Source organism: Caenorhabditis remanei, chromosome III (assembly GCF_010183535.1).
Source record: "Caenorhabditis remanei strain PX506 chromosome III, whole genome shotgun sequence".
NCBI classification, from domain to species: domain Eukaryota; kingdom Metazoa; phylum Nematoda; class Chromadorea; order Rhabditida; family Rhabditidae; genus Caenorhabditis; species Caenorhabditis remanei.
The window spans coordinates 15,534,643-15,600,069 of NC_071330.1; the positions used below are offsets into that span (position 1 = coordinate 15,534,643).

The following is a 65,427-nucleotide window of genomic DNA, read 5'->3' on the forward strand; positions in this document are numbered from 1 at the left end:
TGATTATACTCAATTTAAATGTCTTGACGCGCTGATTTCAAAAATAGCATTTTCACAAAATTTGGATGAAAATTGACCAAGTTACAGCAGATTTTGTGGTTTTAAGATTTTCGAAAAGTTTCGAAAATTTTTGAAAATCCATAACTTTTCAAATTTTAGTCGAGTTTCTTTGATTTTTGTACCCCTTGCTTCACAATGATATGATCTACTCCTAAAAAATAAAAATTCCTAATTTCAGACGCCACCAGCTTTCCTGCCAGCACAAAACCATCTCCGAGCAGGTGCCCCCGGTCAAGTGCCAAGACAGCACAACCAATTCTCGAATCATCAAATTCCGCAGTTTCAGGTTAGTTGAATTTTAGATAAAATGTAATTTTTCAGTGTTTTGTCTACTGTAAATCTGGTTGTTGGAATGTATACTGTATTTTTCCTCGTTTTGTAATTTTGTATTTTTATCTTACTCAATTTTGCTCCAACCAACCTGAAACCTAAATTTTCAGATTCAGCGTGTCAAGACGGTTCAGAAAAGTATAAACAAAGCTAGGTTTGATCTAAGTTGGGTCTCACCACGAAAACTACCGTAGTCCGGTGTGGGGGTACTGTAGTTTTCGCATCGAGACCCAATTTTCTTCAAACCTAGGCGTGATTATACTCATTTGAAAGGTCTCGACGAGCTGAATCGGAAATCTAATTTTCGAGAAACTTGGAGCAAAATTGTCCGGGTTACGGTAGCTTGAATGTCTGAAAATCTCAAAATCTGAAAAAATTTAAATTTTTTTCTAATTTTTAGATTATTTTTTTTGTATATTCTATATTTCTTTTATTGTTTTTTTCTTTGTGTATTCTGTATGTACTTTGTAGTTTTTGTAGTTTTTGTAGTTTGTAGTCTGTATAGTCCTTTCCCCTTCTATCCTGTCGTGTTAAGTGTTAATTACCCTCTAATTACCCCCCGCCAATCAATTTTTCAGCGCCCTCACATCAGAATCCCAACGTCTTCTTTCCAGCAGCAGACTCAAGTGGAAGTTTCACCGGCGGATATCAGAAATGTTTCTTTTTAGACCAATTTTCTGAATTTTTCGAATTTTTTGCTCATAAAATGCCTAATTATCGATGTTTTAGGGTCCCCAACACCTTGATCCGGTCAACAACATCATAATCCATCTCTACCTGAATGCAAAGGACCGTATGCCGACACACACTGAAATTAAGACACCTGTCCACGGATTATTCGGAATTGGAACGTCTCACGGCGGACCGGGATCACATTCTGATCCGATTGTGATCACCAAAGATTTTGATAGGGAAACGTTGGAGTTTGTCGATGAGGGACAGGCGAAGGTAAGGATTTTCAAAATTTTCAGGAAATTTCCAACATTTTGAGCCTAAAATCACCGAGTTCCGTTGAAAATGTGCAAAGTTATAGAGTTTCGAAAATTTTCAAATCTCTCAAAGTCTTTTGGTTACTCTATCTTTGTCAGTTTTGCTCTAAACTTATCAAAATTTATATTTTCAAATTCAGCTTGTTGGGAGCTTTCAGAAAAGTATAATCATGACAAGGTTTGGAGTGAATTGGGTCTCGACGCGAAAATAACCGGGGTTACTGTAGTTTTCGTGGTGGGACTCACTTCAGGGCAAGCATGGGCATGATTATACTTTTCTGAAAGCTCTCAACGAGCTAAATCTGAAAATAAAAATTTCGATAAATTTGGAGCAAAACTGACAAAGATACAGTAATCTGAAAGTTTTGGAAATTTTCGAAAATTTTCGAAACACCATAACTTTGCAAATTTCTAATAGAATTTGGTGATTTTAAGCTCACAATGTTGGAAATTGCCTGGAACTAAATTTTTTGAAAAAAATACTTAAAAAATCGAAAAAAAGTTTTTTTTCAAAATTTCAAACCCTCATAACTTTGCCAATTTTTGCTCAATTTTTTTGATTATTAGCTTAAAAACTTGGAATTTTTTTTTCCTTATTTCCCCACTTCCAGAAGCTCTCCTCCCCATCCAACATCATCGAAGTCAAAGCAACCGTCTCCACGCCCAACCGTCAACTCGAGAATACCGTAAACCACGCCGTTAACCAAGAATTAGACCGTGCAATACCAAAAGTGATGGATCGGATGCGTGGAAGTACAATGACAATGGACAATGGGATGCGTAAGGAGCTCGAGGAGGCGTTAGTGGACGAATTGGCAAAAAATCTCGGCGAGACCATAGATAACACAGATATTACTCAGGAGGACCTGGAAAAATTGATAGAAGAAGGGTTTGAGGAGGTACAAAAGGGGGAGGAGCCTACTACGGTAAGACCAACACCCAAGTTGGTCACTATCCCACGGCCTACAGTAACCCGTCCTACTGTAACTACAGTAACCCCGTCTGACTTCAACTCAGATGACGACTATATCACTGAAGACTCGGAGGACATTTCGCAGACTACAAAAACTACAGTACCCGCGGCGGCCACGCCAACCAGGACCACGCCCACCACAACCACAACTACGCCGCGCCTTACCACAACTACCACTAGAATCGTGGTAACTAGCGCTACAAGGATTTGGACAACCACCCAGACTCCGCCCACGCAGACTCCGCCCACGCAGACTCCGCCCACCACAACCACCACGGAAACCACGCCCACCACCTGGACACGACCCACCGACGGACATGTTCATGTGATGCCAGGGATTCGAGTGACAGAGGTGAGAAATTTGGAAAAAAAAGTGAAATTCGAAAAAAAAAATTGAATTTTTTAAATCCTGGATCGGGGATCCGGGGTACTGTAGCTGAAAATACAACAAAAAAATTGGATTCTGGATCCTGGATCCGGGGTACTGTACCTGAAAATGCAAAAAAAAACAATTTGGATTCTGGATCCAGGATCGGAGTACTGTAGTTTCAGGATCCTGGATCCAGGACCGAGTTACTGTAGTCTTAGGATTCAATTTTTAGGATTGGGTTACTGTAGTCTCAGGATCCAATTTCGGGATTGGGGTACTGTAGTCACTAGATCCTAGATCCAAGATCGGAGTACCGTAGCCTCAGGATCCAAAGTTAAGGATCGGGTTACTGTAGTCTTAGACCCTAGATCCTGGATCCGGGGTACTGTACTCTCAGGATCCTAGATCTAGGATCGGAGTACTGTAGCCTCAGGATCCTAGTTTTCGGATCGGGGTACTGTAGTCTCAGATCCTGGATCCTGGATCGGGTTACTGTAGTTCCAGACGAATTTTTTCAAATTTCAGACCTCCTCAACCTCCACAACCACCCAAGCCCCGCCCACAACAACCAGAACCACCTGGACTCCGCCCCCAACCCTCCGAGCCACAACAACCACCCAAGCCCCGCCCACAACTACCCAGACTCCGCCCCCAAAAACTACAACAACCCAATCTCCGCCACCAACCACCACCACCACACAGGCCACGCCCACTTCCAGACCGACCTGGGCGCCATGGACTCCGCCCACCACCACAACCACACGGTCCCCTTACCGTCCCCCGACATCGGTGGTGACATTCTCACCGGATTCCGAAGAAATTCAGAAAAATATCGAAGGACAAATGAGCCATGCGACACCGGATATCCCGACTCGCCGGCCGCTCATCGAGGTACCCGCCTCCATAGGCCCCGCCCACCACGGAATTGTCAGTTTGGAATCGAATGAGGAGGACTATGAGAGTACTGTGACGTCACGGCCGATTTCTATGTTTACTACAGGTAATTTCGAAAATTTTGAGCCTAAAATCAGGAAAAACGGACGAAAAATAAGGGAGTTATGGAATTTCGAAAATTTTCGAAAAGTTTCGAAAATTAGAAGACCCCGTAACTTCCTTAAAAGAGCTCTGATCTCAATGAAAATTTAATTTTCAGTTTTAGCACGTTTCCAGCTTTCATTTAAATATAATCATGCCTGTATTCTAAAAATTTTGAGAAAATAATTTTTTTGGGGTCACCGACCTAAAACTACCGTATCTCTGTCAGATTTCACCAAAATTCAGAAATTTTTAAATTTTTAGAATCAGCGCGTTAAGACCTTTCAAATGAGTATACTCATGCCTATGTTCCAAAATTTTCGATTTGCAGCTTATTTTAGACCCCCCCCCCCATAGGGACCGTTTTCAGACATTTTCAGAACCCAGGCATGATTATACTCAAACGAAAGGGGTTGACGTGCAGATTTTGAAAATGTACAAAATTTCAATTTTGGACAAAATCTGAACGAGTTACGGTCTAATCAAAATTTTCGAAATGTTTCGAAAATTTGTAACTTTTTAATTTTAAGCATTTTGAAGAGATTTTTGCACCAAAATGTGTAGTTTAGAGTGCACTTTTCAGAAAAAAGAAATTCAGGGCTCAGGGAGCCATTAACTACTAAAAATGGGGTCCCTGAGGCTCATTTTCGAAAAAGTTCTCAATTTTTAGGAACATAGCCTTGATTATACTCATATGAAAGCTCTTGACGTGCTGAGTTTCATAATGTTTGAATTTTTAAAATTAGGTAAAATCTGAACGAGTTACGGAACTTTCTGAATTTTTGAAAAGTTTCGAAAATCTCTAACTCCTTAATTTTTTGTCAATTTTTTCTCATTTTTAGCTTAATATGCTCCAAATCGTCTGAATTTTTTAAGAAAAATATTTTAAATCGATTTCAGAACGCTCCACGGCTCTCCACAACCTGCCAACCAAGCCATCCTCCTCCAACACCCTCCATCCATCAACTTTCAGTCCGCCATTGGTAAAAACTGAGCCGCCAACTTCCACAGACACTCAAGAGCCCTTCACATTCTCACTGGACACCTCAGAAGCCACGCCCACCACAACCACGCCCACCGCTCCTACAGTAACCCAGCCCACCACGCCCACCACATCTACAGTATCCATCCGCCGGTATACTGTAGAGGAGAAGATCGAGGTGCACCCGCACACGATTTACACCGAGGAACCGTACTTCTCCACGTCATCGATCGAATGGAATCCGACGACGTCGGAATCTGAAGACTACAGTAACCCGACGACGCCAAAAAGTGTAATAAGAGAGGATGAGGATTATGATTACACTAACGAATTCGCCGCTTTCCCACCTACAGTAACCACTACTATCGCTTCTACTATTAATAGTACTAATGCTGATGATAAGGTAACCGTCAAACCGTAAATCGACACTTAGCACCGTAATTTCGTCATAACTTTTTCAAATTGAAACCAATTTTAAAATAAGTAAAATTTTTGTGATCAGTAGGCTAAAACGGTTCAGAAAAGTATAATCATGCCTATATTCTGAAATTTTCAAATTTTTGGACTGAAAATGGCTGAAAATCGAAATTTTCAGAATACAGGCATGATTATACTTTCCTGAACCGTCTTGCTTCACTGATTCCAAAAATTTGAAAAATTTTCAGTTTTTGACAAAAACCAACCGAGTTATAGCACATTTTGTGAATTTCAGATTTTCGAAAAGTTTCGAAAATCTTTAACTTTTGGAGTTTTTATCCAATTTTTTTGTTTTGAGATGTAATTGATAGAAAATCACTGAATCTTGTCACAAAATATAAAATAAACCATAAGAAGCTACAATCACGGCTGGAACTCAAGATTACTGTAGATTGCATAGGTCGAAAATTGAAATCTTCCAAAATAGTTCTTGATTATACTTTTCTGAAAGCTCTCGTCTCACTGAATTTCGAAAATTAAGAATTTCAAAGATCCGTGAAAATCTGACCAAGTTACAGTAGCTTTTAGTCAAGAGGTTAGAGTCTCTAACCCCGAAATTCCAACAAAAATGGTTTTTGAGTTCTGGTACCGTCCGTTTTTGTTGGAAACAAAAAAAATTCAACATTTTCAGATTTATGAAGACGAGACCTTTCATTTGAGTGTAATCATGACTATGTTTCGAAAAAAAAATTTTTTTGGGTCCCGCCACGAAAATTTTCGATATTTTCCAAATTTTCAGAATATCGACATGATTATACTTTTCTGAAAGCTGAAAACATGTTGATTCTGAAACTTTTATTTTTATTGAGGTCAGAGCTTATTTGAGCAAGTTACAAGGCTTTCTAGTTTTCGAGGATTTTCGAAATTTTCGAAGATTTTCGAAAATCCATAACTTCTCTATTTTTTGTCGGTTTAAATTGTTTTTAGCTCAAAATGAGCCAAATTTTATGATCTACCGAAGAAAAGTAACAATTTTACTAACTTTACACGTTTTCACTCAACTTTATCTCATATTTGAAAAAATTCAAAAATTCCTTTGCAGACTTCCAAACCAAAACACGTCTCGTCGTCCGAAGAAATCCAACCGAACTTTGTGATTCCATCCGGTCAGTGTCCTACACCAAATCAACCGAATATCGATAGAAACCAAACGGATATTCTATTCCTGTTGGATTCCTCCGATAACTTCAACGAGCAACGATTCCATAGAGCAATTAAGTTAATTGGGGAGACCGTTTCGAAATTCAATAATTTCGGAGCGGACGGTGTGCAAGTGTCGTTGGTACAGTATAACGATGAACCGTATTTGGAGTTCTCGTTGAGAAAACATAATTGTAAGAAACATTTGTTGGATGATATCGCGGATACCGAGTTTATGACGGTAAGTGGTGGAAAAAACGAAAAAAAGGCAAAATAAATTGCTTTAAATTGTTTTAAATTGCTAAAACATCGCTCACAACTGCTCAAAATTTTCTTAAATCGTTCCAAATCGCACAAAACTGCTTGAAATACTTTCAGATTGCTCAAAATTGTTTGAAATTGCTTAACATTTTTTCAGATAGCTTAATATTGCTAACTATCGTTCCAGATTACTCCAAATTGTTGGAAATCGCTCAAAATCGCATAGAGTTGTTCAAAATTGCTCGAAATTGCCCAAAATTACTTAAAATCTTATCAGACCGCTCAAAATTTCTTAAAATTGCTCAAAATGGCTCAAAATCAGTTGAAGTTGCTCAAAATCGTTCCAAATCGCTCAAAATTGCTCAATATCACTCCAAGTTGCCTAAAATCATTTCAGATTGCTCCAAAAATTGCTCCAAATCGTCAAAAATCGCTTTAAATTGTCCCAAATTGCAGAACTCTATTTGAATTGCTCAGAATTGCTCAAAGTCGTTCAAAATCTTTTAAAATTGCTCAAAATTGATTAAAAACGCTGAAAATGCTTTAAAAATCGCTTTAAAACGACCAAAAACCTCTGAACCCCAAATTTACCGGTTTTGTCCAATAGAGCGCACCTGCATTATTACTTTTTTCAAATTCTCAACAAAATTTGAATTACAGGGAGGAAGTCAACTCAACAAAGCACTCGAAAAAGTCTCGCAGTTTGCATTTACGAAGAAGAGGGTGAGTTTTTTTTATTTTTATTTGAAAAAAAACTGAAAAAAGCTGAAAATCTGATGGTCTCGTATGGTTTTTTAAGCAACATTCGAATTTCTAGCTTATTTTTTACCCTTTATCTGCCTTTTTCTAGCACTTTTGCTCGAATTGTCGTTGCATTCGGTGTTTGCGTACTTTCCAAGCTACAGTACCCCCGAAATTCAAAAAAATAGCTAGAGCCCCCGGAAAAAAACCTCTAGACTCAAAATTCAACGAGGAATCTAAATTTGACATTACTTTGCTCTCAAAATATCATTTTTCAAGTGAAATTTTTAAGGGAGACCGCCCGGACGCCGAGAACATTCTCATCATTGTCACCGATGGTCAATCCAACGGACGGATCCAAGAGCCCACTCGTCTAGCAAAAGATAACAATGTTACAGTACTAGTAATCTCAACCATTGAAGCGGATAAGCAATTCTTCAATGAATTATCTGGAAATCGTGCTGAAAATCTGTTTGGTCTCGATGCAGCCAACGAGGATTTGTCTTGGAAACTCGCCCAGCGAATTTCCACGTCTTCTGGCACTTCTGGAGCTTCTGAACCCAAAAAATCCGGAATTTTGAGTCCAGTTTTACCGAAAATTGATGAAAATAATGAAATCCCGGTCACCCGTCGCCCTGAAAACACTGAAAATTCTGGAATTATCGATTTGGAGTGTGTTGGCGATGGATTCAAGATTCAAGTCAATCCACCGCAAGGATTCAGAGGTGTAGCCGTCGTCAAGGGGTATCAGGATGATGTTAGGTGCAAGGCGGTGAGTTTTTTTTTGAAAAATTCAAAAAAAAATTTCCAAAAAAATTTTTTCCAAAATTTTTTTCAATTTTTTTTAGAATTAACTTCAGGTTTTAAGAGTTCTAGGTCAAGTTTTTCGTGTTTGCGTACTTTGGAAGCTACAGTAACCCTTAATAATTAAAAAATATTAAAAAATAGTCTCACAAATTGTCGTAAATATAACCGATTTTTCGAAATTTTTCTAGTCATTTCAGTAATCTAAAGTCATTTTCATAATCAAATTCGAATTCCCCGCCTATTTTTACCACTATTCACCATTTTTCAGCTATTTTGCTCAAATTCGGTGTTTGCGTACTTTCAAAACTACAGTAACCCTAAAAACTCAAAAAATTCGCTAGAGACCCAGAAAAAAGAGTTTAGACTCAAAATTTGACAAAAATCACGTTTCTAAAAATTTTATCCGCTAAAAACTACCCTCAGACCGTCAAAATCGGAATTTTCATTTCTAGTATCAATTTTTCCTTCCAAGGATCCCTAAAATCTGGAAAATCTTGTTTTGAATCGATTTTTCTTGTCAAAATTTGAATTTTTCACCTATTTTCACCCCTGTCCGCAATTTTTCCAACATTTTTGCTCGAATTGTCGTTGCATTCGGTGTTTGCGTACTTTTGGAGCTACAGTACCCCCGAAATTCTAAAAATTATCTAGAGCTCCAGGAAAAAAACGTCTAGACTTAAAATTTCACGAAAAATTCAAATTTGACAGTTTTATCCGATAAAAAACACCCTAAAATTGTCAAAATTCAGATCAGTGTTTGCGTATTTTCCAAGCTACAGTACCCCCGAAATTCTAAAAATTAGCTAGAGCTCCAGGAAAAAAGCGTCTAGACTCAAAATTTGATAAAAAATACGTTTTTGATTGTTTTATCCGCTAAAAACTATCATAAACCCGTCGAAATCGGGATTTTGCAAGATTTTTTTGTTTCAGTTGGTGTTTGCGTAGTTTCCAAGCTACAGTACCGCCAAAATTCAAAAAATTAGCTAGAGCTCCAGGAAAAAAGCGTCTAGACTCAAAATTTTGCAAGGAATTCAATTTTGACAATTTTATTTGTTGAAAACTATTCCAGAATCCTCAAAATTTAGATTTACCTTCCAGACCGCGCACTCCGAAACGCCTCTCAACCTGTTCATCTCCAACGAGGAATGCGGAGTGACTCAAGTGAAGTCTGCCGATCCGAAAGGACTCAATTCCAGTCTTGTCCTTCATCTTCTCCATGAAAACGACCTAAATACGGCGGAAGACAGGGCGTACTTACTTCAATGCTTCATCGGCGCGGCTCCAGATGAGGACGCCGTCCTCTCCACGAATCTCGACGTCGTCCGATCGGAATTGGCGATTGCTGAGACTATCTCGTTGTCTACTCTTCCCCCGACGTGCACTTACTCGATTCGACGCGATGGACCCGAGGGACCGATCGTTAATAAGGCGGTGGTCGGACAAACTGTATGGCATCGATGGGAATGTGATGGAACGAATGAGACAACTCAGGCTTATGGAATACAAGTATGTTTTTCAAAAACTTTGAGAAATTTCCTTTTTTTAAGCTAAAAATCACTGAGAAATGTTAAAAACTGACCGAGTTATAGATTTTCGAATATTTTCGAAAATAATCAAACATTTTTGGAATTTCATCCTACCGTATATCGGTTAGATTACGTCACTGCCCTTTTAAATTTGTATTTTTAGAATCAGCACGTTAAGACCTTTCAAATGACTATAATCATGACAGAGTTCGGAAAATTTTTGAAATTTTCGAAAAATGACCACCTGGGGCGCATTTTCCATAATTTTTAGAATATAGGCATGATTATACTCATTCGAACTGTCTTGATGCGCTGATTCTAAAAAATATGAAAATTTTAAGTTTGGCCAAAAACTGAGCGAGATACAGCAGTTTCTGTCAGAAGGCTAGAGTCCAGAGATACCAGACACTCTGCGTCTCTGACCCCGAAATTCAAAATTTTCAGAACATAGGCATGATTATACTCATTTGAAAGCTGAAAACATGCTGAATCTAAATAATTTAGTTTCGATCGTTTTAAATCAATTATGCTGAAGTTGTGCTCAAAGTTTTGAGATTTTATGCAATAATTTTTTTTAAATTTTAGTCTTTTTCCTAGGATACTTTATTTAAAACAAGTTGTTTTTATAATTTTAATAGTTAGTTCATACAATTTTCAACATTTCGAGCCATAAACCACGTTGCTAGTTAGAAAAATAACCAAGTTATGGATTTTCGAAAATTTTCGAAAATACTCAAGATTTCAATTTGCTGTAACTTGGTCAGATGACGTCACTATTTTTTTAAATTAATATTTTTAGAATCAACACAAAAAAACCTTTCAAATAAGTATAATCATGACTAGGTTTGAAACTAGATGGGTCTCGACGCGAAAATGACCGGGTTACTGTAGTTTTTCGTTTTTCAGCAAACCATGACATGATTGTACTCATTTCAATGGTCTTGTTGCGCTGATTCTAAAAATATACATTTTAAAGGCCAGTGACATCATCTGACCAAGTTACAGCAATTTGAAGTATCGGATATTTTCGAAAATTTTCGAAAATCAGTAACTTTTTAATTTTTCAACATTAGAAGCTGTTTTTAGGCTTAAAAAACGCAGAATCTTTTGATTTTTCTACTTAAAACATTTTTTTCAGATCCACAGCTGTTATGCCAGCGATGACGTGGAACGAAAGTTTGCATTCGTCGATCCACGTGGTTGCTCCTCCGATTTGGCTCTGCTCAGCGATTTGACCTACGCGGACGACTCGCTGACCGCCTGGGCGGCCAGTAACGTTTTCAATGTTCATGTGAGTCATTTTTTCTTGAAAATCTGAAAAAAATCTTTTAAAAACTAAAAAATCCCGAAATTTAGGACGCCGACTCGCTCAAATTCGTGTGCAAACTTTCTCTATGTACCCGTGACGGGGATGGGTGTGAAGGGGTTACGGTAGGTTACTGTACTTTTCAAATTTTGTTAAAATTTCAATATTTGAGCCCCCCGCCTGCGGAAATACCAACAAAACCGGGTTGCTGTTGACGAAAAGGCTAACAAAGGGAGTGAATTCAGTAGATGGTAAGTGTGATAGCGTAAATCTACATCTAAAATTTTTTATAAGAAAGAAAATTTTGTTATCTTTATTTTCAGCCAAAAACCAGTGAAAAATATCAAAAACTCGAAAAGTTACAGATTTTCGAAAAATTTCAGAAATCGATATTAGACAAAAACTACCGTAACCTGCTGGATTTCGCTTCGAGACTTATAAAATTTACATTTTCGGATTCTGTGCGTCAGCAGCTTTCATTTGAGTATAATCTTGCCAATGTTCTGAAAAAATCAGTTTTTCGGGTCTCACCACGAAAGAAGGGTCTAAGATTGAAAATTTCAGAATATAAGCATGATTATACTCATTTGAAAGGTCTTGAAGAGCTGATTCTAAAAATATAAGTTCCATGGGTCTTGAGGCGAAACTGTCTGAGATACTGTAGCTGTTTCAAATGAAAAGTTTCGAAAAGTTTCAAAAATCTGTAATTTTTCGAATTTTCAACCAATTTTTTTAGGTTTGGTAAATTGGCACTTTAGTCTCGTAAATAGACACCGTGGATTTTCGTGATACAGTACTCCCCGTAAATCGACAGCAATCTCTCGTAAATCTACCCCGACCATCAAATCCCCTCATTTTCGCTCGTTTTTTCTCAATTTTTTTTGGGTTTTCACTCAAATTTTTTGTATTTCTCAAATTTTCGCTGTTTTTTCCAGAAGCACTCACTTCTGCTCTCACCACCAACGTAAAACTATCATCTGGCTCCACAGATAGTCTAGAAGACGTGCTGAAGGCCGCCGTTTCCAGTTATCTATTCTGGGTGGTCGCCTTGGTAGCCGTCGCCGGCGTAGTGGCAGTCTGTAAGTGCCCAGGGCCTAAAACAGGGCCTGAAAAGCCTAAAAAACCTAAAAATTTAAAAATTTCAGCAATTCTTTCTCGGAATGTGGCGGAAAGCTCGGAGACAGCGACGACTTGCTCGGATCCGACGACTATGTCCGAGTCACAGGTACTGTTGGTCTATGGATTACTGTAGTTAGTTCACAAATTACTGTAATTAACTAATTAATTTCAGCGACAATCACCTGCTCCGGTAAGTTTCAGTGTTTTGAGTTTGTAGCATTAGTACTATAGAAATGTAAATAGTTTTTGAGTTCTGGTACCGTCCGTTTTGGTTGGGAATGGAAAATTATGGGATTTTTGGTTTCAGGAAGACGAGACCTTTCATTTGAGTATAATCATGCCTATATTTCGAAAAAAAAATTTTTTGGGTCTCGCCACGAAAATTTTCAAAATTTTCAAAGTATGGGCATGATTATACTTTTCTGAAAGGTATTGACGCTTTGAATTCAAAAATGCACTTTATTTTGGAGTTAGCCTCTTGGTTTTCCAGAAAAATCTGAAAATCTGAAGTTTTCAGAAAAAATTTTTTTCAGGATTTCGGAGGATCAATCCGATCGATATCGTCACCGACACCCAACCCAAGACTAGCAGATTTTATGCGAAATTTCGATAGAAATCGATATGTCTAATTATTGTGATCTACACTTTTAGGTAATTGACATTTCTGTATATTTCTCAGATCCTATTGCCATATTTTTTTATTTCACTTCTCAACAGGTCTCAAATCTTTGATATTAAAAGTATTGTGTGTTTTAATATATTTATTATGGTAACTCAAAAAAAATATTGAAAAAAAATTAATTACTAAACCCTAATTAAAGTCATTGAATAAAAATTTTAAATTTAAAAAAAAATTGTTTTTGGAAAAACATGAATTATCAGATTTTTCGCTAAGATCGATAGGCGGCATTCATTTTTCTCAAAAAGTGAATTTAATTACCTTCATTTTAGTCAAAAACTAGCTGAAAATCTGGAAAACTCAAAAAGTTACAGATTTTCGAAAAATTTTCGAAAAATTTCGGAAATTGATGTCAGACAAAAACTACCGTAACCAGCTGAATTTTGCTTCAAAACTCATTTAACTTATATTTTCGTATTCAGGAAGTCAAGAGCTTTCATTTGAATATAACCTTGCTTATGTTCTGATAAAACGAATTTTTGGGTGTCGCCACGAAAACTTTTTCAGAATATAGACATGATTATACTAATTTGAAAGGTTTTAAGCAGACTTGCAACGGGCCGGGCCGGGCCGGGCCGACATAAAAATTTGTCCGGCCCGGCCCGGCCCGGCCCGGTCGGCCCGGAAGTTCAATACTGAAAAAATTCAACTTTCTTTTTCGAAAATTTCCCGATTTTTTTTGAAAAATATTTTTTAAGAAGCACTATATGTAAGAGTGAAAATGTTTGTGTTGTGCCTTTTCACTCAAAAATTCACAAAAAATTCAAATTTCCCAAATAACATTGTGAAACTTTTGGTACATGTTAGGAGTGTTTTTGGTGTTTTTTTCCACTTTTCTCAAAAAATTCCTCTAGAAGCCATAAAATTTCAAATCGTATTCGTATTCCCCGCGAAATGTTCTATTAGGACCAACTGAAAACATCAAAAAACAGTAGAACTTTTTTGAGATTTTTTGATTTTTTCAAAAATCACATAAGGGTCCCCCCTTATGAAAATATTTTTTTTCGAAAAATTAAAAAAAAATATTTAAAAAACGATTTTTTGTAGGTTTCGAAGGTTTTTGAGAAATATACTTGAGGAAAAATTTTGAAATTTTTTCAGAAAATAAAATGTTTGGAAAAAATTGTAGTTAAAAAATTTCAAAAATTCAAATCCGGGCCGACCGGGCCGGGCCGGGCCGGGCCAAAACCGGGACGGCCCGGAATTTTGCAAGTCTGGTTTTAAGAAGCTAATTTTAAAAATATAAGTTTATTAGGTCTTGAGGCAAAATTGACTGGGCTGACTATACGGTAGCTTGAAATATTTCGAAAATTTTCGAAAATCTGTAACTTTTTGAATTTCCAACCAGTTTTTTAGGTTTAAAGCTGAAATTGCTCAAAGTTATGAGAATTTGACTGGAAAACCCTTTTGGGCTTTCAGAAGCTACAGTAATCTCGTTTTATTCGTGGAAAGACTTTCAATAACTATGAAAAGTCATAAATTCTTCAACTTTTTTTTTCATTCCTCACCACTAAAGTATTTCCGGAAACCCCCTTCTCTCAGGGGACCCAAGTTTTTAAGTTTTTAGAAAATAAAAACAAAAGAATAGGCGCCAGAAGAAAATGAATGTGTCAAAAGACAACACACAGCTCTAACAACTTTTGAGAAGAGATTTCACTTTTTTTTGTTAGTTTAAAAAAGTTTTTTGTCTTAAGAAAGTTCTCGGAATTTTTTTTCAACTTTTTGAGACACCATACTTTTTCTTAGTAACTAAAATACAAAAACATTTTTTGACACCGCAACAATTTCCTCTTAGAACTATTTTGTGGATTTTAATTGTTTTTTCAACATAACTATTTTAAGAGTCTCCATTTCCGAGTTTCTACTTTCGTGTGTCGAATTCAGCGGATTTTTCAGGTCCATTGGTATCAGATAAGGGATTTTAATGCTCGAAGGGTACTAATTAACTAATTAACTTTATCTAATTGCAGTCAGTCTAATTTCCGTTTTTAATTCCGGCACAGCGCTGAAGTTTCTTTGCTAAGTTTGTAGGAAACGACGAATTTATAAGAGAATTCGATTAAATAACTCGTTTTGACTAGTTCTGGCAAATAAATGACATGTTTCCAAAGCGCATAACTTTTGTTAAAATCGATGCTACAGGTTGATTTTTAGAGGAAACAAAAGAAATTTTCAAGTGCTGATTTTCTTGAAACAAATCCAATTTCTTCCATCTTACTTATGTTTTTACTTTCACTTGTGAAACGTGTAAATACCCTACTCGAAAATACCGTATTTTTCACTTTTTTCTCCACTACCCTTCCTTGAAACTACGTCACCGAAATGAGCACTCACTTCAATGAGCACCTACCCTGCCTACCACACATACCTATGAGCAACGTTTCCGGTTAGGGTCAAAAAGTGGAGGTCTTTCTCACTAAGAGTGAAAATGTTGACACATTTTATAAGGAAATTGCTATAAATATGTTGTTTTTCGAAGAAAAACATTTTGAAAATTTTTTTCTTGAACTTTCTAAGTTCTGTAAAATTAGAACGATCAATTTTGGTATTTTAATACAATATAATACACTTTCTTGTTATAATTTTGTAGATCATAAATTTCCCTATCGAAGAATTTTTGATCTGCCTCAATTCCACGAGCAGTTATGCACCTTTAAAGTCTCAACATAGTGCATCGACTTTAAAAACTCATTTTTTGACCGATTTTCATAATTTTTGTTCCATTTTTTCCCTATTTTATTAACGAAATTTTATTAACGAAATGACCTCTCCTCAACCAGACTACACATCAAAATAGAAACCCTCCTCGTCATTTTCGTACCTTCTCCGGAGGCAAGGCCTCCGGAAGTTTCACACATTCATTGGAGGCGTCTATTGGGGCTTTTTTGCACGTAGAAATAGAAGAAAAACTTTGAGTAGTTATTGACCTTATGAGTAAATAAATATATGCATAAATAAATATATTTAAAAAAATCTGACACATTTTTTTCATTGCCAAAATTTTGTTACTCATAAAATTAAGTATTTTTCTTTTTTACTTACCAAATGCAACTATTTTTCTCTTTCTTCTTGATGTATAATAGATTTCCCTTTATTTTAAGTTTCAGATGTGGGATTTCAAAGACTATCGAGATATAGCAAATTTTGTGATTTTCAGAATGAGACTGAACGAAATTTTTTGAAAATCGGAAACTCTGTCAATTTTCGGTCGATTCTGTTGGTTTTGGCCCAAAATGATTGAAATGATTGACATTTTTCAAAAAACTAAGTTTCATTGGTCTCACAGCGATTTTGTGTTACGGCAGTATAGATGTTTCAAAATGTTTCGAAAATCCGTAACTTTTAGAGTTTTTTTTTGTTGCAGGCACAGAATAACTTAAAAGACAGAAAAAATACTATATACAGTTTAAGCAACGAGACCCATTCCAAATTAAAAAAAAAAATTGTATTCTGCAACAAACTTTTGACTCCTCTCCTTATATTCATTTCTCACGTCTTCTTGTTTCTCCTTCTGAAAATTTAATTCCCCCCTCTCAATGTATAGCTCCCCCCCCTTCTAATAGTAGAAGAGGGAATTCAGAAGACGTTGAGAGACAAATTTTCGAAATTCTTTTTCTAATTTTCATTCGACATCTTCTTCTTCTTCCCGCTAAGACTAACATAATTGGAACCAAACTTTGCCATTTCCGTTCTTTAAATGAAATTTCGCCTATTTTTCCTATTTTTAGAGACGTTTTCTAATGATTTTGAACTCGAAAAACCAAAAATTTCTATTAGAGTTCGATAGAGCGAACATTCACAATTTTGGTGATTCAAAAAAATTAAGCAATAAAAAAATCGGTTGGAGACCCATCAAAAAATAGTGGGGCCTAATTTTTTGCCACTATGGCAAGTTTTTCGCTGAAAATTTTCCAAATCGCGTGTATAATACTTTCCTGAAAAATTTCCAATCATTTTGAGCATAAAACTATCAAAATCGGCAGAAAATTGACAAAGTTACAGATTTTCGAAAAATTTCGTATTTCTGAAAATCACATTTCTTGCTATATCTTGATAGTCTTTGAATTTAAACGTCTGAAATTTGAAAATCTTCAATCAGCAGGTCGAGATGGTTCAAATGAGTATAATCATGCCGTATTTCGGGGAACTTTGATTTTCGACCCATCCATGCGCCTTTAAAGTAGGGTTACTGTAAAAAACCCTAGGAAGACAAGTTTTTTAATTTTTTTGAACAAGTTTGCGTAACTGTGTTTGTTTTGCATTAAAAAAATATGCAAGAATCTCAAAAAATAAAAAAGTTACAGATTTTCGAAAAATTCGAAAAAAGTTTTGTCACAAAAACTAACGTATCTTGCTCAAAACAGCTGCGAGACCATTGAAACTTGAATTTTTTAAATCAGCGCAACAAGACGGTTCAAATGAGTATAATCATGACATACTTCAGACAACTTTGATTTTTGACCACTTTTCGTGGTGGGACCCGAAAAATTTGAAATTTTCAGAACATAGGCATGATTATACTCATTTAAAAGGTGTCGACGCGCTGATTCTAAAAATGTAAATTTGAAAAGCCAGTGACGTCGTCTACCTGAGATACGATAGGTTGAAATTCCAAATACTTTCGAAAATTTTCGAAAATCTGTAACTTCTTAAATTTTAACTCAATTTTGATAGTATTACCGCCAAAATGATAGGAATCGTCTGCATTTGTTATTAAAAAATACAATATTCGTAGTGAGACCCAAATATTTCAAAGAAAATTTTTCTTGGCCCCCTGCTCGACTAAAAAACCTAAAAATAGTAAAACAAGTGAAACGTCCGCCCGTTTTTCTAGTTGAAGAGAGTAGGAAGGAGCAAAATCAAATCACCGAAATGAGCTGCTCGAGTGAGCCGAGAGGGGCGGCTCCGTAGATTGAATTCGATGATTGAGGAATGAGTGAGTCGTCGTCGTTGTGTTTAGAATGTCAATTTAGACACGGGAAAATGAATTTTTTTGTTTTTTTTTGAAGTCGCGAAAAGTTTCGAGACTTTGAAAATCCGCGTTCTTTAGTCTATTTGGAATTAATCCTAGCTGCCTGTTATTCCAAAAAAAGCTTAATTTTTAAGCCCAAAACCGCAAAAATCAATGAAAACTCAAAATTTTTCGAAATTTTTCGAAACATTCAACCTACCGTAACTCACTAGCATTAACTCCGAGACCTGTGAATTTTAAATTTTGAGAATAAGCTTGTTGAGACCTTTTAAATGAGTATAATCATGACTATGTTCTGAAAATTTTTTAAAAATGGGATATGCGCCTTTAAAGTGGGGGGAAAATGATTTCTGTATTTTTTGAGATAAGTTTACACGTTTGAAAGTGTTTTCAACACAAAAATAGCCGAAAATCTAAAAAACCAACAAAATTACAGAATTTCGAAAAAGTTCGAAAAATTCTGAAAATCATAAATCTTGTTATTTCTCGATTGTTTTTGAGCTTAAACATCTGAAACTAAAAAATTTTGAATCAGCAGGTCAAGTCGGTTTAAATGAGTATAATCATGACACATTTTCGACCACTTTGATTTTTGACCCCCCACAGGTACCATTTGTTGAAAAATTCAAAAGTATGGCTTGATTATACTTATTTGAAAGGTCTAAACGAGCTAAATTTAAAAATATTAGTTCCAAATTGCTGGGTACTAAAACTACGGATATATTGCAGATTTTTCAGTTTTTTAGTTTTGGACATTTTTTGGCTTAAAATGAACCGAACATGATAAAAAAGTCCAAAACACAACTTATTCTCATAAAATTCAAAAAATTTCTTCCGCATTCTTATCTATAATATTGTGCTCCAAATTCCCCTCCAGGGACCCATTATTAGAAAAAATTGGAAATAAAAACTTTTCGAAAAAAAATTTTTTTTTTTAGAAAATTTTTGGAATCCCTCTATCCCTCCGTCCTCAAAAATCCATCGTTTTTACATTTATGACACTTCGAAAAATAGATCCTTTTGTGTTTGACTACACATACACACATTCAAACGGCCCGCATGCTCACATATGAGTATTTGGCATCAAAAATACGAATGTGTGTTTTTTTTTGTGGATATAATACTGTTTGTTGTTTTTTGAAAAAATATATTTTGAGCTTTAAAAAATGAAAAAATATCATAGTCTTTGGTTTTTGAACTTTGAATTATCCCAATCCTTATATTTCTAGAATGGTCTGAAATTTTTTTAATTTTTCTTTTTTTTTTACCAGCTCATTTTTCTTTACTCATTTTCGTTAAGTCATTCCAACTATTTTCTGCCTGAAACCAACAGAATCGAATAAGACCCCAAGGAGTTATAGATTTTCGAAACTTTTCGTAATTATTTGAATATCAAAATTACAGTAACTCAGTCGGAATCGCTGTGAGATCCGTTATACGTAGATTATTAGATAGCGCGTCAAGACCTTTCAAATGAGCATAATCAAGCCTATATTCTGAAAATTCTTAAAAATGGCACCGTTTTGGTGTCGAAAAAGTGTTGTTTAAAATATTACATCATTATACTCATTTTGAAGATTTTAAATTATCAAAATAAATTTCATACATGTAAATTCAAAGACTATCGAAATATAGCAAGGTTTGTGATTTTCAGAAATACAACATTTTTTGAAATTCTGTAACTCTGTCAATTTTCAGTCGATTTTGTTGGTTCTGGATTCAATATGATTGAATTGGTTGAAATTTTGCAGAAAAATAGTTAAATTTTCCCACAGCCGCTCCCCACAGCATTGTTGTTTTACGATCTTCCCACTGACACATTCATCCGTTTCCTTCTCTCACATTAACCCGTCCGGTTGACTATTATTGATTTTTTTACGTTATTTATTTTTCAATTTTCAAACATTGTCATTATTTCTTTTTTCCTGCTTTCGTTCTGATAATTAACTTTTTTTCCCGATTTTCGTGTATTTATAGGTGATTAATTCATATTTTGATGATAATCTCAGGGTTTTTCTCAGATAGCCCGGTCAAATAGCTTCAATTTTAGCTAAAAACCAACAAAAACCAACGAAAAATCATAAAGTTACAGATTTTCGAAATTTTTCGAATTTCAAGACTTTTAAAATCTACCCATGCGCCTTTAAAGTGAGGATACAGTAGTAATGTTGCTCAGAATGCGAGTTTTGTATTTAACAACACAAGTACGGAAGATTATGTATGCTCTACTTATAAAAATAAGCGAAAATCTGAAAAACCCAAAAAGTTGCAGATTTTCGAAAATCAAACAACTGCAAAACCTGCTTCATTTCACTATCTCTGTAACTAATACGCCTGAAACTAAAAAATTTGAAATAAACACGTTTAGACCTTCGAAATGAGTATAATCTTGTCATATTTTGGATGAAAAAAATTTTGAAACCGAAACGAAGCTATTTTCGAAAAATTTCGAAATTTTCAGAATTTTTAGCATGATTATACTCATTTGAAAGCTGTTGACTTGCTGATTCTGAAAATTTAAATTTCATGGGCCACACCGACGGCGTTACTGTAGTTTCAAAGCACAAGTGTTTTCGAAGAGTTTCGAAGATCTATAACTCCTTGGCGCTTTACTCGATTTTGTTGGTTTTAGCCTCAAAATGATTGGAATAACTTAAACAAGTTGATAAAAATAGAATAAACTCAAAAATCTTGAAAATCTACAGTAGTTTGTCCTCAAGTTGTCGTGGTGGGACCTAACATCCCTAACTTTTAGCCATTTTGTGTTGTCCCAGTTCTCCCCGAAACTACAAAAAAGATAAAAAACAATATAAAAAAGCGATGACTACACGAAAGTTGCGGACGGAGCAAACCTCATCTCCCTCCTTCTGCCACTAAATCCTATTTTGTCAATCTTGTTTTTTTTTCTTCAGGGGGCAACACGAAGAAATTCTCTTTCCTTCTCCGAGTAGCAGGTCCCCCTTCTTCTTTTCCGTCATCTTCCTTTCCTCACGGCTTCCTATCTTTTTTGGAACGTTTATCTCCGCACACACACGCAACTTGAGTGTTTTTTTTTATTTCGAAAAGTTTTTTTTCTATTTTTTTGAGAAGGTTCTATAAAAAAGTTTCTTTAAATCTTGAATAATCTTTTTTAAAGGTTTTTTGCAGCATTGGTGCTAGCTATTGTCCCACAGTGCCAAATGTTTAGTTTCAGGATATTTTGGTCTTAAAAAATTACAGAAATTCCTCTTGAAAGCTGACATTTTGGGTTTCGTAATAAAGTTTGGGTTGGTCATGTTTAAAGGTGTATAACTTTTTGAGATTCAATTTTTATAAAAATTTGGATAGTGTACCTGATAGCTATTAAAATTTGCTATATTTCAGTCTAATTTTAAGTACAGTACCTACAAAACCCAAAGAGCTATGCGCCTTTAAAATGTTGATGCACCATGTTAGTGGTATCACTCCAGGTCATCTTTTAAAGGCGCATAACTTTATTTGAGTTACGTTTAGCAATATTACATTTATACCGAATTATAGATAATTTCAAGGCCTACAAAACTGTTTCGAACACTTGATTCTGAAAATTTGATTAAAATCCAAAACAAATGGAGTTAAAATTTTTTTCAAAATTTTTGACTTTATTTGAGTTACGTCTAGCTAAATTAATTTTATACCTAATTATAAATAATTTGAAGATCTTAAAAACTATATAAAACACTTAAATCTGAAAATTTGAGTCAAATCCAAATAATGAGTAGAAAACTTTTCCGAAAAAAATCAACATTACTTTTTCGAAAAAAATAAGTTATTTTCTTTAAAAACCAAAAAATCATAGAGGATATTGTCATGCTCTTAGATACATCAAAAACAATATCGTGCAAATATGCAAAAGGGGGCGGAGCCTAAACTTTTTTCTGGTTTAAAATTGTCTAGATTTCCGTTTTCTCATCTTTTTTGGCACTTTCAAACAGTATTTTCTAATTAAAAAAAAAATGCTAAAAATAATTTTTGTTCCTCCATAAACCAAAAACCTAAGCCCCCGGAAATTTCCGGTTTGACCACCCCGAGAAGTGGTCGAAACCCAATTTCCGCTTTATCTATGTACTCAACTAGAGTTTAGTTTGGTCACTTTGGTAATCACGTAAAAAAATTTTGGACAGGGCCCAAAATTTCAAAAAGGTCCAAAAGTTTGATAAGACCCAAAATTTTGACCAGGCCCAAAATTATGAGAAGGCTCAAAATTTTGACAAGATCAAAAATTATGACAAGGCCCAAAATTTTAAAAAGTTCCAAAATTTTAAATAATCCCGAAATTTTGACCAGGCCCAAAATTTAAAAAAGTTCTAAAATTTTGACCTGTCCCAAACTTAAGAAAAGGCCCATAATGATGACAAGGCCCAAAATTTTGACAAGGCTCAAAATTATAAGAAGGCTCAAAATTTTGATAAGACCGTAAATTTTGACCAGGCCCTAAATTTTGACCAGACCGTAAATTTTGATTTAAAAAAAAAATTTTGACTATAAAAATTTTTTCGACTACAATAATTTATTTGTCCATCCAATCTCCTTTTTCCTCTCCCTACACATCTACACATAAGATTTAACCGTTCACACGGCCTCCCCAAGGGGGTGGCGGATGAGCGATGACTAAGCTTTGATCCCCTTTCTGGGGCGCCAGACCACCACACGGTGGTGTCTCTATTGTTTTTGTTAAGTTTTCTAGTTTTTGGGAACACAAAATTTAGAGAAAACTAAGAAAAGAATCACTCAATCATTCTTTTAACCCATTTTTCTTGGTTTGCTTAACAATAGAAAAGTTTTTTTTTCAAAAAAAAAACGGAACATGTCTGGAATTCTTTAAGCCTCCCTTCTTATAAGAAAACTCAATTTGTCCACCTGCATATGACATTTATGTCCGTTTTTTTATTTCTCTAGAAATGAAATCATATGGTTTTTGGATTTTGAGCAAAAAACCACGAGACATTTTTTTTTTGAATTTTGAAACAATTTAAAATTTGACCATTCGTAATCAGAAAACCAAGAAATGTTGTAGATTTTAATAAAATTGCGTCATTTAAGATCAAACTAAGATTAAACAAAAAATTGAATTTTTAAAAAATATCCCAAAAAAAAATTTTTGTCTGAAATTCGACCCCCTTATTGTCTGAAAATATGGCATAACATGAACATCTCAAGTGCCTTTGGTCTTTTTTTCCTTCTTATTGTTATACCTTTTGTTTTTTGTCTCCTCCCCCTCCACTCCTATTTTTTTTCAGGGTTCCCCTCAAAAAAGTGAGTAAGACTGGAATTTTTTAAAGTTTTTTCTGGAAATATTGATTTTTTGGATTGTTTTGAGCTGGGTATGCACTCCAACGTATTTTTATAGCTATAAACAGATTTTGGAGGTTGAGAGCTTTCAAATGAGTATAATCATGAAGAAAGTTGTCAACAAAAATTTAGTCAAAAATCTCAAAAACTAAGAAAGTTACAGAATTTCGAAAACTTTCGAAATTTTGAAAATCACAAATCTTGCTATATCTCGATAGTGTTTACACCTCTGAAATTTAAAAATTTGAATTTAACAAGTACAGACGGTTCAAATGAGTATAATCATGACATATTTTCAGAAATTTTATTTTTGACCCCCAACAGGCAATATTTTTTGAAAATTTCTAAAGTATGCCTTGACTATACTCATTTGAAAGGTTTCAACATGCTAGTTCTGAAAATTTAGGTTTCAGGCCAGTTGGAGCTCTCAGAAAGAAGTTATGATTTTATTTTTAAATAAGGAATTTTTTTTCCATGTCACATTTTAAATGATTTTTGGTCCTGATGTCATTACACCTGTTCCTATAACCTGAAAAATTATGTTGCTAATATTTTTTGCATATGTACATAACCTGATATAAGTATTTTCATATGTATGACACAGAAAATTACAAACTCCAAAAAAAAATTTTTTTCAAAATTTTTTTTTTCTGATTCATAACTATTTTTTGGAACTTAGTAAACATATGTAGAAAGAATATAATAACGGTTCCACTATAACACTTCCAGACAACTATTTCCATGAATCATGAATAGGCGCCCTAATAAGGATAATACATGCCGGGAAAAAAATTGTGAAGAATTTTTCTTCCCCCGGAAATTTGAATTATTTCCGTTATCGCATAAACTTTTGAACTAAAAAAATAAATGTTAATTTGATCTTTAAACTAGTGGGGGTGGCCTAGGACTTCAAAAGTTCGGCCACAAAGCAATTAGGCAAGGTGTTTACTGGATTGACCAAGATTTTGTACTTTCTTGTTGACGGGTCACGCGTCTTATAGTTCAAACCCGAGTGAGTTGTTCTAGGGATGTGGGTACTAACATACGACCTAAATTTGACCTATGCGCTTTTAAACTCAAAAATCGGTAGAAACTTTTTCCGTCCATAATTATACTCATTCGAACCGCCTTGCTGACTCTGAAAATATTTAAATTATGCACCAGAGCTTCGATTGTGACTAGTTATGACGATTTTTAGTAATTTTCAGATTTTCGAAAAATTTCGAAATTCTGTAACTTCCTTAGATTTTGAGATTTAAGGTAAATTTTTTGTTGAAAACACTTTAAATCATGTGAACTTATCTCAAAAACTACAAAAATCAAATTTCAGGTCGTTTCACTACGTATACCCCCACTTTAAGGCGCATAGGGATATCTCTCCCAGTTTTTTTAAATTTTCAGAATATAGACACGATTATACTCATTTAAAAGGTCTTGATGCGCTGATTCTGAAAATAAAAGTTTTCTGGGTCTCACAGCGATTCTGACTGATTTACCACTTCAAAGGCGCATAGGTCAGTCAAAAACTGAATTTTTCCACTTTTTTTTCATTTTTCATTTTTCCAATAAATTTTCCGTCTTCAATAACATAACTTTTTACACCATCAGGTCCCCCCCTATACTCATCCTCTTGTCACTTGTCTGTTATCCCCTCCTCCATTGTTAGAGACGCAGAGTACCTGACGCGTCGACGGCGCGCCAGCCTAGCAGAGGTTTAGAGAAAATGGACCAGAAATCTATACGCCAATTGTTTCATTCTTCACTTTTCTATCTCTCTCGAGGCTCCCGGAATTTGTCGTTTTTCTCTCCGATATCTTTTTCTGCTTAACATCAATTTTTATCACATAGATATTGGATGGGTGCTTAGAGAGGGGATGAGAGATATGTATCACATCATCATTCATATCTTTTTCTTCATAAAGATTTTTGCAACTTTTTCCCTAGGTCTTTGCTATCAGTGTGTGCGTAGAGCTCTGACTTCCGTCATGTGATATCTTTTTACCTCCGAGGCGATGTTCTTCTACTCCTGATTTTAAGACAGAGTTTTCACACATTTTGAGAAAAAATTGGGATGATTTTTGAGGTTTTAGAAAGGAAATATTGGAAAAAAAGGGAAACAAATTTTTTCGGATTTTAAAATTCTATTGCAACTCATTTTTTCGATACTAGTCAAATTTTCAGAACTAAATGTCTAAAACAGTTTTGTAGCTCTTGAAATTATCTATAACATGGAATAAAATTAATTCAGCTAGACGTGACTCAAAAAAAGTTATGCGCTTTTAAAGATGACCAAGAATGATACCACTAACATGATGCATCGACATTTTAAAGGCGCATAGCTTTTTGGGTTTTTGAGGTACTGTACTTCAAATTAGACTGAAATATAGCAAATTGCTATAGCTATCAGGTACACTATTCAAATTTTTGTAGAATTTGAATTTCAAAAAGTTACAGACCTTTTAAAAAATATTGTGTTGGTTTTTTTCCAACATGGTGCATCGACTGTTGTTCTTTTCTCCCAAACTTTTAAACTGCGTGCCTAAACTCATTTTTGACCTAAAAATTTAAGTCTAATTCAACTTTAATGCCCAAAAACTTTAAAAATCGCAAAAAAACATTTTTAAAAAATTTTTGAACTTTTTTTTGAAATCAAAAATTCTCGACTCAAAATTTTTTCAGCTGTTTCCAACATATTTATTATATGTATATAACCTGCTAACATCTCCAAACTTTTTTAAAAATATTTTTTTGATTTGAATTTGAAGACCTACAATGAAATATATTTTTTTGAGAAAAAAATTGAGCAAAATTGAGAAAATTTGATTTTCCCCTAGGTAACCCGATTTTCGCCCGGGAAAAAGCTAATAATAAGTAAAACTGAGTGCCAAAACTCATTTTTGATACAAAAATTGGAATTTGAGTGATAATAAACGCTCAGAAACTTTAAAAAACAAAAAAAATCTGAAAATACAATTTTTTTTCAAAAATCAAAATTTCTTTCCACATGGTGCATCGACTTTTGTTATCTTTGCTCCTAAACTCCTGAACTGGTTCTAATTTTAGTTTTGACATTAAAATTAGAACCTGAGTCATGTTAAATACCCAAAAATTAAAAAAAAAACAAAAAAAATCTTGAAATGCAAAAAAAAATTTTTTTTTCAAAAAATCAACAAAAAAATTTTTCAGCTGTCATATTTCTTACATATTCCCTATATATAACCTGTTAACATCCCCAAACTCAAATTTCTATACCATTTTTTCTTATCTAATACCAAAAAACCATTTAATTTGTGCTCACTGATCACTGATTCCCTGCCCCCACCGTGATAAGGTAACCATAACTATGTTATTACTTTATTTTCGTTTCTTATCAGGGGTATTCCCTCTTGGCAAGGTGTGAAATCATGTATTGTTATGTATATGAATTGTCTGAAAATTTTCAGCCAAAAAAATTTTTTTTTTTGAAATTTTTTTTTTTTTTTTTTTGTCCCCACCCACATGACTAAGATTTCTTGCGGGGGGACCCATCCACTTATATTTGATAATTCTCACGTTTGTGGCCGCCATTTCTCTCTTTTCTTTTCAATTTTCATTGCTTTCCGACGTAACCGCCCCCCGTCGAAAAAAAGATGAGTGAGGAGCTTTGTGTTTTGAATGGACTGGCCTGTGTACTTTGGATATGGCTGGAATTTTTATAGGAATAAGGTTTTTGAGTTTGAAATTACTATTTTTAGATTTAGTAGGTCAAGAGGTTTCGAATGAGTATAATCATGACTAGGTTTTGATGATTTTGATTTTTGATCTTACCATGCACCTTTGAAGTGGGCGGTACTGTAGTGAAACAGCTTGAAATGTGAGTTTTGTAATTTTTGAGAAAAGTTGAGTTGGCTGAGAGTGTTTTCGACAAAAAATTAGCCAAACATCTGAAAAACGAAAAAGTTACAGATTTTTGAAAAAATTCGAAAAAAAAATTTTCAATGAAAAACGCTGAAAATTGCTGAAAATTCTTGTTTTTACACGTTTCAAACGCTTTTGTTGTCATTTTTGTATTTAACACGCTGAGAGATTTCAGAAAAGTATAATCATGCCTGTATTCTGAAAATTTTAAATTTTGGGGTTTGAGGCGCAAAACTTCCGACTTAAACTACCGTTACTCGGTCAGAATTGCTCCAATTTCAGAAAATTTTAGATTTTCATAATCAGCAAGCCAAGACCTTTCAAATGAGTATAATCATGCCTATATTTGAAATTTTGAAAATTTGGACCCCACCCCCCACCCCGGGGACCATTTTCTGAAAATTTCAAAAGAATGGCATGATTATACTCATTTGACAGGTCTCAACATGCTGATTTCAAAAATATCAAAATTAGATCATTCCGATCCATATTTGTAGAGTTACACCAATTCGAAATTTTCCGAAAATTTTCGAAAATCTCTAACTTTCTGATTTTTCGTCATTTTCAACTATTTTTTGTTGGTAATGTTTCTAAATTATAGTATTTTTTTTCAAAAATAGATTTCGACCCCTGAACCCTTGAGCCATCATGTAGATCATAGATTATCCAAGAAGTAGAAATTCGTCATTCATCATATAAGAAGTTAAGTTTTCTCTTTTTCGTGTAAAAGAGTATAATACTCAGTTTCCTTTTCTTTTCTGACAATCCATCACTTTTTTCTCTTTTTTATGACAGAAGAAGTTTGAAGAACGTCTCCCCCCTCCCATCGTTTTACTCTTGTCACTTTTTTTTCTTTTTGCTATCTTTTTTGCTCTTTTTATACGGCTTTTTTTGGTTGGACACATTTAAGAGCTAAAAAATAGAGTTTTTCACTAAAAATAACCTAGAAATGTAAAAGTTTTGGATTTTTATGCTCAAAGTACAATAACTTTTGAAAATTTTCAAAAAATAATTTGGAAAATTTTCCGATTAATTTTTTGGGTTTTAGTCAAAGTTTTAGAACTAAATGTTTGAAACAGTTTTGTAGCTCTTGAAATTGTCTATAACTTGTGATAAAATTAATATTGCTAAACGTAACTCAAATAAAGTTATGCACCTTTAAAGATGACCTGGAGTGATGCCACTAACATGGTGCATCGACATTTTAAAATCGCATAGCTTTTTGGTAATGGATTATTATAATTATGACAACATAAAAATAAGCAGGAAGTGATTGTAAATTTTAAAAAGTTTGAAAAAAAAAAGTTTTTTGAGAAAAAAATTTGAAGGTCAATTTTCGGTTTTCAGTTTGATTTTTAGATATAAACGTCTCATATAGTTTTGTAGCCCTTGAAATTGACTATAATTTGAAATAAAATTAATTTTATTAGACGTAACTCAAAAAAAGTTATGCGCCTTTGAAGATGATCTGGAGTGATTACATGGTGCATCGACATTTTAAAGGCGCATAGCTTTTTGGGTTTTTGAGGTACTGTACTTAAAATTAGACTGAAGTATAGCAAATTTCAACAGCTATTAGGTAAACTATCTAACTATTTATAAAAATTAAATTTTAAAAAGTTATGCGCCTTTAAACATGATCGGCCCAAACTTTATTAAGAATTGCACAAGACATCATGTTTACCAATTTTGACTATTAGAGTTTGCTTTTTTTTGCTTAAAAACTGGAATTTTGCAATATAAAATTATTTTTTTTCACTATTTTCCGTCTGAAACCAAAATTTCAGCTTTCTTTGTTCCCTCACTGCCTATTATTCTCAATTTTTTCTCAGAAACCAAAAAAAATTTGAACAAATATTATGTGTACTTCCAGAATGTTCTTCCTGTTTTTTAGACACCTCTCTTTTTCATTTTTTATATAACTTTTCTATTTTCAACTTGCCTAATATTGTTTTCTGCTGTTAATTATCAGTTTGTAAGTTAATTGGACAAATAATTAAGATATATAATTAAGATATCAAGATTAGTTGACTCCGCCCACATTAAGGGCACCGTATTGACACAAGATTTCAGAAAATTTTAAAGGTCCCCCGGACTAATTACTTTTTTTCTAGAAATAGTAATTTCAAAAAAAAACTCCAGAAAAATTTTCAAACCAAAAAAAGTTTTTTTTTTCCAGATTTTTCTGAAAATATCTGAAAATAACTGAAAATAAAAAAAACCAAAGTAAACTCATATGTATCTCTATCCTCTTTGTACACCACCACCAACCACATGGATAAATGTTTTTGTTATTTTTCCCAATCCCACTCTCTGTTTCTCTGCGTCTCTCACACTCTCCATCACTTTTTTTTTCGAAATATAATGATGATGATGAACTTGTGCTCTTTTTTTCAATGTGTGTGTGCTCAATTTCTAGTTTTTTCTCACTTTCTCACTTTACTTTACCTTTTTTATTTATAATAATGATGTGGGTGGTCTAAAAGAAAAATTTGAAAAAAAAAGTTATTAAAATACTTTTTTAATTTCTATTTTTTTGTAGATGACTTAAATTTTTTATTTTATTTGAAACGTTGATATATAATTGTTTGTTTCAAATTCAAGAAGTAATCCTACTACGGTAGTAAAATATATTACGGTACCTTCAATTATGCGCCTTTAAAGTAGAGTCAAGGAGAGTTGGTCATGTTTAAAGACGTATAACTTTTTGAAAATCAAATTTTATGAACATTTGAATAGTTTACCAGATAGCTATTGAAATTTGCTATATATCAGTCTAATTTGAAGTACAGTACCTCAAAAACCCAAAAAGCAATGCGCCTTTAAAATGTCGATGCACCATGTAATCACTCCAGGTCATCTTCAAAGGCGCATAACTTTTTTTGAGTTACGTCTAGCAAAATTAATTTCATTAAAAGTTATAGTCAATTTCAAGGGCTACAAAACTATATAAGACGATTATATCTAAAAATCAGACTGAAAACCGAAAATTGACTTTCAAATTTTTTTCTCAAAAAACTTTTTTTTTCAAACTTTTTAAAATTTGCAACCACTTCCTGCTTATTTTTATGTTGTCATAATCACAATAATCCATTAGTTATATGGTTTCACTAAAATTTTAGTATCGTTCTTCAAAAAAAGCCTTTAAAATGTTGTTTGTCATAAAAACAAAGCACTTGAGAACTCATTTTCAAAGGAAAAAAGATTAAAGCGACAAATTTTTTTCCGGAAAAATTCGAACCCAAAAATCAAATTTTCGTGCTCATTGAGCACTAGCTTATTGAGTTTATTAGGTTTTAAGGTCACCGAGGGTCTAACCACTAACTTGATAAGAATTTAAAAAAAAAATTTTTATTCGAGTCCGCGAGTTGGTCACGTTTAAAAGCGTTTAACTTTTTGAATATTAATTTTTTGTGGAATTTTGGATGGTTTACCCGATAGCTATTAAAATCTGCTATATTTTAGTCTAATTTCAAGTACAGTACCTCAAAAACCCAAAGAGCTATGCGCCTTTAAAATGTCGATGCACCATGTTAGTGGCATCACTCCAGGCCATCTTTAAAGGCGCATAACTTTTTTTGAGTCACATCTAGCAAAAATAATTTTAGTACAAGTTATAGATAATTTCAAGGGCTACAAAACTATTCAAGGCACTAAGATTTGAAAATCTGACTGAAACTCAGAAATTGAGTCGGGAAAATTGTTTTCCCAAAAATTGTTGAAATCGAATTTTTCAACATTTTTTTGATCAATTTTTGTATTTTTGTGAACCTCATGCTGCAAGATACAGCATTATCTCAAATACAGTGTTCTTCATGTGCAGTTACCCCAATCAAGTCTGACTCAAAAAAAAAAAACATTTTAAGCCAATCTTAAATTCTGCAATTTTTCCAATTTTTTTTCTCTCCAAATCACCTATTCCCGCCTACTCATCTCATCTTGTCTTCTTGTCTCCAATTCGGTTTTCAGTGCTCCGTGAGCATCTAAACTAAGCTAATTTTGAGAATGCTCCATTTCTGCTCTCAAATGTTTTATTCGTTTTCTCTTTTTTTTTTGCGAATTTTTTTTTGTTCGATCTTTTTTTTTTCTCTTTTTCCGGGTCAGAATGTTTTGGGAGTGAAATTTTGAGAGATTTGGACATCCGGACATGCAGACATGCAGACAAAGAAGTAAATTTTGAAAATTTGGTACCATATTGGACATCTGGACACACGGACACACAGATGTATAGACAGATACAAAAACAGACAACATTATTTGGAAAAAAAAATTTTTGGCTCATTTTATTGGTTTTCAGCTAAATTTTCAGTAGTTTAATTCAAAGTCTATAACAGATTTATAGCTTTTGAAATTTGCTATAACATTTTTCGAAAAAATTTTTCTTCCACCGCCCGATTAAAAAAAAATTATGCCTTTTTGAAGTCCCCTCTCCAACATGGTATTTTAAAGGTTGACAATTTCTTTTTTGAAATTGGGTGTACTGTACTCGAAAACTTACTGTAACTACAGTAATTGATGTCTTTTTGTGAAAGAAAAACAATTTTTTAGAAAAAAATTTGATAGTCATTTTCTGGTTTTCAGTCAGATTTTCAGATCTAAGTGCCTTATATTGTTTTTTAGCCCTTGACATTATCTATAACTTGGGCTAAAATTAATTTAGCTAAACGTAACTCAAAAAAAGTTATGCGCCTTTAAAGATGACCAAGAATGATACCACTAACATGGTGCATCGACATTTTAAAGGCGCATAGCTTTTTGTGTTTTTGAGGTACTGTACTTGAAATTGGATTAAAATATAGCAAATTTCAATAGCTATCAGGTACGGCATTCAAATTTTCATAAAATTTCAATTTCAATAAGTTATACGTGTTTAAACATGAGCAACTCCCGCAATCCGGAAAAAAAATTGGAAATTTTTTTTCGCACTTTTTTCGAAATGTCTGACTCCCTGCTATTTGAATTTTTATTTTTCTGTATTTTTCTTTTTTCGTCTTTAGTTTTTTGACCAAAATTCCAAAAAATTTTTCCCAACAAAATTTTTATTTCAGGACTCCGCCCCCTCTCTCCCAGCCGTCTAAACCATTGCACAATGAATGCGGCCGACGACGAGAACAATCAAAGTACGATTGTTGCCACGTCATCACAAATTCCATCGATCACGAATTCCACGTACCTTCTGCTTCATGATCTACTACTTCTGAACGCGACGTCTTCTGGAGCGTCGTCGTCGCCTTCAGAAGGCGTCTCCTCAATTTGGACGACGTCGAACAACAAGTGAGTCGTCGAATTAGTTTATTGGTTTAGCAGAGAAAGAAAAAAAAAAGTGTTTTTTGTTGGTTGTCTGAGAAGAAGATTTTTGATTTTTTATCCGGATTCTTAGAAGAACACAAACTACACATGGCCTAGAAACCTAAAACTAGTCCCCGGGACCCAGAGACCCCTAAAGTCTCATTTTGATCTTTATAAACACGTTAATACCTTTTTAATGAGTATAATTATGCCTTTGATTAAAATTTTTGAAAAAGTAAAAAAAAAATTTGTAAAAATTTAGGTGGTACTAGGCTGGAAATTGGCTAAAAATCCGCTCTAGTTCTATTTTTTCCGGATTGAAATTAAAATTTCTAGAACAAACACGTTTTCAGCTTTTAGAAAAGTATAATCATGCCTGTTTTCTGAAAAATTCAAAAATTTTCAGATTTTCAAATTTTTTCAAAAAATCTTAAACTTCTGAAAATTAGAAATTTTAGGGTTTTTAAGTGACATTAATGTTAAGATCATACTCAGAACGTTTTCAGCTTTCAGAAAAGTATAATCATGCCTATTTTCTGAATATTTCGAATTTCGGGGTTAGAGACGCCTCCAGTCTCAAGCCTCCTGACTAAAACTACCGTAACTTGGTCAAATTTGCTCCAATTTGTATGAATGTTGTGTTTTTGAATTCAGCGCGTCAAGACCTTTCAAATGAGTATAATCATTCCTATATTTGAGATTTTCGAAAATTTGGTACCCGTCAGGGTCAAAAATCAAAATTTTTCAGAATATAGGCATGATTATACTCATTTGAAAGGTCTTGACGCGCTAAATTCAAAAATTTAAGATTTATTGAGATTGGAACAAAACCTGGGGAGATACGATAAAATGAAGGTAGATAGGACTTTCGAAAAGTTTCGAAATTCTGTAACTCGGTGATTTTTATGGGGAACCGCTTGTTTTTAGACTTTAAATTTAGGTTACAAGGTTTTGCAGCAAATTTGTACAATTTAAAAACCCTTTCAGCAAAAAAAACCATGTAAAAAAACATTGCAAAGATATCGAATTTCAAAAATTTTCGAAAAACTTTTTTTGCTGAAATTGAGCTGTAACTCATCCCTATAATTGTGAATTTAGCTCTTCAAAAAACTTAAAATAAGTATAATCATGCCATTCTTCTGAAAATTGTGAAAATTGTCAGTTTGGACACCCCACTGGGTCGGTTTTTCAATTTTTTCAAAAAAATTTTATCTTCCGCATTCCTTTTGCATTTTTTTTGAGTTTTGTTCGATCCGTTATCTGAAACAAAACACATTTGCACTCGATTACTCTCAGACATTTGATTCTCCGCCTTTTTTTGTCTCTTTTTTTATTTTTTTCGCGCCGTCTCCACACACACATCTGAATCATCCCCCGTATCTTTTTTTTCACGTCTTCTGAATCCTTCTTTTTCAGAAGAAAAAGAAGAAGAAGAAGACGTCGAAAAGTCATCTGTTAGAAAGAGAAGGCAGTAATCTTTCTGTCTTCTCACGCTCCCCTCCGTGCCGCCTATCCGTCACGAGGGTTTAACTCGTATTTTCACTTCTGAAGTAGGGGGGGGGGACGTCTTCTGAAAAGAAAAGATCTTTATATTCATGATGGTCCTATTCATTTTGCAATACAGCATGTCTAAGCAATTTTTTGAAAAAAATTTTTTTTCACAAAATATTTTTTGAGATATATGACTGAAATTTTTGGCTGAAAATCAGAAAATATCAGTTTTAACTTACATACTCATCATCTACTCATTGAGAGCTTTCAGAAAAGTATAGTCAAGCCTAGGTTCTGAAATTTTTGAAATTTTCAGATTTTCAGAAAAAACTGAAATTTCTGAAAATCTGGAATTTTCGCGTTTTTGAGAAAAATGAATGTCAAAATTATACTCAGCATATTCTCAGCTTTCAGAAAAGTATAATCATGCCTATATTCTGAAAATTTCGAATTTCGGGGTTAGAGACGCAGAGTGTCTGGTATCTCTGCGCTCTAACGTTCTGACTATAACTACCGTAACTTGATCAGATTTGATTCAAATTTAGTAAAACTTGCATTTTTAGAATCTATGAATCAAGAGCTTTCAGAAAAGTATAATCATGCCTATATTCTGAAAATTTTGAACTTCGAGGGCTTTTGGGGTTTTCATGACTTTAAAGGCGCATACCGTATAATCTCAGAGGATTTTCCAAGGTTTTATATTTTGAAGTATTTCAGCTTGTTATTCACTTCATTTTTATACTAAAAACGCTATAAAAGAAAGAAAACTCAAAAAGCTAGAGATTTTCGAAACATTTCAAAAAATTTCGAAAAACAAGAATTGACAAAACCTACCGTAATCCAGCCAGAATTACAAAAAACTTGAAATAAATTTTATTTTTGAATTCACCACATCTAGACCTTTCATATGAGTATAATCATGCCTATATTTAAAATTCTCGAAAATTTGGTACCCGTCAGGGTCAAAAATCAACATTTTCAGAATATAGGCATGATTATACTCATTTGAAAGGTCTTGACGCGCTAATTTAAAAAAATTAAGATTTATTGAGATTGGAGAAAATCTGACCGAGTTACTGTAGTTTCAGTCAGGAGGTTAGAGTGCAGAGATACCAGACACTCTGCGTCTCTCACCTTGAAAATCAGAATTTTCAGAATATAGGCATGATTATACTTTTTTAAATGCTGAAAGTGTGATGAATCTAAAAATTTAGGTTCAAAACTCTGAAATTGGGCTCTGAAATTTGGTTAATCTGAAAAAGCCGTTTAAGACAATTTCTCCAAACAACTTTTTTTTGCAAAAAAATTATTTTTCAAAACCATGGCATGATTATACTTTTCTGAAAGCCCTTGACTTCCGGATTCTGAAAATTTTCGTTTCAACCGTACCAAGTCAAATCCCACACAGATCTCTGACTCCAAACCACCAGGACCTACTCAAAAAATAGTTCAAATTCCAATAGGGACACCTGACCTTTTCATAACAGAGAACACATTTTCTCTGCGTCTCTCTCTCTCTCTCTTCTCTAGAAAATCCTTTTTTTTTCTCCAAAATATTCTGAAGGTTCCCTCCTTTTTTCTTTTCACCGAGGGGGTTCTCCAGACACCTTTTTTGCGTCTTCGTGTGTCCACTTAACCGCCCATTTCCCATTCCGGTGACGACATTTTTTTGTCATTACTTTATTCTATATTTTATGTTATATTAAAATGAATGAGTAGAAATGGCAGAAGTTTAAAAAATTCAAAAAAAAAATTTTCACCTAATAATTTTTTTTCGAAATTTTTGTAAAAAAAATTTTTCCAGAATTTTCAGTCCTAAAACTTGGTCTTTGTATATTTTTGATCAAATTTTCATATTTTTCAGCTTATTTTCACCCTCATAACTCCTAAAAATCAAAAGTTCATTTTGCAACACAATTTCTGTAGGAAACTCAATTTTTTAAAAATTTTGAAAAAAAAAATTTTGCCAAATTTTTCGTCAGGTCAAAGTAGGCGTGTTGAACTATACTATACATAGCTATTCTGACAGGAAAATGTTCTGAAAATAATTTCAGCCAATTTTTATAATGACACCCTCGGGTCTCCCTCGGCGCATAGATCATTTTTGTGTCAGTCCTTCCTTCTTTTTTAGTCTTTGACCGAAAATTTCCTCCGTTTTTCTATTTTTTTAAATTTTCTGTGTACTCAGTGCATATTGCATACGGTCTAGTTGCGAAAACTGCTGAAAATTAAAAAAATAGAATTTTTTTTTTGAAAATTTCGAAAATTTTGAAATTTTGAGTCTTGCTTCTGAAACTGATACTTGGCTAGAAATCCGCTTTAACTCCATTTTTAGGGCTGAAATTTATATTTTTAGAATGAGCACGTTCTCAGCTTTCAGAAAAGTATAATCATGCCTATATTCTGAAAATTTTGAATTTGGGGGTTATAGCCTCCTGACTAAAACTACCGTAACTTGGCCAAATTTGCTCCGATTTGCATCAAATGTGTATTTTTGAACTCAGCATGACAATACCTTTCAAATGAGTGTAATCATGACTACATTTGAGAAAAATTAGGTTCCGCCATTTTAAAGGCGCATAGGACAGATACTCTCCGTCTCTAATCGCCAAATTCAAAAATTTTAGAACATGGACCACCTCAAACTATTTTTACACCTAGAACTCACTATGACACACATTTAAAGCTAAAAACCATCAAATTCCCGTGAAAACTCAAAAAGTTACAGATTTTCGAAACATTTCGAAATTTTTTGAAAATCTGGAATTCACAAATCCTACCGTATCTCTGTTAGTTTTGTTCCAAATTTTTTGAAACTTAGATTTTCGGAATCTACGTGTTAAGACCGTTCAAATGAATATAATCATGACATTGTTTTAGTCAATTATGTTTTTGACCCCCCAAGTGGTCCCATTTTTTCAAAATACCGAAAATTTCCAAACCTAGTCATGATTATACTCAAATGAAAGCTCTTGGCTCACTGATTTCGAATATTGAGGTTTGAGGGACTAGTTTTGAATTTCTAGGCCACCAGTGCTAATTCTAGGCCATCAGGATGCCAAAACCCAATTTTTGTCGTTTTTTCAGAATCTTTTTAAAAGAAAAGAATTTTCGAACTTTTCCTTGAGAAATGACCAAAAAAAATGATGTTTGACCAAAAATTTCTGTGAAACTTCAAAAATTTTCAAATAAACAATCCCCAAGTTTTCCCACATGAACCTTCCCCGACTAAGCTTGGACTTTTCCGAGAAAAGTGACCAATAAGTAAGCCGACACAAAATTCTTGTTGAATAAACAAGTTGACACATTCTTTTTTCAAAAAATGTATTCAAAATTTTTTTCTTTTTTTTTGAGGTCAAAATGTTCCGAAAGTCATAACAATAGGTGAGCGTGAAATTGAGTTTCCTACAGAAGCTGTGTTGTAGAATGAACTTTTGATTTTTAGAGGTTAGGAGGGTTTCTAGAGTGAAAATAAACTGAAAAATAAGAAAATTTGACTGAAACTATACTAAGACCAAGTTTTAGTGCTGAAAATTCAAAAAGGACGATTTTAGAAAAAAAAATTCAAAAAAAAAGTTTTTTTTGCGAAAATTTTTTTTTTTGAAATTATAATTTCTTACATGATATATAGACTAATTTTGACCTAAAAAAACAAAAAATTAGTCAAAATCGTGTTTAGAATGGTCAAAAATCCAGAAAACCGCCAAAACTCAAAAAAGATATTCAAAAAGGTTTTTTATTTCAAAACTTTATAAATTCATTTTTCCTGGATTCTAGAAGGTATATTAATGATTTTGACCTGAAAAATCAGAAAAATTGATTGAAATTGTGCTAGGGTTAGATTTTTGGTGCTGAAAATTCAGAAAAGTCACGAATTTTTTTTAAAAACAAAAAACAAATAAAATCAGATTTTTTTATTTGATAATTTATTTCGAATTACGGCATTTAAAAAGTATACATAGCAGTTTTTGACATTAAAAATCTGAAAATTCAATAAAAAACCTGCTATGATAATGTTTTGGAGTTAAAAAATCTAAAATTGGAAAAAAACTTTTTTTTTGAAATTTTTTATTTCAGACCTGATTTTTCTGGATTCTAAAACTTATAAGCTTAAGTAGCTGAATTTTCAATTTAAAAACTCAAAAAATTCTGTCAAAACTATGCTGTGACCACCCAATACTCCAAATTAAAAAAAAACTTCAAAAAACTTTTTTTTAAACGATTTTTGCTCTTTTAATCCCAACTATTTTTTCTCTATTTTTTTGCTTCACTTTCTGCTTTTCACAGTCATTTTTTCCTTAATTAAATGAATAGAAATACACATCATTTTCTGCTTCTTCTTACTCTTTACTGACACTTTTAATTACAGCCCTCCCCTCCTCTTCTCATTTTTCACCTCCCCCATCTTACTCATTTTCTCATCGCTTTTTCCGAGTCAACTTTAATAAATTAAAAATGAGAAAATACAAAATATAGTTTAGTTTTGTTTTTATAGTCAAACAAAAAAATTTTTTTTGAAATATTTTTTTCGAGAAAATTCTGAAACTGTTCCAGACTTGTTTTTCTCTAGTATTACCATAGGGCTTGGTGAAACTGCAATTTTTAAAATCAGCACGTTTTCAGCTTTCATAAAAGTATAATCAAGGATGTATTCTGAAATTTTTGAATTTTGAGGTCAGAGACGCCTCCTATCTCTAGCCTCCTGACTAAAAGTATTGTAACTTTATTATTTTTGCTCCAATCTATAAAATTTTTAAATTTTCGAATTGAGAATGACAAGACCTTTTGAATGACTATAAACACGGTCTATTATAAAGAGATTCGATTTTTGATTTCTCTTGGCTCTGCAAGCTGGAATAAATGATCATAAATGTTTGTTAATGAAGCGGAAATTAATCACAACCAATTTTTACATTTTTCACATCTGGAACATAAATTTTCCTACATTTTGATGTAAAACCCATTTAAAAACATGAAATAATCACTGAGTTACAGATTTTCACAAATTTTCGAATTTTTTGAAATTTCAAAACAACTGAAATAGCAGTATCTCAGTCAGCTTTGCTCCGAGTTAGAACATGTTCATATATTTGGTATCAGCGCAACGAGACCTTCCAAACAAGTATAATCATGGCATGTTATCGCTGAACTCTGTTTTTGACCCCCCGGTTGGATCTATTTTTTCCGAAAACCGAAAATTTTCAGATTATAGGCATGATTATACTTTTCTGAAAGCTCTCAGCTAGCAGATTTGAAAAATATCATTTTAATAAAATTTAGAGCTTTTCTGAGCGTGTTACGGTAGTTTTAGTCAGGAGGTCAGAGTCCAGACACTCTGCGTCTCTCACCCCGAAATTCAAAATTTTCAGAATGTAGGCATGATTATACTTTTTTGAAAGCTGAAAACATGCTGAATATGATTTTAATATTGATTTTACTCGAAAACGTAGTAATTTGAAATTTTCAGAATTTTCAGATTTTTTGAAAAAATTGAAATTTTTTAAATTTTCAAAACACAGGCATGTTTATACTTTTCTGAAAGCCCTTGACCCTCTGATTCTAAATCTAACATTGTTAACCCTCATTGACTTCTCCCCTCCAAAATCCATCTCAAAATTTCCAGCCAAAACGACACCCTTCTCACCACCACCATGTCATCCGTGCAACAGGAAGAAATCTGTCGGTTTCGTGGCACAACGGAAAACTATACGATTGCCGTCACATTTTTCGTGATATTCTTGTTATCGGTAGTGGGAAACTCGGTGGTTTTAATTGTGATAATTAAGGTGGGTTTTGTGAAAAAAATTTTTTTGAATTTTTTTCAAGTTTTCTAAAATTTCAGCAAAGAGCCATGCGATCTATAACAAACATCTACCTTATGAATTTGGCCGCTTCTGACATGATGTTATCGGTGGTATGCATGCCGCCGACACTTGTATCCATGGTCATGAATTGTTGGATGTTCGGCAATTATATGTGCAAAATTTTGGCCTATTTGCAGCGTGAGTCCTTTAATTAACTACAGTAATTAATCAATAATTGAAAATTTTGTTTCAGCCGTCGTTGTCACCGCCTCGGCTTATACCTTAGCGGTCATCGCGTTCGAGAGGTACTTTGCGATTTGTAAGCCGTTGCACTCGAGGATTTGGCAGACTAGGTGAGATTTCTTTTACAAAAATAAAAAAATTAACAAAAATCATCACAGAAAGTAAATTAGGCTTGTTGAAACCTTTAAAAAGAGTATAATCTTGCCTAAATTTGAAAATTTTGGAAAAAAAATTGTGGTCTATCCTTGTGCGCCTTTAAACTACAGTAAGCCATAGTCTATAACTAAATTTTAAGGAAATTTATTTTTTGCAAGTTATTCGAATCTTGTAAAATAATTTGCGCTAAGAACCACTGCAAAACTACAAAAACGGAAAAGGTTACAGATTTTCGAAAATTTTCGAAAATCTTTGAAAAGCCTTGAATCACTAAATCTACCTATCTCATTCAGATTTGTAGTTGGATCCATAAAAAATACATTTTCGAAATCAGCAGGCCAAATTGGTTTAAATAAGTATAATCATGCCTATGTTCTGAAATATGCGAAAATTTGACGGAAATCGAGTCTGAAAATTCAAAATTCTGAAAATTTCCAAATATCGGCTTGATTTTACTTGTTTGGAAGGTCTTGAAGCGCTGATTATGAAAATGTAAGTTTAAGCTGAATTGGGCACATCTGGACCGAGATACAGTAAGATTTGTAGAAAGGACATTTTCGAGAAGTTTCGAAAATCTGTAACTTGATCAATTTTTGTGCTAAAAACTCGAAATTTGGCTTGAAATGTGCAGAATTCAGCAAACTATCAAATGATTATTGAAAATCTAAAATTTCAATTTTTAGCAACCAAAACAATTTACGTTTTGTTCCAGATCCCATGCCTACGCAATGATCACTCTGGTATGGGTGATCGCAATTGCTGCCAATATTCTGATGCTATTCATGTACGAACAACAAACATATAGTTCGAATGGATACACATGTGCACCAATTCATCCACCAATTTATCATTTCGCATATCAGGTATTATGATAGATGTATCCGACAGAGTTACACTTTTATGAAAGCTGACATTCTGCTGATTTTAAAAATACTAGTTTCAGCACGCAGAGACTAAAATTCCTAAAGTTATGACAAATTTAACAGAACACTTTCGAAACTCTGTAACTTTTTGATTTTTCAATATTTCAAAGGGCTTTTTGGTGGGTGTTTTTAAATTAGTAGTGTTTTCAAACTTGATATACTGTACTTTTCGTGGTAAGACCTTATCAAAAAATCGCATTCCGCTCAACTCTGGTCAGAACCATACTTGCAAAACGGGCCGGCGCGTAACTCGCGTCAAAATGAATATTATGAGCTGAAAAATATACCAAAATGTAGATCTCGACGAGTTCTATGTCCGTGACCTACTATGGGCCGGATGGCATTTTGTTAATGTGCCGCGGGCCGGGAAAAAGTGCCAAAAAACGCGAACAGGGCCAAAAAAGCCATTCTAGCCCGGCCCGCGGCACATTAACGAATAGTCATCCGGCCCGAATTATATCAGAGAAATAGAACTCGCCGAGATCTACATTTTGGTATATTTTTCAGATCATAATATTCATTTTGACGCGAGTTACGCGCCGGCCCGGTTGACAAGTATGGTAAAAAGTATCTTACTTCTTAGCAACTCGAAATTCATAAAACTTATTTACCCCCTTATTCCAGGTCTACATGACAGTAGTCCTTCTCGTTATCCCGCTGGTCGTGATGACCGGTCTCTACGGTAACGTGATCACCTCCCTGAAATCCGGCATCAAATTGGAAATCGCCTCCGTCGACCCGCCTCTTGCCACCGCCACCACAACAGGTCCCTCAAAAGAGCCCCCGGTTTTGTTGAACAATGTGCTCGTCGGTAGCTCCACTCTAGCTCGTGCCACGTCATGCATCGCCCTCAACACGTTTTCCTCCCCCTCGAATTACAGTACCCCCCGTGAGGCTCCGCCCACCACCAACGGACCCCAACTCCTTCAACTCCCTGGAAACTTTGGGAACTTCGACGACTTCCGCCTCCAATGCCTTTCCGATTGCCGTCGTTCTAGTGGTGGAGTGTGTTTACCCCCGCCAGGTGTTGTGTTTTTGATTTTTTCGTGAAAAGTACAGTAACCTTTGAGTGAAAATTTGGGAAAATTTGAGCTAATTTGGACCATTTTAGGTGGAAAAAATTTTGATGCAATTTTTTTTTTCCATTTTTTCAAGTCAAAGTTTCAGGGCATTGATTTTTCATTGATTTTCTTTTTAAGTCTGAATATTCTGAAAATTTGCAAAGTTTTAAGCCAAATTGAGGCTTTTGTACAATAATTCAAGTTTTAGAAAATGAAAAAATTTTGAGTCAAAAATTTTAAGCCCAATTTTTTTTCACATTTTCTTTCATATTACAATTTGCAGGGTTCCCCACTATTTATGGTTTTTATTTATTGGTTTTTTATCAATTTTTTTACTCAGTTTGTACAGTAGCCCTAGTTTAAAAAATGGCAAAATTTTGAGCCAAAAATTTTTTAGCCCAAATTTTTTTTTCGTTTTTAAGATTTTTCTTCCAATTTCCAATTTTTGGGCCCCCGACTAGTTAGGGCTTTTATTTATTTTTTTCTCTCAGTTCATACAATAATCCAAGTTTTAAAAAATGGCGAAATTTTGAGTCAAACATTTTTTTTAGCCCGAAAAAAATTTTAGCCTAAAAGTTTTTTTTCTCTTTTTTTCAAATTCTAATTTTCAGGGTCCCCCACTGTTTATGATTTTCATTTATTGACTTTTTAATTAATTTTAATTGGTTTTTTTCCACTAAGTTTGACCTACCGAGTGTGTTTTTACCCGTTTGTGTTTTCCCTACGTTTTTTGGTTCCTGTAGTTACCCTAGTGTTTTTTACCCCAAATTTGATTTTTTTGTTTTTTTGATCTACAATATTTTCAAAAATCAATCAATAATTTTTCAGCTATCGTCGCAAGTATGACGGATGAGCAGAAGCTATCGTTTTGGAACAAGTTGTCGAACAAGTTGACTTTTAGTCAGCCAGATAAGAAGTTAGTCCGTTTTTTTTGGGAGTTTGAAGGTTTTTGAGTTTTTAAGACAAATTTTCAGAATCAGCGTCTTTTTAGCTTTCAGAAAAGTATAAACATGGCTAGGTTTCGAAAAAAAAATTTTTTGGAAAAATTTCAGAAAATTCCATTTTGAGTTCTAGTGGCCTAGAAATCTGAAACTTGATTTTTAAACTTGTGTTTTTAGAATCAGGGTGTTAAGCGCTTTCAAAAAGTATAATCATGTCTATATTCTGAAAATTTTAATTTTCGGGTTTGAGTGTCTGACTCTGAAATTCGCTGACTCTGAAACTACCGTAACTCGCTCAGAAATTCTCCATTCTGAAAAATTATAAGTTTTTCATAATCAGCTCATTGAGACCTTTCACATGAGTATAATTTTGACTAGGTTTGGAAAATTTTTGAAAACGGTCCAATAAGGGTCCAAAATGCAAAAAATTTCAAAAATTTCAAAACATAGTCATGATTATACTCATATGAAAGGTTTTAACACGCTGAATCTGAGAATATAGATTTTGAACAATTCAGACCAAATCTGAGGGAAATACTACGACTTTTGTGTTTTCGAAAATTTTCGAAAAGTTTCGAAAATCCATAACTTGCAGATTTTTTATCAAATTGTTTGGTTTTAAAGCTTAAACTACTTATATTCATCTGAAATCCCCTTAAAAAATAAATTCCAGCGTCTCCCACCCGAATTTCGGTCACCGTCGGTCCGACACCTCTGTATGCATCGAGAACCCAAGTCTACGCTCTACTCACACCCAAAAAAGTGCGATGGCTAAGCAGCGGGTTATAAAGTGAGCTGAAAAATATGTAGATCAAATTTTGATTATCGATTTTTTTCTTTTTTCAGAATGCTTATCGTTGTCGTCATTATCTTCTTCTGCTGCTGGACGCCATCCTATATTTGGTGGTTGTTATTGATCGCTGGGGATTCTTTTCAAGTAGGTCAAATATTAGTGGGCGGGGTTGTAAGGTAATTATGATAATTAATTTGATTGTTGATATGGGAAAACATCCAAAAAATTTTTTTTCAAATTTTTTTTTTCAAATTTTTTTTTGCAGAGCCTCAACCTATCCGTCTGGAACAGTGACATCAATACATTCATCACTCTACTCACCTATATTTCCTCTTGTACCAATCCAATCACCTATTGCTTCCTGAATAAGAAATTCAGGAATGCGGTGTACGCGACGTTCGGCAGGAAGAAGAACATGCGACATCATTTTCAGAAGGTGGGCGGGGCTAAAACATTATTTTTTGAAAAAAAAGTTTACTTGAGGTGTACTACCCAGGTAGTATAAAAAATTTGAAAGTTTTTAGGAAAAAAATTTTTGCAAAAACTTTTTTTTCAAAAAGCTGAATAATTCTAGAAATTTTTGCATTTTTAGGTGAAACCAATATCAAAATAATACTCAGGATGTTCTCAGCTTTCATTTGAGTATAATCATGCCTATATTCTAAAAATTTTGAATTTTCGAGGTTAGAGGTTAGAGAGTGTCTGGTATCTCTGCACTCTAACCTCTTGACTAAAACTACCGTAACTCAGCCAATTTCATGCCAAACTCGAAAATTCTTCAATGTTTGTTATCAGCGTGACGAGACCTTTCATTTGAATATAATCATGACTAGGTTCTGAAAATTTTAATTTTTTTTTTGAAAATATCTGATATTTCTGAAAATCTGAAATTTTTCAAAATTCTCAGAACATAGTAACAATTATACTCATATGAAAGCTCTTAACACGCTGATTTTCAAAATAATATTTTCGAAGAGTTCTGGTTAAATCTGAGCGAGTTACGGTAAGTAGAATTTTTGAAGATTTTCGAAAATTTTCGAAAATCTGTAACTTTTTTATTTTTTAACATTTTGGGGAGTTTCTTAGCTCAAAATGTTTAGAATCATTTGAACTTATCTTGAAAAATACTTTTGATACTGTATTAACAGAAAATTAATTTCGAAAAAGGTCGAAACTCGAAAAATTCAAAATTTTGTTCAAAAATTTTTTTGTTGATCTTTAATTTTGTTGTTTTCCAGATTTAACAATTATCTAACAAAACTCTTTACCAGAACAGTGTTAAGCCTCCTGTGGCGCTTACATCCCTTAGTTCCCTTATTTTCTATGTATTAGTTTTTTTTTTGTAATTCAGGTCTACATTCCTGTCAACGGCGGTGCTCAGTACACTAACAAAGGGGAGACACGACCGATTATTAACAGGTACTAACCCGATTTGTGTGATATTTATATATTTAATATAATTTGCACATTTGTTTTGCTTCTACAGGCTAGCAAAAAAAAAATTTCAAAAAAAAATTTCGAAAAAATTTTTTTTTGAAAAATTCTTAACAAAAATATTTTAAGTTCACAATCTGGAAGCGATTGGTCGAAGGTTCGTCGTTTTTAGAATATCTATCGATTTATTGATTTTTTTCTTCACTCACAACTCACCACTTCTATAATCTATGTTAACTACTGTAAATATTCACCCTTGAAACTATATCTATACGGCATGTCATTCATTTATCTGTCACAACAATCACTATAATTGATTAATTAGTCTCGAAAACAATTATCGATTGATTCTTCGTTGCAGGTCGGTCTCGTCGACCTTCACTCCACAACATCAAGTCGTTTTTAACGATGTGTCGATTGATAGTACGAAGAAGAAGGATGGGTCGCATCATTTGATATCGAGAACGGTAATTTTTGTTGGAATTTTTGAAATCAGCAGGTCGGGACGGTTCGAATGAGTATAATCATGACTAAGTTTGAAAAAAATTGAAAATTTTTGGGATTTTCGAAAATTTTCAAAAAATTTGAAATTTCGAAAATTTTCGTTAGTTTAGAGTTTTCATTGATTTTTCTTACAATTTCTAGACTTAAGACGTCTAGAGCTTTTAAATGAGTATAATCACGCCTATATTTAAAAATTTTCAAAAATCGACCGTCTGGGGGTCAAAAAGGCTCAAAATCGAAAAATTTTTGAAATATGTCATGATTATACTCATTCGAACCGTCTTGACGCGTAGACTTCAAAAGCAAACGTTTTTTACGCTCGTACTGAAAATCAGCGACTTATGACACATTTTGTCATTTTCAGATTTTCAAAAATTTTCAGACTTTTTGAATTTTTTAAAAAATTTGGTACATTTTGGAGATTCTTGATACAGTAATCTCAAGGTACTCTACATCTTGAGCGGTTTAACTATATTTTTTGTGTTTAGTATTTCAAAATGAGTGTAATCACGCCTAGGTTTTAGAAAATTAAAAACGTTAAATATTTTTCAACCCGTGCGCCTTTAAAGTCGTGATGGGACCCAAACGTTTGGAAATTAATGTTGGTTTATTTTTCACTGTTAGGATCATTAATTCTGATCATTTTAAGTCATAAATCAATTAGTTCCATCGAAAACCGAAGTAATTACAGATTTTCGAAAAATTTCGAAAATCGGAAAATCTGAAAATTTATCAAATCTGGTATAACTTGGTTAGTTTCTGCTTAATTTCAGTTTTGACTATATTTTTGAAATCAGCACGTTTTTAGCTTTCAGAAAAATATAATCATGACTATATTCTGAAAATTTTGAATTTCGGGGTCAGAGACGCTTCACTACTGACTAAAACTACCGTAACTTGGTCAGTTTTGACTCAATTTGAAAAATTTAAAAAGTATGTAAATCTACTCAACAAGACGGTTGTAATGACTATAATCATAATTATCCAAATTTTTGTTTAGTCCCAAAAAAAAATAATATTCTTCATTTTTAGGTTCACGCCTCCCTGATCCATCATAACAAAGTGCGAAGAGAGGAGACGGATGGGATCTTTTGATTTTATTTGAAATTATCGATTTTTTTCTGAAATTCTGAAATTTTCTTGTGCCATTACTATACTATTCGGGTTATGTCAGCTTTTTGATTTTTGGGAGAAAAAATTTTTCGATTTTTTTTTCTCAAAAATTGTTTCGTGTGTTAACCGGTAACGTTTTGTTTTCTGATGTATAAAATAGGTCGAATTTTTTGTGTAAAATCAGTAAATATATAAAAATAAATATAGTCTTCATATATACACAAATAAATAGAAATCTGTCATATAAGTTATAATAAATACACGTAATTTGCACAGGGGAAATATTGAAAATAATGAAAAAAATTATTTTGAAGGTGATCATCACATAATTAACGCTAATTACCGTGTTAATCAGCAATTTAAAAAATTTTTAGAAAACAATTTTTTTTCGAATTTTTTTTCTCTCACTCAACATCAATATTAAACATAAAACTATACAAATCATCGACGACGCCGGCCGCCGACGATCCACTCATTTCAATCAATAATCTGATCAACGAATCCGTCATCAGCGCCAAAAATTTCATATTTTGTTCGGTCATCATGTAGAGACCGTCACACTGCACACAGTATTGGCGGACTCCGCGTAGGTTCACTGGAAAAGGGACAGATTTTGGGGGCGGGGCTTGAGTTATTGGAATTTTGTTGTGAATTTCAGATTCGGGAGGTGAAGACGGTTTGAGTGAGTATAATCATGACTAGGTTCGGAGAAAATTTAAATTTTTGGGATTTTTGGAAAAAATAATTGGGAAATCTGAAATTTCCGAGACTGCTCTCTAAATACTCAGATAGATACTGGTCGAAACTTTTTTTTGACATCATTTTCATATTCAGCACACTTTAAGCATTTGAATGAGTATAATCATGACTAGGTTTAGAAATAATTGAAAATTTTGAGATTTTCGAAAAAATTCCAAAATATCTGAAATTTCAGAAATTACACTGTAAATGCTCAGATTTTATTCAAAATTCATTTTTAATTATATTTTTGTATTCAGCACACTTAGAGCTTTCAAATGAGTATAATCACGCCTATATTTGAAAAATTTCAGAAATTCACCCCCTGGGGTGTCAAAAAACGGTCTGAATCAAAAATTTCAGAAATTTGTCATGATTATACTTATTTGAACCGTCTTGGCGCGTTAAATGCAAAAATATAAACTTCACAACGCTCGGACTGAAAGTGAGCGACTTTTGACACGTTTTGTCATTTTCAGATTTTCGAAAATTTTCGAAAATCTGTAACTCAATGATTTTTAGAGGTATGGGAATGGTTTATAGCTCAAAATGTGTAGAATAATGTGTTCTCGGTTTAAAAGTAGTTTTTCAATAAATATGACACAAAAATGCTACAGTAACCCTGATTGCTGTAGTTTTCGTGGCAGGACCCAGGACAATTTTTCTAACCTAGGCATGATTATACTCATTCGAAAGGGCTTAATCTCCTGAATTCGGAAATTTTAATTTAAGGGACTAGTATTGCATTTCTACGCCATACTTACATGTATCCGTCAAATAAATCGTTGGAATTTGCACAGTTTTTTGTTTCGAATGGAAGAAGAACGATGAGTGATCCGAGTATAGGAATGGGTGGAGTCTGCAAAAAACAATTTAGTTACAGTATTTCCTACAGTAATCTTATTACAGTAATCATACAATCTACAGTACACTTATCTGATTCTACAGTAGGAAAAGTGGGATTAGTCAGAGTTAAAACGGGTAAAATTGGATAAAGAATAACTTGTATAACCGGTCTAAAGTCGTGATGTTTCCAATGTTCATCTGGAGGTTTAGGGACCACGGATGGAATTCCCAGTCGGCGGAGAGCATCTGACAGGAACGGTCGTAGGCACGGGTGTATCTGGAAATGGACAGAATTTCAGTTTTAAATTGAATTTTAGAAATGTTTTTATTGGAATCAACTTCGTTTATTTTAATAGGAAAATGACTAACTTTGACAGTGTACTTCAGTGTTACCCGATTGTCCAATAAAATGAATTTTGTACGGGCTGAACAGAGCAAAAATAGCACAGAATTTTTGAAGCTATACCATTTTTTGTAGGGACATTACCATGAAAGTTACAGGTTGTGAAACAGGAAGAAATTGCTTTGATTACCTGTAACCCTACAAAAAAAAATGATCAACTGCAATGGTCAACTGCAAAAAGGTGAAAAAAATAAATCTTATGCAGATTATGCGTTTTTTCTGACAAAAGACAGCAAAAAACGAAAGAAAATGGCTTAAAATTTCAAAAAAGCTGAAGGACTAGTTTTCTCCACCCTAGGCCATCTCTGACCGAACTTTCTTCTGACTTCAGCGGCTCGAGTTAGAAATTTCACTTTGGGATTCGGAGACCACATTAATAGTTTTTAATACTAGATGAACTTCCAATTAATCATACTTGTCATTTGACGGGCCGGGCCGAGGAAAAATTTTGCCGGCCCGGGTGGAAAATTTTTTACAATTTTTGCACCCCAAAAATAATTTTCAAGTGTTTTTTTATCACTAAATTCACTGTAGAACTTATAAAATCATCAATTCAGTCGAATTTTTGCAGAAAATGCCCCCAAAACGACTTTTTCAAAAATTACTGCTGAAAAAAACATGTTTTTCGAAAAAAAGTCGCTTCACCCGGGCCGGTGAAAATTTGGAAATCGGCCCGGCCCGGCCCGGCCCGTGACAACTATGCAATTAATCAACTCACCTTCTCACCAACTCTTCATCCACATCATTTCTCGACGATATCTGAATAAAATCTCCCATATGAGAATGCTCATGCAATAATTGAGCGGCTTCCGGGAAAAACTGAACAAAAATTTGATCTACATTATTTTTTTCCATTTTTTCGAAACTTACCGACTCGAACTCTGGTGGCATTGCTTGAGAAGCTGGGAAGGGATCAAAATGAAGAAGACCGTCGGCGATTACGGTACCTATCACTTTGGTGTTGGTACGTTCCATGAGGGGGAGAAGGACGTCTTCTACGAAGGCGTGGGAACCGGCCAAGGCCTGGAAATTTGTATTTAGTGGAAAATTTTGAACAGGAGCTTTATTTTGAGCCCAAAACCGACGAAAAATAACAAAAATTGAGAAAGTTACAGATTTTCGAAATTTTTCAAAAATCTTCAAACTGTCGTATCTCGTCAAGTTTTGCACCAAACTCAAAGAAACTTATTTTTTTGAAATCAGCGCATCAAGGCGGTTCAAATAAGTATAATCATTACAAGGAATAAAAAAAATTGGTTACTGTTGTTTTTGTGGTGGGACAAAAAAATCGAATGTCACATACGATGTTACATACTTTGAGAGCTTATTTTGAGAAACAGTCACTTTTTTTAATTTTTTGCAATAAATATGGATGATTTCCTTCATTTTAAGTCAAAAATCATCAAAAAATATGATAATTTCAAAAAGTTACAGATTTTCGAAAGTTTTCGGAAGATTTCGAAAATCTGAAAACCACTCTAACTTATCTAACTCGTTCGGATTTACTGGAAATCCATTAAAATAAATATTTTTAGATTCCTTGTGTCAAGACCTTTCAAATGAGTATAATCATGACATATTTCTAATAATTTTGAATTTCGATCCATTTTTTTCGTGATGGGACCCATTTTACTAAAAATTTTCAATTTGTCTACAAAGTAGGTCATGATTATACTCATTCGAAAGGTCTTGACGCGCTGATTTCAAAAATATAGGTTACAGTTGTTTTGACTCAAACCTGACCGGGTTACTGTAGGTTAAGTAGTTTCAGATTTTCGAAAATTTTCGAAATTCTGTAACTGTTTCATTTTTTGTGATTTTTGGCTGGTTTTTGCTGGAACATGATTGTCCAATCAAGAATTATTTATGAAAAAATTGCAGCCATTTTCAGTCATTGATTTTCAGACAAAAAAATTTCAGCCAAAAAAAAATTTGTTTCGAAATTTTTTTTGTTCCAGATTTTTTATTATCAACCCACCAACCTTATGTTTCATATCAAAAAACACATAAACAATAGTATTTTGTCTGGAATACAGGTTATCCAGAGTGGATAACACCCTAGCCGCCTCCAACACCGCAGCCACTCCCGAGCCATTGTCATCGACACCTGGAATTTCAAATTTTCAAAAATGAAATTAAATTTTTCTAATTTTTTAAATTCCCGCCAAACTAACCTGGACTTCCTTCCACCGTATCATAATTCGCCGACAAAATTAACATTTTATCATTTCCGGTGCCAAAATATGGACCTTTTTGGACAGCTATCACGTTGGCACCGATTTCGTTCTGGAAATCAAAATTTTAATTAAATAATTAAATAAATAATAATAATAAATCCCTTAAAAATAACTAATAACTCACAGATTCTTCGTGAATAAAAGTGTGAGTCATCGAGTTCAAACCAACTGCCTCCAGAGCTCTCTTGATGGCGGCACGCGCCACGGATTTCTCGGTTTCATTGTGTCTGGAAATAAAAATGGTGTAGTTTTTTGAATTCAGAAGGTCAAGATGGTTCGAATGAGTATAATCATGACTAGGTTTAGAAAAAAAATTTAAAATTTTCGAAAAATTTCTAAAAATCTGAAATTTTGGCGTTTTTTGGAAAACTGATATCAGAATCATACTCAGCATGTTCTCAGCTTTCATTTGAGTATAATCATGCCTATATTCTAAAAATTTCGAATTTCGGGGCTAGAGACGCAGAGTGTCTGGTATCTCTGCGCTCTACCTCACCAACTAAAACTACCGTAACTCAGTCGGAATTGCTCCAATTTTGGTAAAATTAACATTTTTAGAATCAGGAAAATGAGAGCTTTTAGAAAAGTATAACCATGCCGGGATTTGAAAAAATTGGGTTTTTGAGAAAAATTTGAAAAGTTTGCTTTTTTTTCCAGTTGTTATAATTTTCTAGGTGTTAGAACTCTGTTAATCAACATGTTGGTATTTTTACAAGTAGTCCAATTGAAAATCTATTATTTAAGCTTTAAACAATTCAGGTCAGAGTTGAGCGGAATTCCGCCTTCCGCCTTCCGCCTTCCGCTTTCCGTCACTTTTTTCTTTCCGCCTTCCGCTTTCCGCTCTCCGCCGAAAAATGTTTTATTCCGCCTTCCGCTTTCCGCTTTCCGCCAAAAATTTTCCTATTTCCGCTTTCCGCCTTCCGCCATAAATTATCCTATTTCCGTTTTCCGCCTTCCGCCTTCCGCTGTTTAAAGATTTTTTCCTCAGCTTGAAAAATTTATTCGCAGACTCCAATTTACTGATATTTTTGTGGTTTTTTGCAGCAAAGCTATCAGTGTTTATCAAAAAAACAAAATTTAACTCAAATTTAACCATTTTAGTGTTTTTTACTACAAAATAAGGCCAAAATCGTATTTTTGAAAGCGACATTGTATTCCGCCTTCCGCCTTTTGGCATTTTTTTTCCATTCCGCTTTCCGCCTTCCACCTTCCGCCAAAAAATGTTCGCTTCCGCCTTCCGCTCTCCGCTTTCCGCCGATATTTTTTAAATTCCGCTTTCCGCCTTCCACCTTCCGCCAAAAAATGTTCGCTTCCGCCTTCCGCTCTCCGCTTTCCGCCGATATTTTTTAAATTCCGCCTTCCGCTTTCCGCCCAAAAAATGTTCATTCCGCTTTCCGCCTTCCGCCTTCCGCCATTTCAAAAACCGCATTTCGCTCAACTCTGATTCAGGTACGTCGAAAAATGACAAAGTTACAGATTTTCGAAAATTTTCGAAAATTTTCTGCAACTCAAATTTTGATTGCATTTTTGAATTCAATTAATTTTTGCGGTTCAAATGAGTATAATCATGGCTATATTTTGAGAATTTTATTTTTTGACCCCCCGCCGGGGTCGGATTTTCTAAATTTTCAGAACCTAGGCATGATTATACTGATGTTAACCGTCTCGACCTATTAAATCTAAAAATCTAATGGAAAACTTGCTTAAGGTAAAACTGATCGAGTTACAGTAAAAAATGTGATATTTTAAATTTTTCGAATTTTTTCGAAAATCTGTAACTTTTTCATTTCATTAATTTTCAGGTTGATTTTTAGCTAAAAATGTAGGAAACTTTTTAAATTTTTGAGAAAAAATATATTTAACGCCAAGAAAAAAGTGAGAGAGAGGTCGAAACTTATTCAGATTCCAAAAATTCTAAAATTCTAATGACTCACCTCGATATCGACAAAAATTTGGACAAATCATGTTTCATCCGGTCCACATCTGCAATTGTAGTCAGTGCGTGTACCGCGACTACCGTAACCAACAAAAAAATATAAAATTTCATGTCCCAAGGTCAAAGCGGGGGGTAGAATGAGGTCTCTCCTCACCGTAAACCGTTCTGTACAGAAAAAAGTGGGCGGAGCGCCGGAATAGGCGGAGTCTAGAGAAGACAGGAAATATGTCTGGAAAATTGCCAGTGTTTGCGTTTTTAAACCGGATTATCTCGCTGGTTTTCTTATTTTTCGTATTTTGGGATTTCGGCTATCCGTATTTGTTTTTTGGAGAAGGGGGGTCAATACACTATTTGTCGAAAAGTGTTGTTATCACTCGGGATTGTTTGCGCTTATCCACTACCGGAACGGGGTGCCAGGAGATATGGCACTTGAACTCTATGAGACAGTGATCTGGGTTGAGACTTTTTCGAAAAAAAAATTTTTGAAATTTTTTTTTGGGTTTTTTGGTTTTTTAGGTGTCTGACGGCCATGGAGATGGTGAATTTCGGACAGTGATTATTTTAAGGAATAGAGAAAAGTAAGAGCTTTAATTTAAACTAAAAATTATCAAAAAATGTTGACAAATCAAAAAGTTGGAGATTTTCGAAAAGTTTCGAAAATTTCGAAAATTTTTCGAAAATCCAAAATTCCACATTTCTTACTGTAACTCGATATGTTTTGTCTTAAAAAAGTTTTTACCTGAGTTTTTAGATTCAGGAGGTTAAGACGGTTCAGAAAAGTATAATCATGCCTATGTTCTAAAATTTTTATTTTTTTTCAAAAAGTCTGAAATTTCTGAAAATCTGAAAATTTTTCGAAATTTTAGAATATGGGCATGATTATAGTCATTTGAGAGGTCGTGACGTGTTGATTCTGGGAATCTGATTACAAGAAAGTTAGGATGAAAACTGGCGGAGTTATGATGATTAGAAATTTTCGAAAACTTTCGTAAATTTTCGAAAATCTGTTACTCTGTCCGTTTTCAACATTTTCAGCTGATTTTTGCTGGAAAATGTATAGAATAAATTTATGTTACTGTAAAAATTACATCAGCCGCCCAAACGTTGGCTTAGACACCGGTTACTGTAGCTTTCATAACAGGATTCACCAAAAATGGGAAAATTTTGAATATAGGCATGATTATACTTAAATGAAAGCTGGAAACATGCTGTGTCTGAAATTTTGATTTTAAGGCGAATTGGATAAAATTGAACCGAGCTACTTTTTAAAAGATTTTCAGCGTCACTGCTCTGTCTCTCTGTAAGCCTGTCTGTCCGGATGTCCACACTACAGTAACCCACGGATGACTCAATATTTGATCTACATTCCCATCTTCTTATCATTTGATCTATTAGACATCTTACGTTTTGTTTGCACAGACTCCGAGAGGGATACTACCGGTTCCCCCTTATGACTAACGTTATTTGAACGTGAATCATCTTAGACTAATTAAAGCGACTAATTGACTAGTTTTGCTGGATATTATATTTTTATATTGTAGTTTAAGAGTTTCTGATCACTTTAAGACAAAAATCACTGAAAATGAACAAAAAATTGAAAAGTTATGGATTTTCGAAAATTTTCGAAAATTTTCAAAAAATTCAAAATTTGCAGAAATTGCTTAGAGCGATTTCATATTTGTTTTAACTTGGTTTTTAAGCAATTTTTACACAAACAGGACCCTTTTTCAAATTTTTTTGTATTTTTTGTGTTTTTTGTGATGTCAGACACTATTTCCGCCAACCCCCTCCCCCCCCCTTATTTTTTGTTTTTATTTATCCTTCGATCCCCCCACTTGAGCATACGCATACACATACATACACACAAAAGCTTAGAGCTCACTATTCAGTTTGAAAAATAGTACTCACACACACAGAGAATTGTTTATTTTTTCGTCTTTTATTTTTATTCTTGGCGGGTGTTCCGACACGAAAAACAGGAGGAAATGGGGTTGAAGAGAAGAAGGAAGAACGAATTAAAAATGCTTGAGAAAAAGAGAAAAACGAGGAACTTGACTTGGAATAGTGAAAATAAATCAAAAGAAAAAAACAGTGAGATTTGGCGGGAAATCAAAAATCATGTGGTCTTGGAAATTGAGAGCTGGTGGTGGTGGCCTTGGAGTCAGGAGTTAGAGTGTGAAATTTGAATATTTGGACTCAGGGGAATAAGAGCTTTCAGAAAAGTATAATCATGCCTATATTCTGAAAATTTTCAGAATTTGGAATTTTCAGACCCGAATTTCGAAATTTCAGCCAACTTTTCGAAAATTTTAAATATAGGCATGATTATACTCATTTGAAAGGTGTTGACGCGCTGATTACAAAAAATTTAAAATTTTTGGATTTGGATGAAATCTGACTGGGCTACGGTAGTTTTAGTGGGGAGGTTAGGGTCTCTCACCCCGAAATTCAAAATTTTCAGAATATAGGCATGATTATAGTTTTCTGAAAGCTGGAAACTTGCTGAGAATGTTTTCAATATTGGTTTTACCATAAAACGCTAAAATTTCAGATTTTCAGAAATTTCAGATTTTTAGAGGAAAATGAAAAATCTGAAATTTTCAAAATGTTTAGAACCTAGGCATGGTTATACTTTTCTGAAAGCTCTTAGTAAACAACGTATAAACTTAACACTAGTTTTGGTCAACCACGCTAAAAATTCAGATTTTCAGAAATTACAGATTTTTTGAAAATTTTCAAAAAATTTCAAATTTCCAAAAAATCCCAAAATTTCAAATCCCGGCATGATTATACTTTTCTGAAAGCTCTCAACCTCCTCTTTTTAAAAATTGAAGTTTTATGGCCTAACTCCCCAATCCTAGGCCACCACCCCCCTATTCCCCAGGCCATTCTCTAACTAGGCCAACCATCAAGCAACTATGAACAAAACCCGTCATCTAACCACCCGCATCGGTAAATAAACCCATTATGACAAACCAGGAAATTATAAAAAATATATCAATTAACTTTTCCAGAAAAAAATTATTTTTCGAAAAAAATTATTTTTCGAAAAAAAAAAACATTTTTTAGTCTTTAGTCCATCAGCGGCGGCTCGCGTAAATAATACATCCAGTAGCAGACGTTGAAGATTGCGAATACACCTGAAAAACCGGTTTTTGAGAAGTAATGACTATAAAAATTGGGATTTTCAGCGAAAATTGGTCTAGAAAAGTCTGAAAATCCAAAAAAAAAAATTTTCAAAAAAATTTTTTTTCAAAATTTTCAAAAAATTTTTTTTTCAAAAACTCACATGGAAACGCAAACCGTGCCGCCTTATCAATCGACAACGCTTTTCTCGAAAATTTCAGCGCTTTGTACATCAAGTGGGCGGAGTTCTTGTTCAGGTTACCGTAGTACTTGGTGGGACCCTCCTCGTAGTCGGAATCGTAGTCAGCTGCTGAATTTGTGTGTTTTGAAACGGGAAAATGAATTATATTTTCAAATTTGTGAGATTGAGAGCTTTGAAATGAGCATAGTCATGAATAGGTTCAAAAAATTTTGAAAATTTGAAAAAAAAAAGAAAAATTGGGAAATTTTTTATTTTTATGGCCGAGTTTTTGTACTGGTGGCCTAGAAATCCAAAACTAGTCGTTCAAACCTAGAAATTCTAAATAAGCACGTTCTAAGCTTTCAGAAAAGTATAATCATGCCTATATTCTGTAAATTTGGAATTTCGGGGTGAGAGACGCATCTGAAACTACCGTACCACGGTCATTTTGAGTTTTTTGCAGATTTTCATTTTTTTTACGTTTGATTCAAGTTATTTCAAATTTTTTGCGCTAAAAATTTCCAAAATCGATCGAAATTTCAAAAAGTTACAGAATTTCGAAAATTTTCGAAAATCCAGAAATCACTTAAACTACCGTAACTCGGTCAGACTTGATCCAAATTGATCGAAAATATGATTTTCAGAATTAACAATTCTAGACCTTTCATATGAGTATAATCATGCCTAGGTTCTGAAATTTTTGAAAATTTGACTGAAATCTGAAAAAAGTCTGAAAATTCAAAATTCTGAAAATTTTCAGAATATAGGCATGATTATACTTTTCTGAAAGCTGAAAATAAGCTGATTCAAATTTTCTAATTTTAGAGCTCAACTACATCATCCCAGGCCACCAGACCTAAAAATGACAAAGTTGATTTTTGAAAAATTTCGAAAAATTTTCGAAAATCCACAACTCCCTTCATTCCTAACCAATGACTCTCATTTATAGCTCATTTTCACCGTCATGCATCAAATAATTTATAAAAAAAAATAAAATAGAGCAAAACTTTACCGTACTCACCAATAATGGGCTTCCCACCATAGGCGCTCTGGATCTTCTCAGCCATGTGGTTGTACTTGTTGGCTCGTCGCATATAGCTATTGACCATTGCGAATTCCAGCAAGACACCAAATATAAACAACATGCATACTGAAAATAAAAATTTAGTTAAAAAAATTTTCAGAAAAACAAATTTCCAAAAAAAAATTTTTGGTCAAAATTTTTTTTCTCAAAAGTATATCATGATTATACTTTTCTGAAAGCTCATTATTTGGAGATTTCAGATTTTAGAAGAAAAATCAATTTAATGGCCTAACTTTGGGATCCTAGGCCAACTTACATACCTCCATAAAAATAGTCAATGGCCTTGGCGTAAGAGACGGCTGGAAGAGCGTAGCGGATTCCGTTACCCTGGAAAATTAAGGAATATTTGTAAAAAAAATTAGTTAATTGGACATAAAAGTTTGAAAATAATTATATATGAGCTAAAAAAACAAATCTGAACAAAATTTCAAAAAAAAAAATTTTCAGAATTTTTTTTGCTTAAAATTTTTGGCTGAAAATCTCGATATATCTCGCTTAATTCGAGTTTTTACTATTTGAAACTTGAATATTTGGAATTAGTAGGTCAATACCTTTCAAATGAGTATAATCATGCCTAGATTCTAAAATTTGGAAAATTTGACGGAAATTCTGAAAAAAAGGTCTGAAAATTCAAAATTTCGAAAATTTTCAGAATATAGGCATGAGTATACTTTTCTGAAAGCTGGCACTCTGCTGATTCTAACAGTACTAGTTTCAGCTTATTTAAATTCGAGTTTCAGCGATTTCAGCGGAAAATTGATTTTCGAAAAAATTCGAAAATTTTCGAAATTCTGTAACTTTTTGATTTCTCGATGGATTTTTTTGGTTTTAAGCTTAAAATGACTAGAATTCAATGAACTAATTGTAAAAATATCAAAACTTTCAAAAAAATTCAGTTGAGTATACTTACCTGAGTACTCAAAGTCAGCAATGTGGTAAATGACAAGCTGACTCTCGCCGGTACCGCCCGTCGGTCAATCCAAAACGACACCCAGCTAATTGCCACAATTAACGCAGTGGGAATGTAACTTTGCACCAAATGAAATCCAATTGCTCTTTTCAATTTCAGCATCCCAAGTAGACACGAAAACTCGCCGACTCGAGAGGAGTTGTGAGTCAAAGTGTACAGGAATACTCCGTTACAGTAATCCTTGTCGAGGGCGCGGATATGAAATTCGGGTAGATCAATTTCCGGATTAAAACGAATCGGGTCATTGGGGAACCAGGTGACGTTCATCTCCTGTTTCACGTGGGCGTCTGGAAGAATCTTGATAAGTTACTCTTGGTGATGGTGGCCTAGAAACCCAAAAGTAGCTCCCAAAACTATAATTTTCAAATTCAGCTTGATTTCAGCTTTCATTTGACTATAATCATATCTAGGTTCTGAAAATTTTGAAAATTTCAGATTTTCAATTTTTCTCAAAAAATTTTTAAATTTTTGAAATCTGAAATTTCAGAGGTTTCGGCTAAAAGAAATGTTAAAATTATGCTCAGCGTGTGTTCAGCTTTCCTTTGAGTATAATCATCGCTATATTCTGAAAATATCGATTTTTCGGGTTAGAGACGCAGAGTGTCTGGTATCTCTGCACTCTAACTTTCCGACTTTTACTAAAACTACCGTATCTTGGTCAGATTTGCTCCAATCCAGATAAACATTAAATTTTTTAAATTCAACGCGCAAAGACCTTTCGAATGAGTATAATCATGACTTGGTTCTGAAATTTGGAAAATTTGACCAAAATATCTGAAAAAGGTCTGAAAATTTAAATCATGACTTGGTTGCCTGCTTGATTTTCAAAAAAAATTTCAAAAATTTTTGAGATTATTAAATTTACCAAAATTGAGAATCTCTGATCTTTCAACAAGCTCATGGTGGTGCCAAAAAGCATCACAAATAAAAAAATAAATTCAATTTCTAAATTATGGAGTGTCCGTGGGGAGAGGACTCCCAGATTGAAAATTGTTAGGCAAAAAATGAGGAAAGGAAAAAAGTGCACTTTTCAGTCCCCAAATCTGTGGGGGAATCTTGTGATGATGTTTTTTTGGGAAAAGTGGAAAAAGTTATCTGATGATGTGAGAATATTTTTAGAAAAGTACTAAAAAATGCTTTTACTTCAGAAAAATAATATTTTCTAACGCTCCAAAAAAAAATTTCCAACTCACAACTAATAACTTTGATATAGCACGTTTGATAATCCAACGGATAATCCTTCAAATCCAAATTACATGCCAAATTCAGCGTGACACGAGTACCATAGGATACTGTACCCTGTGGAGAGATGAACATGTTGAAGTTGTGTACAGTGACCTGGAAAAGGGGCGGAGTCAGAAAATTTTTAGAAATAAGTTTGATTTTTGGAGAGAGGATAGTGAGAGCTTTCAGAAAAGTATAATCATGCCGGGGTTTTTGAATTTTGAATTTTTTGACCTACCGGGGGCAAAATGTAGGTCAAAATTTCAAAATTTCAGAAATAGGGCATGATTATACTTTTTTGAAAGCTGAGAATGCGTAGGTTCTTAATATTACATTTTGAATCCTTAAAAACTTTCAGTTTTTGTAAATTGACAAAAATTGGAAAAAAAAATCTGAAAATTTTTTTTTGAAAAATTTCCGTACCCACCTTATGAAAATAGGCGGTCCTTGCATTTGCAAAATACAAATCGGGCAGCCATATCTTATCCAAAATATCCTTGTCATTCACCAACACGTGCTCCGAACCATTATGTCGCATAGTGTCGTCCTGCCAACTCATGTAAAGATACATATCCATGTCGTAGGTCTAGAAAAATTTATTTATACAAGAAATAACTTATATATTCAAAATCAGAAAGTCAAGACGGTTAAAATGAGTATAATCATGCCTATATTTTGAAAATTTCGGATTTTCAAATTTTTTCAAAAAATTTGAAATTTCTGAAAATCTCAACTTTTTACGTTTTTGGGGGAAACGAATACTAAAATCAAATTCAGCACGTTTCCAGCTTTCAAAAAAGTATAATCATGCCTGCATTCTGAAAATTTTCAGAATTTTGAATTTTCAGACCCGATTTCAGTCAAATTTTCGAAATTTCAGAACATAGGCATGATTATACTCATAGAAATCGTCTTAACTTACAGAATCTAAAAATTCAAATAAAAACTTGTTTAAGGTAAAACCGATCGAGTTACAGTAAGAAATGTGAAATTTTGGATTTTCAAAAATATTCGAAAATTCGTAACTTTTTTATTTTTAACATTTTTTGATAATTTTTAACTTAACTTGAAGCTCTTAAAATTTTCTATCTGTGAAAATACCGTAGACCCCCACTCACCATCTCCGTGGCCCTAAAATTTCCCAAACTCTCGACATAGAACCCAAAATGCACTTGCAGCGGGATTTTCGTGTTCCCATTCCGTGGCATTGGTTTTTCTTGGAGTAAACGGAAGACATCAGGGTTGGCGAGTGTTATTCGGAGTCTGAAAATGTGTAGTTTGTAGTTTGGTCGGTGAAAACTGCCTGGGGGGTCTTAGGAGACCTGGTTAACCACTCATCATGAAAAATAAATAAAAAACAAATCGTTTTGTGATCTCCATAGAAAATTTTAATTCCAAAATTGTTCTTCATGAAATTTTATAAACAATCCACGTTTTACCGATCTCGTATCTCATTTTCCTGCTTTTACATCTTCTAGGCTTCATATCTTCCGGGGGACTAAACATTTCGAAAATTTTTCAACTGCAAAAATGTAGAAAATGTTTTAAAGAACATTTTAACACTTTAAAAATTTCAAAAATCTCATTTCCCCGCCGAGTTACCCTCATTCAAAGTTTCGAGAGGCGAGATAGTGTGCAAAACGAGGAGTGCGTCGCGTTTCTCTGCGCCCTCCTACTCTCGCGCACTCTCTTGCCCCTCAAAACTTCAAAGGGGTGTAACTCGGCGGGGATACAAGATTTTTGAGATTTTTAAAGTGCTAAAATGTTCTTTAAGACATTTTCTACATTTTTGCAATTAAAAAAATTGCAAATTTTCAGTCCCTCAAAAGATATGAAGCCGACAAGCTGGAGAAGGTGTGTGACTCATTTTTGTTCCATATTTTCCCCGTTTTAAATCGTAAATGACAAATTATTTTTTTGCCCGTCATACCCGTTCAAAACCAAGCGTTTTAATAAATTTTAAATAAGTTTTGAGGGCCAAAAAAATTTTTTTTTCATTTTTTCAATAGAGCGCGTTTTCTACCCCCAAACAAAAAATTAAGAAGACTCACAATAAAAATAATATCCAAAATCTTATCGTCGACGTCATTATTCCTCTTTTTCTTGAAAAAAATAAAAATAGTGAAGAGAGAAAAAAATTAGAGACGGGAACCGGAAACCGCTTCTGCTTCTCCTCTTGTTGTGGAAAGTGGGCGGAGCCAACTGGAAAAAGAAAAAATGAAAAAGAAGAAGTTTTTTAGGGGCGTGACCAAAAAATAGCGTAGATCAAAAAACAATGAGGAAGTTTTTGAAGGGGGATGTGAATTAGGAATGAGGAGGGATAGAGAGAGGATTAGGTTACAACGAGGAGAAAAAATGAGAAAAAAATTAAAAAATTGTGTTTTAAGGTTACTGGATAAAAATGGGAAGGAGCTATGGGAAAAGTTTTAAAAATTGAAAACAATTTTTTTTTTGAAATTTCTGGTAACAATTTTTAGCCCCGGTGGTCTAGAAACACAAAACTAGTCCCTCCCACTCAATTTTTCTTAACCAGCACGTCAAGACCTTTCAAATGAGTATAATCATGACTAGGTTTGAAAAAATTCCAAAATTTGTCTATAAACTACAGTAACCTAGGTCTTAAAGGTGCATGGAAGGTGGTGACGAGGGAAAATGAGCTTAAGCTACCGTAACTTGGCTCCAATTTATATGAAACTTAAATATTGAGAATCAAGACGTTAAGACGGTTCGAATGAGTATAATCATGTCTAGGGTCTGAAATTTTTCGAAAAATGATACCAAGGGGGTCAAAAAGTGAAAATTTCAGAATGTATGCATAAGTATAGTCAATTGAAAGGCATTGATGAGCTGATTCTGAAAATATAAGTTTCATCGAGATTGGAGCAAAACCGAGTGAGTTAGCTTGGATTTTGTGAAAATTAGATTTTCGAAAAACTTTGAAAATCTGTAACTTTTTTGGTTTTCATCATAGAGAAATGATTTTTAATGGAATATACGCAGATTCTTATAATCTAATCAAGAAAAATATAGAAGATTGATGTATTGGCAAAAAATACGGTATTTTCAGAGCAAAATACACAAAAAAACAGGGAAAATGAGCAATGATAAAAAATCACAAGGAAAAAGTAGGAAGATTGGAATTCACTTAGTTTGATAGGAAAAATGCAAAAAAAGACAAAAATGGACACAGATCAAGAAAAAAAGAGATACCGTAGTAACAGAAAATGGTGTTCGAAAATCTTTTTTTTTTTCAAAACTTTAAAAAAACAGGTCAATCTTTAGTTAAAATATGAGGTTATACCTGTGTTAGTCACATCTGTAGAATAAGAATTTGAGCACTGTACTTTTCGTGACAGGACCCAAAAAATTAATTTTAGAAAAAAATCGATTCAAAATTTGTTTTTTTAAATCGATTTCAAAAATTAGTTTTTTTTGACCTGGCTTATGGCCTCTAAAACACCGACTTTTTGTGATTTAAAACCGTTTTTTAAGGTTTCGTCAGGTATACATTAATTTTCGTAACAGGACCAAAAAATGTTTCAAAAAAAATTCTAAACATTTTTCGTTTTTTGCCAAAAACACATAAAAAATTAATTATGCCGTTTAATTGTTTTTCAAGTTTGAAATACTGTATTCCTCGTGGTAACACCTTTTTCAAAATTTTCAAGTAAAAGTTAGTTACGTTTACATTCTGTACATCACGTGGCGAGACCCATGTTGTTTAAATTTCAGGAAAAAAACACATTTTCCAGAAAAATAGCATGTAAATGACATTATTAAAAAAATAAACTTATGGCTACTGTACAATTCGTGGTAAGACCCGTTTCAAAAAGAAGTTCTAGCCGGAACTAAAGTAAATCTTCTTCCCCGATTTGACCACATCCCTTATATCATGAACATGTGTCTAAAAAGAATTCTAATTCCGTTCAAAAAGTGAGAAAACAAAAAAAGGGGGACACTTTACGAAAAAAAGCCGGGTGTCCCCCTGTCTTGTCAATTGAATTGCAAATCTCCGCTTTTTCGCAAATGTTCCATTTTTTATTTAGTTCCCGAAAAAAAGGTTTCTCGAAAATTTATGAAAAAAGGGGGGGGGAGGCTCAGAAGAAAATAAAATGAGCTCATTATTTTGAGCCCATGAGTTGTTTGTGTACGTCTAGCTGGAAGGGAGTAAGGGGTGCCCCAGCGGCAGAAAAAAAGAAACATTAAATTGGTTTAATATTTTTATATAAATTATAGATAATTGGCTTAGCTGGGTGGGGAACACAAGGGGGACCGGAAGTGAGGGGGAACATTTTTTGTTGAAATAAAATAACGATTTAAAAAAAAGTACATAATAACTTAAAAATGTGAACAAATATTAGTCTAGACTTTCTTATTTGAGAAGTTTTAAAAAATTTTTTTTTTTTAAATTTCAGATTTTTGGTCTTGGTGGCCTAGAAACCCAAAACTAGCCCCTCAAACATAAAATTTTGAAAATTTCGAAAATTTGACTGAAAAAGTCTGAAATATCGAAATTCTGAAAATTTTCAGAATATAGGCATGAGTATACTTTTCTGAAAGCTGGCACTTTGCTGATGCTGAAAACAGTTGTTATAGCTTGCTGAGATGTAATTTTATCGAGTTTCAGCAATTTCAGCAAAAACTTATTTTTGAAAATTTTCGAAAATCTGTAACTTTTTGAGTTTTTGACCGATTTTTGTGATTTTTAGCGGAACATATTTGGAATTTAAGAAAGTAGTTGTAAAAATACAAAACCTTTAAAAAACTTAATTCAGTGTACTTTCAAGTTCTTTTTTCCAACAATTTAGACTACAAACTACAACAATCTGAAACTTTTTCCAAAACCAGGCATGATTATACTCATTTGAAAGCTCCCAGTGTGCTCATTTTTAAAATATAAATTTCGAATGGTAATTCTAGAAACTGACTTAGTTACGACCATATTATGGGTTTTAGGGTTTTCGAAAATTTTTTGAATTTTTTGAGTTTTGACGCTAGGGGCGTGGTTTTTAGTGCAAATCAAAGGAAATTTAAAGGCTTACCGGAGAAGAATATGTCAGTGAGATAAAATGAAAAAGTTGGACAGCTAAAGACAGTTAGAGACATTGCATGACTGAAAATTTGACAACAAATTTTTTTCAAAGACTCAAAATTTTGATCAAAACTTCAAATTGACAAGAATTCAACTCAACAGTAACACCCCGTAAATCCACACCTAGACCTCCGTAAATCCACCCCAATCATCCTACAGTACCCTCTTAATCAAATTTTCACCATACATTTTTCTGTATAGTTTTTCAACTAGTGTACAAAGACAAAAAAAACTTTTTCTTTCTCTCTTCTCGAAAAAAAAACAGAACGTCTCATTCTATTTTCTAGACTGAGTAAGCGACCCGGCGCTCTCAACTTTCCCTCCGCCGCCGTTTTTTGGCTCATCGGCTCAAATTTCATTTGGAAAAAGGGGGGGGACTCAAAAACAAATTACTTCGGTCTGTCTGTGTGTCTGTTTGTCCGTCTGAGTCTCTTTTAGAGAAAATGGGCGCTGAAAACATTTTAAGAGACACGAAGGGGGGTAAAAAGGGGGGAGCTGAAGGAAAAACATGCTGGCCGAGCAGTTTTTTGTTTCTTAGACTCTCAGAGGGGTCCGGTGACCCAAAGGGGGGGGGAAGGAAAATTGGATAAGCGGGCGGAGAGGGTCATTTTGAAGAAAAGAGTTTAGAGACTAGTTTTCGAGAGCACACCGGAAATCTATTGGGATTTTGAGTTGGGATATTTAGTTGGGGAGGGGATTTACGGGGGACATTTACGGAGTTTGAAAGGCGGAGATCGGTTGAAATTGCTTAAAATCTGTTAAGATCGGTTCAGATTGGCTCAACTACTCAAAAACTTGGCGCCTGATACTTTCGAGTCCGTAGATTCCGAATCGGAAATAAAATTCGGCTGAATCCTTCTGTGA

At 33.8% G+C, this 65,427-nt stretch overlaps 3 protein-coding genes across 3 annotated transcripts; 1 reads left to right on the forward strand and 2 right to left on the reverse strand.

The window, feature by feature from the left end:
* Positions 1–32,063: 32,063 nt before the first annotated feature.
* Positions 32,064–46,708, forward strand: GCK72_011515 (uncharacterized protein; the record flags this gene model as incomplete). The annotated part of the gene is made up of 13 exons (XM_003103918.2): positions 32,064–32,248; positions 39,378–39,540; positions 39,597–39,756; positions 39,812–39,911; positions 40,670–40,820; positions 41,505–41,904; positions 42,770–42,857; positions 43,556–43,672; positions 43,729–43,819; positions 43,941–44,111; positions 45,027–45,094; positions 45,471–45,576; positions 46,646–46,708. The coding sequence occupies 13 exons, from the start codon at positions 32,064–32,066 to the stop codon at positions 46,706–46,708; spliced, it is 1,863 nt and encodes a 620-aa protein (XP_003103966.2).
* A 422-nt stretch (positions 46,709–47,130) lies between these two features.
* On the reverse strand, positions 47,131–52,922 carry GCK72_011516 (uncharacterized protein; the record flags this gene model as incomplete). The annotated part of the gene is made up of 9 exons (XM_053728509.1): positions 47,131–47,321; positions 48,229–48,323; positions 48,468–48,587; positions 49,432–49,532; positions 49,584–49,736; positions 50,696–50,820; positions 50,888–50,999; positions 51,075–51,177; positions 52,885–52,922. The coding sequence occupies 9 exons, from the start codon at positions 52,920–52,922 to the stop codon at positions 47,131–47,133; spliced, it is 1,038 nt and encodes a 345-aa protein (XP_053588086.1).
* Positions 52,923–55,958: 3,036 nt separating this feature from the next.
* GCK72_011517 (uncharacterized protein) lies at positions 55,959–60,679 on the reverse strand (the record flags this gene model as incomplete). Its single annotated transcript, XM_003103932.2, has 8 exons — positions 55,959–56,026; positions 56,176–56,322; positions 57,215–57,343; positions 57,538–57,604; positions 58,188–58,534; positions 59,441–59,585; positions 59,899–60,057; positions 60,590–60,679. 8 exons carry the CDS (start codon positions 60,677–60,679, stop codon positions 55,959–55,961), a joined length of 1,152 nt encoding a protein of 383 aa, XP_003103980.2.
* Positions 60,680–65,427: the final 4,748 nt, after the last annotated feature.